The sequence below is a fragment of the Erigeron canadensis genome, chromosome 1, assembly GCF_010389155.1.
Source record: "Erigeron canadensis isolate Cc75 chromosome 1, C_canadensis_v1, whole genome shotgun sequence".
Taxonomy (NCBI): Eukaryota; Viridiplantae; Streptophyta; class Magnoliopsida; order Asterales; family Asteraceae; genus Erigeron; species Erigeron canadensis.
In genome coordinates, this window is record NC_057761.1 from 45,940,196 (window position 1) to 46,011,773 (window position 71,578).

Genomic DNA, 71,578 nt, shown 5'->3' on the forward strand with positions numbered 1-71,578 from the left:
AAAGGCAAAATGTGAAGAAGGGTCAAAGTTGTTTCGAATGGATATCTTTGTTCAAGTTCAATAATAACAAGACAAAGAGAACAAAGGGAACGCGAAAAACATTTCTCTCCAAAGTGATGGCAACGTTACAAAGATAAAAACTGATGCAGCTTTGGTAATTTCCACATGAAGACTATGAAACTCGCCTATTCCTTGATGTTAATAAACAAGAATGGACATTGTCCATCTTCATATCTGCTTGATATAAAAAGATATCAAAGAGCATTGTTTACTCTGTTCCATAAACGTAACTAGAGGTGGTACAATGGGCTAGTCAGGTTGGATAATAGGTAAACCAAAATTATCCCAAAACCAGTTGAAATACAATTGCAAGACTACTGTTAATAAAAAAGACGGTTTCTGTTGAAGAAAATAATCTACATCATTGTCAGCATCCCAGTGCATGTTTAGCGAAGATATGCATGTTTCTACCAACAGATTCTTTGACGGGCAATATTAATTTTTTAAAGGATACAAATCCAATTACATGTATTTATCTAAGTTCTCTACATCAAAAACTGTCTATTAGTCACGAATTTAAGTAAGAATAATATCATAATCGTTGTTGCCGAGTATACTCCCAGAGAGCTATGGCACCACTAACATGAACATTGAGTGATCTCACAACTCCCAACTGTGGGATTTCAATGCAAGCATCCAGTATATGTATCAAGTCCACCGGTATACCCTCTTTTTCTCTACCGAGAACCAAAACCTACATACACTGCACAATTTAGAACTACGAATTTACATGTTCTATATATGACCAATATTTTTATTTCATTTTTTTTAAACGGCAGAATATATAAAATGCAAAAACTATAAAATGTTTTGTTTACCGTTTTTTTAGGGAAGGCATATTGGTCTAGAGAAACACTATTAGCCGTTTGCTCCAAACCCAAGACAGAAAACCCCTCTTGTTTCTTCTTTTCCAAGAAACCCTTCACATTACTTACAGGCACCTCCATAATGGGAACCCACTTTTCTGCAGTCACACTGACACAAAAATAGTAGCATCTAAACATCAATTATTCCATGTAAACAAGTTTCAGATTGGTAACTAAACAAACCTGATGAGCTGGAACTGCTTGTCATGCAAAATGTTCAAATCGTGAACGACCAAACTTGCAGCTTTAAAAACCTACAAGTAACATAACACACAGAACAAACACTCAACAGCAGTTAATCTTTTATTGTGTTAAATAGTTATACCATGTTAACAAGTAGTCAAGTATATGTACAGTGGGACAATGGGTAATTGGTGTTCATTTAACCCTATTCTACTTGTAAGTTAGATAAAGGGATGTTTGGATGTGATTTTGTAAAATATATAAAACCATATATTCATAATCAGATACTCAGTTAACAGGCTGTAGTATAAGATTGTGTTTGGATGTGCGTTGGTGAATTCTTATTTATACATTCTGCTGTTGGCTGCACACAAATGCAGGTATGGCAACAAAAAAAAAAAAAGGGGGGGGGGGGGGGGGGGGGGGGGTCAACGAAAGTTAATTCTTCAACTTTTTCTAATAAACAAGAAAAACGTCTCCTACCGTAATAACTTGTTTCTAAAAAACAGGAGAATAGGTGCAGTTTGTTACACCTATCATTCATTGAACAACAAAATGAGCAGAAAGACGTTTTGTGAAAAAAGGGATATTTTTGTGTTTAATGAGAGTGAACATCTATCAATTGTGTTAAAAGAAGGGGTTAATAGGTAAACTGATTATTTGACCCCTGAACTTGATGAGATACATTGAAGACTTGAAGTAAAATCAAAGTATGAACTATTAAAGTATGATCATATTTTTGGGCAAAAGAAAGAACTAACCTATTACAAATTGATTATATCAAGTTGTAATATGAGCAGAATTTTTTACCTCACAGGTCCGTGCTAATCCAGCAAGATTGGGCACGCGGTCAAGCAATGAAGCAACAAGAATAATTTGTTGTCTCCCAGCCTTCAATTTTCCCATAGCAATGTTTCTGGCTCTTAGAGAATTATCAAGAAGTTGATCCTCCTTTTCCACATCTACAATCAATGAGTATTAAATTACTTTTCAGCCAACTTCATACTAAAAACTATGCGGATGTATAGCAGCTATAACTAAATATACCCAGAAGCGAATTATAGGTGTCACTGTTGTTTAACAAGCTGGATTGTGAATCTTGTGTCTCGTGATTAGAAATGATAACTTTTTTCTGAAAATCCAAAGACATCTCATTTTGCATTGTTGCGAATGTTTCCTCTTTGACTACACTATTAGAATCGGAATCAGGTGTATGTATCTGCTCATTTTTCAGTTGTGCTGCATCTTTAGCCATTGAAGATCTGAGGTCTTTCCTAACATCCTGCAACTTTAGCTATGAGAAATCGATCATACAAGAGACGGAAACAAAAGGATTCGTCAAACCAGAACTTACATTTAGAAAATCGATCACACGTTCTAAAAGGGATACGTGAGCACATTCAAATTCGATGTCCTGTAAATGAAGTATATCTTTATATATTAGAATAAATGAAACTGAGGACTATCAGTATCAGATTAGCATAGATTAGAAGGTGGTATGTAACCCATTTATTCCAGACTGGTCAACTTAGGTAGTGTTTGCCTCTAACGGACCAAATAGATGTCATATATTAGCTAAAATGAAAATGGGTAAAAGTAAAACCAGAGAATAGTCACCCACAGCCCAAGGGTATTCAAAATGTACAGAACCTCATAAATCATCATATTCAAAGGTTAGATCATCCTTGCAACAATATAAATTTTATTCATAATTCAAACACTATAGAGGTAAAGACAGACTAATAAGAAGTGTTATGAGGGTCAGCCGGACCATTTTTGACCCTTCCTGGCACATAACATGATCTCATTTTGCCACATCTAGCATAGAGCCATAGATCACCATTAATATCTTTTTATTTTGGCACAGAGCGACCCATGGAGGTCAAGTTGATGGGAATTGAACTTGGGCCTTCTCAAGAGATATTTAAGTGTTCATCACTTGGTCACCCTGATAGGCTGCCATTCATGTTTCTGAATGGACATTGGAACTTTCCAACAATTGGCATTTTATAAATGCAGGATACACGTATAATTGGTGTGACATCTTACATCAACTCGGTTACTGAAAATTCCAGCTGGCATTATGGATTTCTTTGGATGAAAAGCATCAAGATGAACTTCCATTGATACCCGTAACCTGTAACACAACTCAAACATGTTTTAAGTAGCCATCAAACTCCCATTTGAGTTTAAATCATAAAAAGTTTCTTAGTATAGAACCATGTGTCATACCTTGCACAGTCAGAGTTATCTTCCAGATAGGTTTTTAATTCCACAAAACACTTGCTCTCCAAGGATACAAGTCCATGGACAGCCGAATTAATGGAAGGAAACAACTTGGAAAGAACTTGGTACACTAATAACTGCATAGTGTAAGCACAGAATAGAACATCAAAATACATATTTCATTTAACAAAAAAATGTGTGTGGTTACAAATTAATCACCTGGGTAAAACCACGTAAACTGTGGTGATGTGATGTCAGCAATGGAACAATAGGAGGAAGCAACTGATCCAAATGTTTTAATTGACTATCTTTCGTGGCATGTAGAATGACATTTGATGCTATAAATACATACGATGAGAGAGCCTGTAACGACATAGATAATGTAAATTATAATTTAGAAAAGAAACTTTACAATGAACATTAGTAAGAATATCATAATACTTGCCTGAGTTCTCATATCGTATTTCCGAACCATAGGGACTAACTGCTCATTAACCTGCAACAAGTTTATTTCTTTATTTAATTTTTCTTAAAATTTAAATAAATTTTCTGCGCATTTCTTGTAACCTTTCCTACCAGTGATGGGAATTTTAGATATACATTGATTGCGAACGTTTCCAAGTACTGTCGAACACCAGGCATGTTGTTTCTCTACATTAGGATGCATGAAAGTGAAATAAATTAGTACGTATAATTGTTTTAAGAAGATATCGGTATTATCATTTACTTACATAAAGGGCTGTATGTAAGAGATCCATAACTTCAGATACTATTTCTTGATCAACAAAGCGAGATAAGATGCAAACCATTTGCCATGCACGAACTTTCCGCCTATGAATCTGACACAAAAAGTTATTATAATATCAAAAATAAACTTAGACCTTTGAGAATAGTAAACAAGATAGCCACTAACCGCACTGTACTTTTTATACAACTCTTTGGCAAGGTCAGATTCATCCACCTGCATAATCAATCACCATTATCAGCCTCTTAAGTGCATCAAATAGTTTGTGTTTCAAAAATGTTTGGATAAATAGATTATGTTTCTGATTATTTACATCTACTAATCAGTTTCCCATAAACTGTAAAAAATTTCATTATTGGATGGTAGAATAAAGTTACCTATTTACCCCATTTTCACAGCATGCTTTCATTTTTTTCTCAGAAAAGAAATTTTTTCCAAACAGTTAATTATCAAATTTTGAATATTTATTATCACATAATCTTGGTCAAATGGTAAATTCAAACAACCCTTGTTGTCAAAAGAAAATTCATGATAGTAACCCTGGTTCTAAACTCAAAGCCCCATTACCACAGAATGCAGGAGTTCAAGCAAGAAGAGTTTGCCAGATTCTAGGGACGCACGACCGCTTTCAACTTCATCATTTGAGCCAATCATATCCACCAAGTCTGCTAGTTTGTTGAACATAACAGCAACAGATACCCTTGCATAAAGCTCTGTGTTTATGAATACCTATCAATGAAAGTCAACAATGGTCAATACTGTGCATTTGAGTATGGCAATGACTTTTTAAAAACCCACCATGACCACTTCCAAATTGTTTTAATCAACATAGTATGATATAAGGTAGATGACTATAACCATAGAAAAGAGTGATTACTTTTACAGAAAAAGTAGACTGGGGGGATTACTAGTTTTCAGTTATTAGGTTTTTAAAAATTAAATATATTCAGATTAATTAGGTTCCAATTTAAACACCCACCTCAGTTAACTCCGGGTCAGGACTTGTTGACAAGATTGAAACTTCAGTCCTTGCATCATGATTTTCGGTCACTTCAGCTTCAAAATCCTCATCGAATGCAACTGGTGAAAAACTCAAATAAGATACTTTTAATATGACAATACAATATAACAACTAAGCATTTGACTTGAAGAAAAGAGTATGCTGGTAAATGAATACCAACCATCAAAAGATGGATTGGTAATTCGGGGGGAAGTTGAGACTTAGAGGTCTTCGGTTCAAATCCTAGTGTGATCAAAATGCTCACAGGACTAGAGACAGGGGTTTTCCCAGAATGGGTTTCCCCTGTAATTAGAGTTGGGTATATGAAGAGGCTTAGAGACATGCCGCTGAGCCCAAATTCGACGTTCAACAAAAACAAGAAAGTTGGTACATGAATGTACCTGAGCCATAGAGAGTCAAAAGCTTCAGTTCCTTCATGTAGTACTTTATTGCACTCGGATATGTGAGCCACAGCCCCGTTAAATGCAATGCTGTAAGACGGATAGTACGCGGACTTTTGGTTCCTTCTTCTAATATTTTCTCAACAAACTGCAGAAGACATTAAATTATAGCAATGTGTATATGTATAAGCAAACATACAAGCAAATACATAACTAACTTAATACATACCCACTTCAACGGTCCCGGTGCATTCTCAGATTCATGCATGTTCATATTACCGAACACTGAATCATGTAAAACAGAAGATAAAAGTGCAGCAATAGGTGCAACCCTACGCTTGTTACAGCTGACATGTAATAACCAAGAAGAACGAACCAGATGCCACATCATCTGCAATAAATAAGAAAGATGTGAGTACAAAAACATTTCATTCAGCAATGGATTTTATTAGAAATGTGGGAGAACCTGAATATCAATTCCATCACCCAAGAAAAAAGTGGAATCTTTGCCTCCTAGGGCAAAAAGATCCAGTAACAGTCTGACAGATCTGAGCATGGGCAAAACTGAACCTTCACCAGCATTTTCCAGACTGAAGTAATTGAACATGGTTACATGGAAGATATCAGGCATCTTACATAGCACATGGATGATTCAAGATTTTATGCTTGTACACATTAAAGATTTTATCAAAATTTGAACACTTGTCAAACAGACATATTTCATTCAGCACTAGAAAATAACGAGAGCCAAAACAGTAATCTTGTCATTCAGCCTATCTATTCAAGATCCGTATCAAAGAGTCATTTTGTTGGTTGTCTTACCTATCGACTAGATCATTGAATAGCTTTCTGGCCAGAGCATCTGAAAAGATGAAATTACATTTTTGTATGTAAGCTCCTCTCTGAAGAGCATTTTTTGGTATTGACAGCAGGGATTCCAAGCACATCCACTAAATCAATCACAAACAGATAAGTCCAAAGTACAAAATTATAACATGACCAGAAAAAAAAGGCATGATTAATACTACTCGATAGAAATACTAAAACGGAGAGAATAATTGATAAATTATGAATAGTGTAAATGTTCACCTTCCAGTCAATTAATATTGCCCTTCGTGCACGAGTCAAAAATCCAGCCTCAATGAGATTATTGATGTTATCCAAAAATATCTGAACAAAGTAATCTATATGCGGTTTAACTTCAGCTTCTAGAGTTGAAAAATTGTAAGGTCTCGTCAGTAGAGTTAATGTGGAAGAAGAAGGTATAAACACTAGTGATTTCAGAACATGATGTAATGTTTCATATCCTCCAAGGTTAATTTCTGCTTTAGTCTGCATTGAGGACCAATAAAACCAGCATTACTAGAATGAACTATAAAATAAAACACATCTAATTAAAGACTTGGGGTTGGCGGGCGAGTTGGGTAACAGATCAAACAGGTCGCTTTTTTCTCAATCCAGTCAGGTTGGCTGGCCCAATATACCTTTTTGTCTAAACTTCTTTATATAGTTTATAGAAAGTTAGCGAGGCAAATTGCAATGATAATGCAATCTAGCATTCACCTTCATAGATATATACAACATACCGTTTTGTAACAATTTAATGCAAATTACTCGGTATTTTCCACATCTTACAAAGATTTGCAATTTGTTAGCATTTAATGAAACATACTAGACCTTTTCTCAAATTCGTGCAACAAATTGCACACCTCGGTAACAATTGGTAAGTATGAGACATTAGATGGTTAGAGAAAAAGTCAGTTGCATAGATCGGTAAAAAAGATACTAGTACATTCCATTTCCTGCAACTTGCCCGAATTAGACAAGCATTATTACAAAAATTATACTGTCTAAATAAAAATCTACATACTTAAATCAAGTGATTTAGAAGGTTTGGCACATTGAAAAGAGCACTTTCAGGGACATTCAATCCGTTCGACCTATTTGATAAGTTTACTTAATAACATTTTCTGATTTCACCAGTTTGACCACTTAAACAACAATTACGTGTCATCAGAAATGGGTCAAAATTGATGCCCCTACTTGATACCATTACACCTACAGGCATAAAGTGTTATAGGCTTATAGCAGTACCTCTGAGTCGCATGTTACAAGAGAAATAATCTTCCAAGAGAGTTGCCAAAGAACATCAAGAGTAGAATTCAAAGCCTCTTCTTCTACTTGATTTTGTGCACAATATGAAGAGATGGATGCAAGAGTCTTCACTGACGTTATCTGTACACAAGTAATAAACAACAGATCCATCACCTTAAGGACCAGAGTACAAACATTGCAGTTCAACATTGTCAGTAGAATTTATTCTAATATCAGCAGCTCAACACATTTCTCCAGAGAATTGAGATGACTTCAGCGTTAAAAATGGACTGATTATCAAAAAATACTACTTTCTTGCATAGAACATGAGATAAATTTGAATACATAACATCTTAGATATCATCAGCTGGTTTCTCTTAGACTCTTAGGCCCATGGCACCTATGAATTATCATTAACTAGGTTAGATTATACTTTATATTTTCCTTGATTACGTAACTCTGTCTATAGGGATCAAAAATTAATATAAATTTGTGCGAGAATTATCATTTGGTTAAGGTTTATTCGAGCATCTTATGGAGAGTCGATCTACCTCTCGAAAGTAGGTCACTCAAAGAGACAGTTTTGCTCTTTAAAGCAAACCAACCACTGTTATCTTTATATTTTAATTATTTTTAATATAAATTCATTTGGGTCCCCAAAGTATGTGATACGAACCCATCCCGTAATAGACTCGCATCATGCCATAAACTAGGTGTAAATCACTCCCAAAAGCTAGCTCAAAGGAGGACGGGACACATTGACTTATAAACCACCGGTCCACCAACCAATCCCATACTTGGCCGATGTGGGATCATATCAATACCCTACCCTTTGAAGAGCCAACGTCCTTGTTGGTCACGGCTATGTTGGTCACGGTTGGCACCCTTCTCCTTGGGTCCAAGCCACCACTCCATAGGTCACCACCCCGAGTGTTGGAACCTCGAAAGGTAGGGTTGGCTCTAATACCAATCGATACGAACCCATCCCATAATAGGCTCGCATCATGCCATAAACTAGGTGTGGAACTCACTCCCAAAAGCTAGCTCAAAGAAGGAGGGGACACATTGACTCGGTGTCGGTCCTGCATCAGAGCATCGTGTTAACGTGGGGCAGATAATTTGTACACCTATCAATATGAGTAGCATGTGTATTGTAGTGTAGTCCATTTTTTAACTGATGCATAAATTTTGTGAAAGAGAAAACATTAACTAATGAAAAAGTATTACTTATTCCCACCTCCTACCCTTTTAAATATATAGAGTTTTAATTTAAACCCCTTCCACTTTTGAGTTGATCAATTAACAACGTTATTGTGATTTATGAATATTAAATCTAATGTGACCTAATGAGATATCGTGAAAACCACCTAATATTGATTAATTGATCAATTAGTGAACTATTTATATACAAGTGACTATAATAACTACAACTATTTTTTGTCTCAAGAATAAAAATATAGTTAAAAAATTAGGTTTCTTATGATTTAGATCTTTAAAAATAAGTGTATTGTTTGTTTACAAAATTTTATAGGAGCATTTTTAAATCATCTTGCCCTGAGCATTAAAAAATTCAGGACCGGCTCTGCATTGACTTATAAACCACCAACCAATCCCATACTTGGCCGATGTGGGATCATATCAGTATGCAGCTTAACTTTTTAAAACAACAGGGATCAACTATAACTATATCAATACAATTCGTCCAATAAAGTTATGAGTCTCTATAAAACTGAGATATGTTCAAAGTTGAACATCAACCGACTTGAGTAGAGGTGACAAAATGGAGGGGCAAGCAATTGGGGGCATGGGTCAACTTAGATTCAGATAATATGAGTCACCTTTTGGTACGAATTGATACAGGCAATATCGGGTTTAGTTAACCTGTAAACATGTTTTTGTCCATAATTTTTAAAAATGTTTATGGATATTTGATGTATAAATTATGATTATAAAACAGTATTTTTAAAGTAATAATCTAAATCTGTGAAGGGAATGATTTAGAAGATAAATTTCCAGATTTGCCTGGTTTAAGACAAAACAGTAAAACACAACCTAGATCAACCTTTTCATAACATAGGTATCCATTTTGAAGCAATAGATTACCAATAAATATATTGTATTAGAAATCATACAGCTTGTATTACAGCAGTAGTGTTAGAAGACGACAGCCGCCGTTGACTAAGCCCTCCTAGTCTCCCTTTTACGGATGAAGGCAGGGTCGTCTCCCCAAAATCCTCAGACCAGAAAACAGAACATGAGTTATTGGTATACGGCAGCAGCCCCTCCTGCATAGAACTAGTGTTAACAAATTATATAACTATTAAAGTCTAATTGAGGACAATATTATAACTTTTACCAATGTGGAAGTGAACAATTTAGTGAACTTCTTAATAATCAGGGAAGTATCCATATACTCGGTATGATCCACTATTTCAAGAAAAACGTTGGTTCTTTTTGCACAATTATCAACTGTTCTGTGTTTCAGTTCATGGAGTTCTTGAAGAATGCTTAAGATGATAATCATATATTTAACTGGTAACCACTCCTGGTAGCCACTGTTCTTGCAAAGCTCACATCCATGTATTTGAATAAACTACACAAACAAGTACAAGATAAGCGAAGTTTGTTAAACATCAAAAAGGATATAAGTAAAATTACTAGCATTTCACCCGCGCAATGTGGCGGCGTTGGTGGCGACGGTGGTCGGTAGTAGTGGTGACGTGACGGGTGGTGACGGTGTGGTTATTATTGTAAAAGGGGTAGTGTAGTTATTTTAGGAGTTGAGGGATCTATGTTGTAAATTATTTCATTAAGGGTAGTATAGGTATTTTAGGTGGAGATGTTTAAATTAGTAAATAAAAGAAAGGGAATTAATTAATTCATTAAGGGTATCAATATCATTTCGCGTGGGGACATTTTCAACATTTTGTCTTGTAGTGGGTGGAAAATTTTTATATAGTAGTACTAGCACGGTATCCGCGCAATGTGGCGGTGGTCATGGCGGTGAAGGTGTGGTGGTGGGGGCAATTGTTGGTGGTGGAGGCGGCGTCGAGTGGTGTAGATAATTGACGTAAAAGTAATTGATGTAAAGAGTTAATGGAGATATTTTAAAAAATAAAGGACTGATTGTGTAAACTAAACACTAAGGGTATTTTAGACAAACCCCACATGGAACTTTCAACATGGGGGCTATTTCTTTTATAATATAGTATACATATAGAAGTATAGATAGATAAGATCGTATAATAGTACATAATTCAGTACTATTTAAGAAAGCATATCAGCAAGTATTGTAATGGGAATTCCCACTTTAGTATGAGATTATTAGCAATACATCATGTAATACTCTTTTCGTTTGCAATAGTGATTTTATGAAGAAAAAAAATACATAAATATAAAGCTGCGAAAGGTCGCATATACCTGCAATATAGAATCAAATTGACATTCCTCTTCTACTGTAAGAAACAATGTCTTAGCCCATCTTTTGGCCTTAACCTCCCACGTTTCCAAATCTTCGTCATCATAATTAACTATATGACTTGTTGAGTGACTATGCTTTATAAAACTTATGGGGAATTCATTTAGCGTTTTCATTAGCTTGCTGCTGATATTGAAATTAGAAGGTTGCTTTTCATAACCTCGAAGCCATTGCTGCGCTGTTTCTCTTAATGAACCTAGGAAAGGATTTTAGGATAATAAGTAGAGAGATAAATTGATAACCGTAAAGAACAAACAACCAAGAGAAAGATATCCATATACTTACCGCCATAATTCAGAAAGTCCAGGGGAAAAGATGAAATGAAGAGAAGAAGGGACTCAAGAGGCACATCAGATGATGATATTACTGAAATGGTAGCATCCAGAATCTTTCCGCATACTGACAAGGATAATTCAGATAACAATTGTCAAATAAAAATTCATGATCTTACACACGTAATCAGCAAATAATAAAATAGATAGCAGGCATCATAAATATCTATCAGTAAAGCAATCTTCAACCTTTTAGGCGATAATTAGGATTAAAATGTTGTTTGCTGCTCTCAATAATAAATCTGAAAACATCAAGTAATGCTGCCTTATCGTTGTAAGTACTATCTTCATCACATTGTTCCACTTCAGTCTCGCCAGGTATCGTGAACCCGGCACCAACAGCCGCCACACATTCAGCAAGACTCATCAGCCCAGCTCGACCAAAAGAGTAATTTTTCACAAGTGATGCAAGATTGACTAAAAACTTCATCCGTTCCCTAATCAATATAAAATAAATATACGTATAAGGTCCCAGTCAATGTTTGCATTTGCAATGCTAGACTAATAAGATATTAGAAATAGGAATAACGACACATCATAGTATGACATATTAGTTTTCTGGTTTTGAATAGCTAATTTTACCTTTCGCTTAAGCACACACTATACTGGTGTAAAAATGTGCTAGCACCATTAATTGTCCTTGAAGAATAGACTCCTTTTAGTCCTAGAGAAATTGGATAACTAGATCAGCCACTATATATTTCAAAATGAAGAATACAAATAAATGTGAAAAATAAAGAAAGATATGAAGTGAACCAAAATCTTTGTGGTGCACAGAATCATTCAGCCCTTGTATGAAAGGACCAAGTATAAAATCTCTAGAAACAAATTTTGCATAATTTCCATGGTTCTTCCATTCTATCCCAAAAACTGACTGCATGATCAAACACCGTACTGCATATATAAAAACATGTTAAAACATATAAAACGATGCTAAACATACTAATATCTGTGCTAATTTACAGGATACGAATTTGAGATTATTTAAGAATATACATATCGCTTGCCTTGAGGATTATCATGGCAAAGGCCCCGTTGCCACAAGACAGCTAACCAATCAAACATATCTTCTAATGTTTCCATAGGATCAAGATTAGGCCTTTCACCAACAGGCTTTAGAAGATTATCAGAAGAATGTGATGTGTGAAGCAGCAAGTTCATCTGCACAAGAGTTTGAGTTTCCATTTTGGGTCAAGAAAAGTACACCCAAAAAAGCAATGTATTATGGAACTTCCAGAGTTCCAGTATCTATGCATTGGAAAAACGCAGATATATCATTTAGAACTTCATCTAAATTCAATTAAAGAAGATTATTGGATTATTGAATTATATCGGATACAGGATTCTGGTTTGGTTATATTAAAGCTTGGTACAAGTGCAAACTTGGCTGGACTTATTTAGTTGAGCAACTAAAAAATTTTCAAGACATATGCCGTAAAAAGAATCCAAAATAGAAAGAAAAATAACTTAGTAGGGAAATAAAGAACTCAGATAGCCAAATGTAGTTCCTCCTTTTACACTCCCCCATCCCACAATATGTACAAATCCAAATCTGAAAATGTTTACGTTCGAGGTGCAATACTGAAACTTTACTTATAGGTTGGGGATATCACTAGTATTTTCTCTCAAACTCATCAAAAATAAAAATAAAAAACCAAGAGTAGTATGGCTCAAACAGGTCCAAGGTCACCCAAAGTCTACTTTTAATGCTATCACCTCCAAAAGTGTTTAATTCAAAGAGTAAAATCATTTTTTGTAATCATAAGTGATGCATCGGTTATTTATAACAAAAACTGTACAAGAGTGTTTATGAATAACCCATACTTATGGCCCAATTCATCTACACTCATGTTGACCAGTACTGCAAACCCTTTTTGACCTATTCCCCTTCCCAAACAGCTCACCCATATTGCCACCTCTAATCTATACAAATATATAAAGCAAAAACAATTCAAACCTGGTAATTCCATGCCGCCTCAACAAGATGAGTACCATACTCCTCAAGCATTTCATACAGTAGGAAAAATGCACTCCATTTCAGTTGACTGGTCGAATCAGAGTCAACTGAATCGCATAAGTTCTCTATGCCAAGAGATTTAGCTTCCTTGCTAGCCCATCGCTCCCGTTTAGTCAAACCATTAGAGTTTGAAGTTTTCTCGTTGGATGTTGTCTCCATAACACTAGTGTGCTGCTTTCTCTCACTGCTAATAGTTGTACTCTTCAATATATGCAGTGACTGCTTCCTCACTATGCTTTCTTTGTCAACCTAACAAAATAAAGAATATCAGAGACACATACAAGTATGTAGTATTCTATACCGAGCAAATTGCATGGAAACAGATAACTTTGGTCAAACTTCTACTTCACTTCACCAGCTTTTCTTAGGATTGGAAAAAACCAGTCAAAAATTAGAAGCGTCATATTTTAGGTTGGTACCTTTGACCAAGTTTGAGTTTTTTTCAGAAGTGGTGTCTAGAAACATTAATCGAAACTTTTAAAAAAAAATAATTTGAAAGATTACATAATCAAAAATTAAGAAACTTTAGATGGCTTGTTTTAAGGGGGAAAGCTTGGTTACTTGAAATAGAAATATGAAGACATTGTTTGCATGTTATGTAATTTGTCCTACAAATGGTATATAATTAAATGAAACTAAACAGCCATATACCAAGCCTTTCTTCATCTCATCCCAAAACACTTTTTCATCTCTTAAGTCAAATGTCCCGTCTCCACTCACGGAATCACCTTCACATCTGTCACTCTTTGCAAGATATGATATATACAAAGAGAGTATAGCATATGCATCTCTTCTCTCCGAATGCCCCATTAAAAACAAACTTTTGCAGCATTTCCAAATTTTAGCAAAGAAGGTGTTCCTGAAGAAAGAAAAGATATTCATTGGTATACATAAAATGTCACAGTTATGATCGGGGAACAACATCATCTTAACATAGTAACTTTACCTAGATAATATAAAATCCTGACCATGAACTGAGATCTGGAACGCATTCTCAGATACAAATGCTTTCAAAAGCTGTGGAAGGAAAACAGTGATGGCACAAGACCGATGTTCCGGACTGTGTGAAAGCATTTGCAAAGTCACGTTACAAATATCCCAAAGCAGGCTTCTTGTAAATATATGCACAGTGCATCCATTTGCCAAAATTGATCCATACGTACTTTCTGAAATACATTTACCTTTTACAGAAGCATCTAAAATAGATGTCAAGATATGGCATGACATGAACAATGGGAAAGACTCGAAAGTGGTCAAAGTTGAGTCTTCGCGACTTTGATCTTTATTAGTCCATCTAAAAATGGCAGATTGTTCATTTTGAAGCATTCCCATAGTCAAACCAACCAATCTGATGAAATAGGGAACCATGGTTTCTTCTACGACCCCCCAAGCATTTGTTTCTATCACGACATCCAAGAAAGAAGCCATGGCCTAAACCAAAATCATGTCAAAGAACATATGAGCGAGCAAAGATATATTTGATACAAATTATTGGATTAATTGGGGTTATCAGTTATGATTTGTCTCTGATGTATCAAAGATATATTTGATAGAAAGTACTGGATTACTGAAACATTTCTAATCACTTTAACACTCAAAGTCGCTACACATTTAGTATGAAGAATCATATATTAGGGACAAGATGTTCCAAGTCAGCTGAACTTGACCAATTTCAACGTCGCCACTCAAAACAAGCAACTAAAATATTATCCGTTTTGAGATGTTGCAAAAACCAGCATGACCGACTCCTTTTTTACATTTCTAAGTGGGATCATATTTATAAGGTCCCTAACTCCACATTTACCTTGTCAACTATCTCACGGCCATAACTCTGGGTCATCCTTAGTATTGGAATCAGCACCCTCCAAACAAAATTCTGTAAAGCTTCAACATTAAGCCCTACAGAGAACACAGTTAGAAAACTTTCCAAAAACTACAACTTAAAATGAGTGTTTAAACTTAAGCTACAGACTAAACTATCCATGGCGCAATCGTGCAACTTGCCTTTGCTTTACCTCGCAGGAGAGCACGAAATACTTACTTGTCTAAGGAACACTTGAAATCCAAATCTCAAAGTTCAAACGACATTTTTTAATACCAAACAACAATTTCACATACATAGATACCCCTTAACTTTAACTCGCAGAGTCGCAGTAGAGCACATAATTCGTTCTTGTCTAAGGAATGCTCAAAATCCAAATCTCAATGTTCATACGACAATTTTTAACACCAAGAACAATTTCACATACATAGATACCTGTGGACGTGACATTATGAAATAAAATTAACTTAGATACATATAATGTAAAGTGTTTTTACCCGGTTTCTTCAAAATGTGACAAAGTGCGCCCACATATGATGCAACAAAATTACAACTCTCGTCATCCAAGCTTTCTCCACTTCCATGCATAATAAGTTCCTGTTTCATAACACCAATATATTAACTCAATATGCATCCTGCATTGCAAATTAAAATCATAAGGTTCTTTAAGTATATTAAGTAACAATGTAGTATTACATATATAACCCTCAACATTATGCCAAAATTCAAACAAATTAGAAAAAAAAATCCCCATCCTTATGTCTACTAAACGTTGAGTGCATTAGCAGATCCATTAAGAAATTGAACGAATCGTTTTACATGATAGTATGTGTTACATTGTGTTAAAATTTCATATGCATGAATAAAAGATGCTATCAGGGAAAAAAATAGAACATGCCATCCTTGAGGATGTGCAAGTAGGGGAGCAAAGGATCAAATGTGAAAAGAGTTAAGCCATGTCCATATCCGGTTAACCACAATTTGTTCATCAGATCCATATCCATGGATAAAGCAGGTATTGGATATACATTGGATATATTTTTGTTAAAACGCTTCTCAACAAAAGACCACAATTTAGATGAAATGAAAACATAGTTTGCTACAAATAATAAGAGCATAAATACTAGATAACATAACCAATGATAGTTATTAACTGGATATTCACATTATTTGCTTGAAAATATACATTCGCAATGTTCGCATTGTTAATGTGAAAGGATATTGCTCCGACCATTTAGCAGAAGTTAATCAAATAGTTGCTACTGCTACCCAGATTGTACCTAGTTGAAAATTCTTTTCATGAGAATGTGGGAAATAATTATAATGTCAAAAATAATAATAACGCTAAGAAATAACAATAATCATTCGAAAGATTATAACAAAGCGGAAATAAATAATAAATTAATAATGTGACGAATGTTCATGTTTTACTCTAGCTCTTTCAAAAGCAAAAAGCAGATTTCTTTTTCATGTAGCCACGATGCCAAAAGATGCTGTCATTTGATTGCTCATATTGAAAATATATCTGAGGTTCTGGATTTCCCGGAAAATCACAAAGTGAGCCTCTAAACTTATAAACTAGAGAAGGATGTTCAATGTCGGTAGAAGACTTTGAAGGCTCTTACATAGCATGAATTCTTAGAAGTGCTTTACCAACAATATTTTCCAGTTGATGACGTAAAAACGTCTAGTTGGGAATACCTTTTAAATAAGACAGAAACCTATGGAGTCGATTGATCACTATATGGAGCGTTTAAGTGTTTCATTCATGAAAAGCCGTTTTTCCTTAACAAAATTTAAACATCTAATTTCACCGTAATGCAACATATTTTCAAAAAAAATTCAAATGTATGTAGCTTGCTTTCACTTTACAACTTCCAGTCCCTTCAGCTAAATAGTAATAACTACACCAAAATGCAACATTCTTTCACCTGTTTTTAACCCCTTAATAGAAGTAGCTACATAAAATCACACTAACATATAAGTATGCTACATTAGAGACTAAAAAGAACATATTTTACATCCAATGGGATAAAAGAGTGTGAAACTGTTACTAACCCAAGTTTAAAACGCACAAGACTTTAATCAAGATACAAATTATTATTCCTGTAGTTTCTATAACATTCAAACTTGAATAAAAACAGATTAGACTTAAAAAAGATGCTACCTTTGAAAGGATTGGAAGAGACTCAAGAAGCAAAGAGAAAAGGGAAGATGGAGATGAAGTTGGTGAAGCTAGTAATATACAATCTAATGTCGCCGGAATGGCTGCCGGTGGTATTCGCCGGAAACTTGACATTAGTAGTGAATCCGCCATTATTATTTTTCTTCTACTGAAACGGCTTTTGTTCTTGTTCAAGGGTTTAGCGAGGTTTTCTGTTCTTTTTTTTTTTTTTTTTTTTTAAATAAAGTGATGAGTTTAGCTTGACAAACGAATTATTGCAAGGTGGATCCCTCGAGTTATTCAAGTTCGAGAATATCTTCACCTTTATCAAGGGTGATTAATTTGATCTCTCAAATTATTTATAACTTGCTCTAAAATCACCTTTAACTATTATTCGGGTTCAAAATATCCTAATATACGGTTTAAATAATCCAAAAATCCGATCCAAAAATATCCAAAATATCAAAATATTAGATATCCAATTTAAATACAATTTTTTGAATTCAAATATCGAATAATTTTTCAAAAATTTCGGATATTGAGCCTATGATCTTGCATTAACATTAAATATTATTATAATTATTATATGTAATTGTATATATAAAAAGGAAGTAAGTATAAAATTTGGCTCTCACATACTAATTTTTTTATCTTTTTTGTTTAATTAATAAATATTTAAGCTCAATATTTTTTTATAGATTAAAATATTAGTATGTGAGTATTTCAAACCAACGGATAACCTTATATTCCCCGTCCATATATAAAACATTATATTTCTTATTGGTAAATCTTACTACTATAATATACATATTTACCATCTTGTATTATGATTACACCAAAGCCTTATATTTCTATGTATATCATACCATGGTTATGAGTTTGCATCTCCAATCAACTGTTATGACGTCCAATGAAGGTCATTGCGACAATGGTGAGATGGTTCATGCGGAATATTGGTATGGAAGTGACATTTTTAGATATTTAGATAACCCGCAATCCATATCCAAAATTTCGGAATCGGATTTTGGACCGGCAAATCCACAATCCAGAATCTCGAATATAAGAAATTCAGGTACCGGAATTTTCAAATTTTATATTTTCATATATGTAACATCCCAAACTTTTTAATTAACAATTGACCTGAGTCGTTAAGTCAACATTACGTGTCCGTTAAGCCTATACATGATTTAATGACTATATGTGTTTAATGTGTTATATGTGTCAAGCTTTAGTACCTTAATGATTAATGTGCTAAAGTGCTTAAGATATGTTTTATATGTCTTTTGATGTGCTTAAAGTATTTAATGTGTTGTAAGTATTCCCAATAGGTGTTTTGAGTTAAATATGAGCCATAAGGAAGCCTAAGGACTAGTTTTGACATAGGTGGAAACTAAAAAACGGGATTAGGGTCTTGGAGCAGGTCATTAGCTTCTAATTACTCATATTATCCTTTTCTCTTTGAGCCTTAACCATTCCCCATTGCCATAATCAATTCCTTGTTCGATTTCATCTTCGTTTGGTTGATTCGAGAGTGTTTTGATCAAGTTTTTACATTCTCCTTATAATCTCCAGGTATCCCAGGTATAATAACATTGATTTCATGTCCTTTCAATCCCTTGATTCGATTCATAACTGATCTAGGTCTTTAGAGGGTTGATTGGAGTCAAAAACGTGAGTTTTAATCGATTCGGTAACCTAAAATGATTGTTGTTGTGTTGCAAATCAATTGGATGTTGAGGGTTGTTTTCATGACATCATTAGAGTCTTAAAATGATGAATTTTGAGGGTTAAAAGTCGTTCATAAGGTTTGGGGTCGTTTGGGGTGTGTTTGGTTAAGTTTTGGAGGTTAAACAATGAGGTTTGTGTAGAAACGGGGCTAGCTGCGGCGCAGCTACTAAGCTGCGGCGCAACTGGAAACCAGTGACACATAGCTGCGACGCAACTTAGTAGTTGCGACGCAATAGCGACGGAATTTTCAAATGGCCATAACTTTTGAACCGTAACTCCGTTTTTAACAAATAAGCTATCCACGGAATTGTAAGAGAGTCTACTTTCTAATGGTTATGTTTTCAAAAGATGATTGTGATGTCAAGTTTCCAGAAAGGTTAATATAGTGAGTGAATGTCGAGTTTCATCGAGTTTTGTAAGCTTTAAAGTACTAATCAAATATCCGATGCATCAAGCCTTGTCATGGGTCATGTTTATAGATACTTAGGCTTGATTCATGAACAAAAGTAAGTAGGTACTTGTTTAGCTTATTATATCGTTTAATGATTATAGGTAGTCGGGAATACTTGCAAAGCTCGGTAACTTACGTTATCATTTTGTACGCTTCTAAGAGGTAAGATACACTACTTTGACATGCTGAAGGTTCAACAAAAGATGGTTTCTTATAATAGCTTCCATTTGATATCTTGATCGTTTATGGGTAATCGGGATACATGGGAGGTGATATGGGCTATGTAAATGACATTTGAGGCCTGATATGCAGTCCCTATGATATGAAATGAAATGATATGATATGATATGTTTTGAGATGTATTGTATGGTGCATGTTTGTATGGCTTATTAATCTAGTTCACTAGACTCTTTAAGTTGCCATGTCACGTGCACGTTTAAGGGCCCAAACGTAAAAGATGATTATGTGTTATGTTTAGGTAATGTAGATTCCTGAACTATATGTAATGTAAATCGAGCTCGTATATGATATGAAAGTGTTAAGCTTAACCCGTACTTGCCCTTGCCCGGTGAGTACGTATATGGTTGCTTGGGTGGCTCCTTGCAACATAATTACGTGGTTAGAGTATCTCCGGGTGGCGTGATTAACCACCAATGTCTTGAACATACGGACTACTCCTGGATTGGCTTGCCATTCCTTAACGACACTGATGGACCGCCGTAAGGCTTATCCATCCAGTCGGGTGTGAGGTCCCCGTTAGGTCTTTTGACCGCCTACACACAAACTTACACCTTATATGATATGAGTGACTTATGTCACACCTGAAATGATGTTATATGTGATGATGAAAAGATGATTAGGCACATCTAAGACGAACAATCCTATATGAATGATGTTTATGGCTATATGAGATGTTATGTGCCTTAATGATAAAATATGACTTTTAATACGTTTTAATTGGACAAATGTTTTTATAAGCTCGTGTTATCTTACTTAGCTAATTCGTTAGCTAACACTTGTTTCTTGAAATGTGTTGTTCCTTCAGGTTTAGAAAGCTTTGAGTGTTGATGAATAAAGAGCGAGGCATGGGTAGATTGTTTGAAAAGGATTATAGTTTACCCATAGTGGCTGCTCCTTTAGACCTTTGAATTTTATGTTTAGATATTTATAAATTGTATTGACTTGTGATCGGTTGTTTTATGTTGGGCAACCGATGGATTTCCATTTAGACTTGTTTCAATGATATGGCTAGTAACACCGTTTGATGAATAAACCAAACTGAAATTATTGGTTTGGACTTTTAAATGTTTTTCCGCTTTCTTTGACACCGTTAGGTGAAAGCTCTTGGAAATCCTTGTTTTTAAATGACGGGTGTTACAATATATATAATGGAACATTTTCAAAGTTTATATTCTACACAAAAAAAACCCTCAATAATACGGTCTTTTCCATCGCGTGTGTATTTTTCTAGCTAATATTGAAGATGATAGATTTTACTTCAAAATGTTGATATTACTCGACCTATTTAATCAAAGATTTTTTTTTTCTATAAACTCACACTAACTTCTAGATTACATTCATCATAATTCTTTTTTTTTACTAGTTATTGTTTAAGGTCCAAAATGTAATCAGAAAAATGAATATAGGGTTCTCCAACACCTAAGTTTGGGTGCGAAATATTCACATACTTGTTTTATAATTCATAAATAACACAATCATCTATTCTTTATATATATAAAAAAAAACTATTAAAAAGTTAGTATTTGAAAATTTTCACACTTAAAAATAAATATATGAAGGCCTTATATTTGTGTTTGTTTTTCTGGACCATAAACAATAAGTTTAAAACTTTAAATAACCTAATCTAAGTGCATTTTCAATGGAATTTTTTACAAAGCTTTATGTAAGTTTTTTTAGGTTTTAAAAGCATTTTCATATACACTCACACTAACTTTTAGATTCCATTCATCACAATTTTTTTTTACTAGTTATTGTTTAAGGTCCAAAATGTAATCAGAAAAATGAATATAAGGTTCTACAACACATAAGTTTAGGTGCGATATATTCACATACTTGTTTTATAATTCATAAATAACACAATCATCTATTCTTTATAAAAAAAACGATTAAAAAGTTAGAATTTGAAATTTTTCACACTTAAAAATAAGTATATGAAGCCCTTATATTTGTGTTTGTTTTTATGGACCATAAACAATAAGTTTAAAACTTTAAATAACCTAATCTAAGTGCATTTTCAATGGAATTTTTTATAAAATTTTCTGTAAGGTTTTTTAAGTTTTAAAAACATTTTTATATAAGTTTTTTCTTATTGAAGTGAAAAGCTTTTTAATGAATAAATAGATTGATGTTATTAAGTCATTGGAAGAATTTAACACCATTTATTTTATTTGTTTTGTTTTTAAAAACTATTTAACGTACAAGATTTCACCATTATACGGTGATGTTCCAGATATCGACCGAATGTTCTAAAAAAAATTTTTTATTTTATATATTTAGTATTTTCATTTGAAGAAAGACTTTGACGGTTTGACCGGCGTGAGAGAGCGGCTATCACAATTCACAAGAGTTTAGAAAAGCAGAATTAGCGTGAGAGAGCAGCTATCACAAAAGATAAAAAATAAAAAAATAAAAAAAAGAAATGGGAAAAGAAGAAGAAAAAGAACAAGAATCAGCATCAGTTATTGAGAAGTTAAGATCAGTTGTGTTCAAAGAATCAGAAAGTCTCAAAGGAAGTTGTCCCAAAATCCAAGGATATGATTTCAACAATGGCGTTCATTATTCAAATCTTTTTAATTCCTTTCTTTCTACTGGTTTTCAAGCTTCTCATCTTGGTGATGCCATTCAAACTGTCAATCAAATGGTATCTCTCTCTCTCTCTCTATATATATATATATATATAGGCCTTACATGATTTTATGAATATATGTAGTATGATTTGCAATGCAGTTTACAAGGTATCAGAGGTTAAAGTTTTGAGCTTTATTGATTTAAAGTTAAAAAAGTTGTGATATTGATTTGTCTTTTTGTTGTTTAGGGTTTATAGCTTAGACTTAGGAATTTGGGCTTACCCTTTGATTTTATTGTTTGATAAAAGTTGTGCCTATGCAGATACATTAAAAAAAATAGACTTTTAACAAGTTAGGGCTGGCAATTTGAGTTGAAGCCAGGCCGACGCAAACCTAAAAAAGAACTTTTTATATGGGTCTTAAGCACAACCCGTATATGACTTGTGATTGACCAGTGTAACCCGAATATGGTGCGACAGTTTCCTTAGTTAATTAGGTGTCGACCTTAATATGTTTGACCCGAACTTAATATGCTTAATTCTAGATTCATAAATTGTAAATGGGTTAAAGGGGTCTATCACGTCTATTTGTTTGATACAAACCTCTGACTAACACACTTCTAGAAAATTCAAGATCTTTAAATCTAAAATGGGTTAATTGGGTCAGTTCAGGTCAACCTATTTGACATAAACCTGATATACATAATTTTCTGTTGACCCTTTTCGACGCATTTTAAGTTTGTTGACAGATTTGTGCATTTAGTTGATGCCATGTCAAAAATTTGCCTGCCGTAACTAAAATTGGATGTGCTTTGTAGTGAACTTCCTATAAAACAAAGTCATGAATTTCTTTGCATTCTGCCAGCTGATATATCCTGAAAATGTGAAATGATAAGGCTAGATTATTATTAATCTTTAGGAGTTAATTAGTTCTATGATTTTGAGGGGTACAATTTGATGATTGAAGCTAGATTGGAGGCTTTCTCACGAGCAAGTAGCAGAAGATTGCAGCGAGGAGGAGAAGGATCCTACATACAGAGAATCTGTTAGATGCAAAATCTTCCTTGGGTTCACTTCAAACCTCATTTCATCTGGTGTTCGTGACATTATTCGGTATCTAGTTCAACATCATATGGTTAGTAATTTGCTACTTCATGATTAAAAGTGTACATATCATTTGGACGATTGGAATTTTTTTTATTTATGCCATAGACATTAGACATTAGCAAAACAGTGATATGCTCCAAATTATTTTGGCTAGCATGCTGATGGATGGCTACATTACATTTTTTAAGTTAGTTGAAGGTCTGAAGCCCATCAATGCTAGACTTTCTTTGTATATGATAATTCATAACGTTAATGCAAGAAATGGGATTTACTTTCCTGGAATGCCTGTTTATAAGCACACTTTCAGTTTTACTTACAGCATCACCCAATTTCCATTTTATTAACTTTTACGCTATGTTCTCAAGATTTTTTCAGAGGAGAAAGAAAAGGCAGTTGATAGATTTCAAAATAAGATGGGTTAGTTTTTATAAGAAAAAAAATAAAAATGAAAGGATTGTGTAGTTGTTTTTTTACTAAATCTTTTCCTCTCAAAAATGAGATCATTAGAAAGGAAGTGAAATTATTGTCTAGTTGTTTATTTACTAAATCATTTCCTCCAAAAAATAGGATGATTGTCATTTACATCTCTTTTCTTATTTCTTATCATTTCATTTAAATTCAAACTCGTGAACATAGTGTTAGAATATTGGGTTGCTACTTCTTGCAGTTAACGCTTCAAATATCTACCATATTTGCACAGATGCCTTAAAACGTGTTTAATTTATTCTAGGTTGAAGTTATTGTCACAACAACCGGGGGTATTGAGGAGGATCTCATAAAATGCCTTGCAGACACATACAGAGGTGAATTTTCTTTACCTGGTGCTGCATTGCGTTCAAAAGGACTAAATCGTATTGGTAACTTGTTGGTACCTAATGATAACTACTGTAAGTTTGAGGATTGGATCATCCCAATATTTGACCAAATGTTGGAAGAACAAAAGACAAAGGTATTATACTTGCATTCATTTGTTGTTGATTTACATTTTATAAATTGACTATGCAGAAACTTAAATCCTTTTCAACATGATTGACTTCGCAATCATCTTTTCAGAGGAATCTGCACAATAGATATTTATGCCTTGTTAACTGTTTTCAACAGCATGTGTTATGGACGCCATCAAAAGTAATTGCACGTTTGGGGAAAGAAATTAACAATGAAAGCTCATATCTATATTGGGCATACAAGGTACTCACATATTTGCCTCTTTACAAATGCACATTGCAAATCATCATCTTCTCTAACTTTACGGTCAAACTTGTATTTAACAAGATATTTTTTTATCCTTCCATGATATTAACATGATTATATTTACTGTAGAACAATATACCTGTCTTCTGCCCTGGGTTGACAGATGGCTCTCTTGGGGACATGTTATATTTCCATTCCTTTCGCAATCCCGGACTTGTTGTTGACGTAGTACAAGGTCAGTGCATCTATCATCTGACTTTATTGGTCAAACATCCAACCTTTGCAACAATACCCTGAGTTACTATTGATGTTAGTCTTACTAAGTTACTGTCTTGATGTTATTGGTATTACAAGTTATAAAGTGTTTGAAAATAGATATCAGGGCAATCAACGGTGAGGCAGTGCATGCAAATCCTAGGAAGACAGGCGTGATCATTCTAGGTGGTGGGTTGCCAAAACATCACATTTGCAATGCAAATATGATGCGTAATGGTGCAGATTATGCAGTTTTTATCAACACTGCCCAGGAGTTTGATGGTAGTGATTCTGGCGCTAGACCTGATGAAGCTGTGTCGTGGGGGAAAATACGTTCTTCTGCAAAATCTGTCAAGGTTTCCTTATCCTCCTCTTCTTTTAGTATTCTAAATATAATTTTATTTTGTCTAAAACTATCTCTTTGCCTAACTACTTCATTAACCTATTTGCTCTGTCAAGTAGTAGTTGTATTTTGTTATCATGATTTATGCATAAGATGTTCTTAAAGAGGACGAATTGCATAAAACAGTATCATGATTTACTCATGTTTTTATTAAGAGGAATATATTATATTTTCACTCCCGAAAAGGATTCAACTTAATAAAGCCTTTCATATTGGGCTATCTTTTGAATTAATCGCTTTACATGTGCGGTGTGCCATGTCAGAAAAAGTCAACATGGTCAAACTTATTGATAGGTTAGGTGCGCCATCATCATTTTTATCCTGATAAGTGATAACCAAGTCAAATCACCTATTTTGAATAGTTGATCCCTTCTATTAGTTTCTTTTGAAGTTGAAATCCTGTCTTGGAGAGATAAAATACCATATCCCCGTGAATACATATATGATACAATTTGCCCTTTTCAAAAACAACTATAACTTCATTTAAACCGTACACTTGAATAAATGTCCTTACTCTCAAAGTTATGCAGTTCTTATATTCTGACTGTATGGAAGCACTTAATTTTTAATGCGTTGTCACAAAATTCTGAAATTGAAGAGTTTTCTGGATCAAAGATCAAATCAGTAATCAGTAGTAATATATATTTTGCTAATAGTAAATGGTTGTTATGTTAATGCGTCGCGCTGCTTGTATGGATTTAGGTGCACTGTGATGCAACTATAGCATTCCCAATACTCGTTGCAGAAACATTTGCTGCAAAGAGAGAGAAAGCAGCTGAGCCGAGTTTTTGATAAATGTAAGCTTTGATCATTATTAGCAACTTAATTTCCATTCATGATCTATCATCTTAATGTGTATCAAGAGCTCCATTCCAGCTTGTTTGAGTTCCAATGGCATGTGAAATTTATCTTTCGGCATAGCTAGCTAATTATGTTTTAAGTTTTTGTGAAACAAAATTACAGTATTTAGAGAAAAAAACCCATCTTGCTCTAACAATGTTAAAAAAGAGTAATTCATGATGATGATATTCTCATATTTTATACATCGTGCAGTATGACATCATATATTTTATATCTCCAAACAGGTAACCAACCACCTTCAGCTACCATACTAATATTTCTTCTGATCCACCTCTAATAGTAATATAGTATGCGAGTATGTCCATACATCAGAAGAGGCACTTCATCTTTCTTCCTCACTAGACACTTGACCTTGCAGGATGGGTGCCACACTAGTAGTTTGTAGGTGGTGTGATGATGTGCAGTGGTTGTATTACACTGCTGTTATCCTTACATGCAGTTGGCTGTATGTATTCCCGCTTCATTACTATTTGGTTGTTTAGTATGTCTTACATGTTATAGTTGAATGCACGTTGAGTTTTTGTGGCTGCCAAGGAACCAATAGTGCATTTGGTGTTAAGGCTGACTTCGTAGACCAAAGAAATGTTCAGTAATTGACAAGGCTTGTCACGGCCTCAATCATACAATGTGTATTGGATTACGTTGTAGTTCCATCTTCTTTGCATCAACGGGTATGAAATGGGTCGTCCCCTTTGCTCTTTTGTTGGATTGAAGTTGATATCCGGATTATTGCATAGTATTTATAAAATTTGTAACTAAATCATGCCCGGAACATGTGAATGTGTTCTTTCCAATTGCCATTTGATCTTAGTTGATATGAGAACGAACCTTTGATGGAATCAAGCTAAATATAACAAGTATTTGTATACTATTTGTTATTCTTTATGAACTTGCGTTTATATAAACAAATCAACTAGAAATATACTCGAGCATTTCAATGTAGAGACTAACAGTGTCGGGGTTTGACTTCACGAATCGCTAGTGACCGGTGATGTAAAAGAAGTGTTAAACTTATCTACTATTGAAAAAAAAGTATAACTTTTAATGTTGATAATTTAGTTAATTTTGATTTTATTGTATATTAATGACTTACACTTGTCTATACTATCTTATAAAGCATTTTGCCCTTTTTTAAAATCTCAAAAGATGATTTGAACTAACTAAATTACCCTCTTCTTTATTAACAAATCTAAACATCTCTACCTAATATATCTCTAATATCCTTAAATTTTAAGCATTCATTTTTCTCTCTCTTAAAATCTTAACCACTAATTTTTTTCGCTCTCCTCTATAAATCATGTTATTTCTCTAATTTATTCAAAATCTTTTATCTTAAAAACCGTATATCGATAAATTATAAAAATTGTATGAGTGTTCTTAAAATTTCATGCTCTTTCATTAGAGATGTCATTCGATATACTTTCGACGAATTTTTAAATTCGAGGGCGGAGTCCGTACGACTAAGGCATTTGGCTACCATACTCTATGACTTGACCTGTCACCCCTACCATTTCACCGCCGCAACGCGCAGGCACCATCTCTCGTGTAACTAAAAGCTGAAACTGAATGTTTATGTAGCAATAGTCATTATATTGCTCGTAGTTCTGAGAGGGATTCTGTTTAATTAAAATGTCTTATTTATCAATTCAATTTTTAGTTGGGTTACATTGTGGGTCATTGAGAAAAAGACGAACCAGGGTTGTGATGCGAGGAATCTTAGGGACCTAGTTAAGGCTCATGTCGCAATCATAGTCCATCTGTATGCTGCTTGCAACTCTGAGTTCTTCCTATCATATAACTGATAATGGTGAGAGCAACATCAAGGAAATTATACCTTGTGGTGGTATGGTGAAGATATGACGTTTTTAAATAACTAAAAAAGAAAATCAAACAATTAATGTGACCAGTTAGCCCGTAAGTAAGTACTGTGACGAAGCGGATGTTACTCACCCGACACGATTGTACGAGGTCACAATTCACCCAACACGATCATCCGGGGGTAAACAAGAGTTGGATTAAACCTGTATCCTGTTATAAGTTAGACGTTTTTGTATGTACAATTCTTAATATAAACTTTGTCATAGTAAAAAACAGCATAATCTACATTGTTTAGTTGTGGTTTTTTATTTTATTTTTTATATATATATATATATATGATTGATTAAGAGAAAACAATAATAATTTTTTTAAATAATTTTTTAACTCTTGATGTTAATCATTAAAATATGATATTGGTTTTAATAAGTCTCCAATCTAATTTCATTTTTTCTTAACACATGTCAAAGTTAGTAACAATTAGTAAGGAGAACATGGACTAAAAGTTGTCGCCGTAAAGGAAACTTGATATACATACACTTAACACTAGCATTTTACCCGCACAATGCGGCGATGTGGTGGCGACGGTGGTTGGTAGTGGCGGTGGCCTGACGGGTGATGGCGGTGTGGTTATTATTGTAAAAATAATTAATGCAAAAGGGAAAACGTAGTTATTTTAAGAGTTGATGTATCTATGTTGTACATGATTTTATTAAGCGTATTATAAGTATTTTAAGTACATTAGCTTAAATTATGAATAAAAGATAAATAATTAAATTAAGGGTATAATGATTATTTCGTACGGAGTCATTTTTTTGAAAGATTGTGTTGAATAGTGTTTAGGGTTTAGTGTTTGATAATTTTTATATAGAAGTTGAGAAATAGAGATATAAACCCTCGATTAGTAGAGGGACTGAAACAGAAGTGAGAGTAAAGTTGAGGGAAATAGTAACAACAGTCTGTATGTATATCATTCAGTCACTCCTTCGGTAGGGTTTCACTAGAGCATAGTTTTTATTTTTTAGGGTTTGTGTTACTGCCACCGCCGTTCGCCGCCGTACAACCTCAACCATCCAACCATGGCCGTCGGGTACCACATTCTCTCTCTAGCTCTCTCTCTCTCTATATATATGTATAGATATAGATAATTTATTGAAAAGAATGAAAAATGCAGCAAGAACAAGAGGATATCAAAGAGTAAGAAGGGAGGAAAGAAGAAAGCAACAGATCCATTTGCAAAGAAGGATTGGTACGACATAAAAGCACCGTCACTTTTTACTACTAGGAATGTTGGCAAAACCCTTGTTTCTCGTACTCAGGGTACCAAGGTACTATGTTTCCTTCTTCTTTTTTGTAAATGTTTTTTCACATTATTTTAATTGACCTGAACTGTCCTGTTTGCTTGAGAAATCAGTAGGGTTCAGCTTTTTTGTGTGGTGTGAAAAATGTTGATTCGTTATATGCAAGTCTTTGACACCTTAATTATCTTTGATGAGTTTATGACTGGGATTTTTATATAGTAATGTTAGATCATAATATAATGTGATTTAAGTGCTTGAAAGCTTGATATAATACTTTTGCGGGTGGGTTGAATCTGGTAGATTATCAGTACGAACAGCAGTTTTTCAAAGTTAGTTGGATAGTTTCGTGTATTGCTTGACTTGATTTGTCTAGATAGTTTTACCTTATATCTATAGATTTATATCTATAAATTTACATACACAAAGGGTAAAAGGTGTAATTTTGCATAATGGTAACGTCATAAGGCTTGCAAGCGTTCTTAGTTTGAGATATGGTTAGCTCGAGTTAGAACCGAAAGTAAATCGATGTTAAATATGATTTGTTGATATTGAGTAGCTTTGTAGTAGGCCCCACTTGTTTACACCCTTAAAACAGTCCATTTGGTCTATATATATATTTAATTTGTTCCATGTATTTGAGTAAATATAGCTTTGCCGATTTGGTCTGTTTGTGGATGTCTGTTTTGCACCTTCATATCCTGTATCTTTAATCATGTGCGCTGTATGGTTACACTCCCATTGCCTGGTTCTAGAAATTTATTTTAAATGTAACACACTTCATCAGATTGCTTCGGAAGGACTCAAACATCGCGTTTTTGAGATTTCTTTGGCTGACCTCCAAAATGACGAGGACCATGCCTACAGAAAGATCCGTTTGAGGGCAGAGGATGTTCAAGGGAAGAATGTTTTGACCAACTTCTGGGTATGCTACTATGGTTGATGATTTTGACTGTTTTTGTGATGGACCATGTTGATTGAATGAAGTTTTGTACATTTTATAGGGAATGGACTTCACAACAGACAAGCTGAGATCTCTTGTTAAGAAATGGCAGTCTTTGATCGAGGCTCATGTAGATGTCAAAACTACCGATAACTATACTTTAAGAATGTTCTGCATTGGCTTTACCAAGAAGCGTGCCAACCAAGTGAAGAGGACATGCTATGCACAATCAAGCCAGATCCGTCAGGTATAATTTTAGTGGGGTTTTATTGAATTAGGGCCCTGTTTTTTCTTGAGATGGCAAGATATGCAGGTCGGTTATAGATAGATTTGGGTTTGGTTCATCTGTTTTTCCTTTTAAATATGAGTATTATTGAAAAGTAAATTTTCTAGTGAGTTGATACATAAGGTTTTATGTGTATCGTTAGTTTGGTGTGTTTAAATAAAACACAAAACGAATCAGTTTCAAGTAAACGCATAAAATTTGCCATTATTACCAGTTGTTGGTATTGCTTTATTGAATGTTATCATTTTTAGTAGGATATTCTTCATCATACGTTTCATGTATTTAATCGGTTTATTTGCCTACTCAATCTGTAGATCCGTAGGAAGATGAGAGAGATAATGGTAACCCAGGCACAGTCTTGTGATCTCAAGGAGCTAGTTCAGAAGTTTATTCCCGAATCAATTGGCCGAGAAATTGAGAAGGCAACATCTAGCATTTACCCTTTGCAGAATGTTTTCATTCGCAAGGTTAAGATTCTGAAGGCACCAAAGTTTGACATTGGCAAATTGATGGATGTAAGTTTTGTATATTGTTTGCTCTTATCATTTTGACTTGTTTTTCATTTTTGGTGAAATTCCATGTTTACTTACCACTATTTATAATATAGGTGCATGGTGATTATTCGGAAGATGTTGGTGTTAAAGTGGATAGACCTGTAGATGAGGAAATTCCTGAAGCAACTGAAGTGATTGGTGCTTGAAAGATCAGAGTTCTATTGTTCTTTACTTTCTTACCTTTACTTTTTCTTCGGTTCAAGACCTGTTAAAATGTTGGTTTTATTTTGATGGAGATCAGTGGTGATATTTGTTAACCCTTGATTGTTGGTTTCGCAATTTTGTAGTCTCACTGTTTTGACGATTTCTATACAATCTGAAACTTTTTATCGACTTTGTCATAGATTTATATTTTCAGGCAGATGTTGATTTATGAACTTGCTTACTAATGTAGGCCTAAATGTTAAATGCAGACATTTAAATCTAATTGCTTGCAAAATCTTTTCAATAATATTTTGAATGGCATACACAAATCCACCTTGAATATGAAACGCCATTGTTAAGCGTTGCACTGGGTGGAGATGTGTAGAAAAGGAGTTTACCCTACACTAAGTTCTTTATAAGTTTGTGTGTATGGTAAGCTTTTGTTGGGCAAGTCGCAAGTATCACCTCGTTTTCTTTATGGCATGTGAGGTATGAAGTATGAACGTTACTTGAAGTATACGAATCATTTGATGTTTACTCTTGCATTCTGCAAAGAATTTCAACAAATCTATGCACCAAAAGCTGTCATACTACCTGGAGCTGGTCGGAAATGGGTTATAATAAAGTTGAGACTGAAACCTATAATTTTAGATGTATTTTGACCATCTCAAAAATTTAACAGTAAAACATCGAATTTGCATATGCAGTCAACACACTTATTTGGTGTAACTTATGGTGTAAAAACTGTAAACACCAATTTTTTAAGATTTTACACTATATTTTATTAGCACGGTACTCGTGCAATGTGGCGATGGTCGTGACGACGACGGTATGGTTATGGTGGCGATTGTTGTGGTGGAGGCGACGTCAAGTGGCGCAGATAATTTATATAAAAGTAATTGATTTAAATAGTTAATGAAGATATTTTAAATGATAAAAGATTGATAGTGTAATATTGTAATTTAATCATTAATGTTAACAGAATGATGTATGTGAAAATATTTTAAGGGGTGTTAGTAGAAAATATAACATAGTATAGATTAGGGAGGACATTTTAGATATTTCTCTATGTAACTTTCTACAAAGGATGATATTTGTTTTAATAAGTAGTATAGAATTATATATGTAACACAAAATACATTATACCTTTAAAGATTTAGAGAAAATTTCATTACATCACCCTGTGGTTTGTTGTATTATCATTTTTTTACCTTGTAGTTTTTTTTTATTATTACTTCACCATCTGGTGACTTTTTGTATCATTAGAAACCCTTCCCTTTAACAGACGTTAGTATGTCTCTGTTAACCCTCTCATGTGCATTGCATGTGAGGGTACAATGGTCATTTTACACCACTAAACACCCTTTCTTCATTAACCTTTTTCTCTCTTTCCTATATCTATTTTCTTCTTCATTTTTCTTTCACCTTCTTCTCTCTCAAGTTCATACATATGTACGAGTATAATATTTATCTCTCCTGTATTTCCATAAACTCCATCTTTATAATTCCATCAATTCTATATACGTATTCCTTTTATTTCCATCAAACCCAGATGCTTCTACATATAAAAATCCAAAGGAATCAATAATATATACATCCATCTATATCTATACCTATCTTTATCAATCTCTCCATATACCAAAACACCAAATCATAATCCTAGATCTAATCAAAAAAATATATTAATAATAATATATAATAACTGAAGTAACTTACAAAAATGGTAAAGAAACAAAACTGGACCGATCTATATCTAATATCTAATAATATATATATATATATATATATAATTAACTTGTAATCATAGTCTTTCTATATCTCCCATTATTAAAAAACAACGGAATCAGTGGGTAAATTGGCAATCGCCATTCTTGTGGCTCTAATAGTGAGATGGGTATGAAAATTAAGTACTCCAGTAAACATGGTGTGCTTAATATATAGCTATTAAACAACACCACCACTCTCCACCACTGCTACCGACTGTCACTGCCGTGAAAATTCCCCACCGCTGGCACAACACCACCACCACTGTCGCAGCAATCACCCCAAGCAACCACCACAGTCAACCGCTGCCACCCACCGGTGGATCTTAATTTTTATGGGTTTGTGGATCTTACTTTTTATGGGTTTTGGGGATCTTAATTTTTGTGGTTTTGTGGATCTTCTCTGCCACAAAGTCCGACTATCCACCACCGCCGTGTAAGAGAAACAATAACGTCTTTGGGCTCATCGATATGTTTGCAATGCGATTTTACTATATATATATATATTATATGTTATTAAGAAACTTGATATATATATATATATATATTATGATTATTCTAATAAATTGATACGTAAGTAAGAAACTTTCAGAAACTTGTTTTGGAAAAGTTTGATACTTTGAAGTTGATAGATTTATGTATGTATATGTTTTGTGAGACAGTGATTAGATTTTTAAGGTTGTGAGAAGATTTTGTTGGTGTTTGGGTGTTAATTTGGGTTTTGTTTACCACTTTTTTTAGATTTTGTTGATTTTGGTGTTATTGTTATTGTGTGTTTGGATTTAGGATAGAATATGAGTTTTGATCTGAAAATGTAACATCCCGAATTTTTTTATTAACGATTGACTTGAGTCGTTAAGTCAACACCATGAGTCCGTTAAGTCTCCAGACGATGTGATGCTCACGTATGATTAATGTGCTATGAGTGTAAGATTTTAAAGCCTTAATGATTCATGTGTTAATGTGTCTAAAGGTATATTTTAATGTCTTTGGAGGTGCTTAAAGTGTTTAATGTGTTGTAAGTATTCCCCATAGGTGTTTTAAGCTAAATATGAGCTATAAGGAAGTCTAAGGACTAGTTTTGATAAAGCTGGAAACTAAAAAACGGGTTAAGGGTCTAATAATTTGTCATTAGACTCATAAATCAGAGAATATACATTTCCTTTGAAGCCCTAGCCGTTCCCTTTGTTCCATGGCATCCTATTGTTCGATTTTATCGTTATTCGGTTGATTCGAGAGTGTTTTGATCAAGTTTTTGCACCCTCTTTGTAATCTCCAGGTATCCAAGGTATAATAACATTGATTTTATGTCCTTTCAATCATATAATCAGATCTATAACTGGTCTAGGTTATTGGAAGATCAATTGATGTCAAAAACGTGTGTTTTGATCGATTCGGTAACCTAAAATATTTAATTATGTGATGCAAATCAAGTAAGGATTAATCAATGATTTCATTACATCATTATGGTTTTAAAATGGTGAATTTTGAGGTGCAAAAGTCGTTCATAAGGTTTGGGGTCGTTTGGGGTGTGTTTGGTTAAGTTTTGGAGGTTAAACAATGAGGTTTGTACAGATTCGGGGCTAGCTGCTGCGCAACTAGAAAACAGTGACATATAGCTGCGACACAACTTGGTAGTTGCGACGCAATAGCGACAGAATTTTCAAATAGCCATAACTTTTGAACCGTAACTCCGTTTTTAACAAATAAGCTATCCACGGAATCGTGAAAGAGTCTACTTTCTAATGGTACTACTTTTTAAAGTTGAGGATGATGTCAAATTTACAGAAAGGTTAATTTAGTGAGTGATTTCCATGTTCCGTCGAGTTATGTAAGCTCTAAAGCATTAAACGAACCTCCGATGCATCAAGTCTTGTCATGGGTGATATTTATAGGTATCTAGGCTTGAGTCATGACCATAAATAGTGGGTAATTGATAGCTCATTATGCCGTTTAATGATTATAGGTAGTCGGGAATACTTGCAAAGCTCGATAACTTACGTTATCTTTTTGTGCTCTTCTACGAGGTAAGATACACTGCTTTGACACGCTGAGGGTTCAACAAAAACATAGTTTTCATATAATAACTTCCCAAAATGGTATCTTGTTTGCTTATGGGTATTCGGGATTATATGGGAGGTGATATGGGCTATGTAGATGCATATTGAAGCCTGAAATGCTGCCCCAATGATATGTATTGATATGAGATGCTATGTATGCTTAATAGATTATATGATATGAGATGATAGATGATACGAAATGATATATATATATATATTATGATACAAAAGATGTTATGAAATGATGTACGATATGTGATGATAAATGATATGCAATGTTGTAATGATATACGATATGGAATGATATATGATGATGTACGTGATGTAACAATGTATGCGATGTAATGATATGCTATGAAATGTTATGTAATGTCTTGAGATGAATAGAAATGTGTTATATGTTGATGATATGTATAATGTGCATTACTACATGGCTTGTTCATCTAGTTCACTAGACTCTTTAAATTGTCATGTCACGTGCATGTTTAAGGGCCCAAACGTAAAGATGTATATATGTGATGATTGTTTAGGTTGTGTAAACACCTAAACTATATGTGATGTGAAATCGAGCTCATAAATTTAACGTGAAAGTGTTAAGCTTAACCCGTACTTTCCCTAGCCCGGTTAAGTGCGTTGATGTGGTTGCTCGGGTGGCTCCTTGCAACGAGGTACAACGTGAAGAGTAATACGGGAGGTCTTACCAGCCCCATTGTCATTGAACATACGGATTACTCCTGGATTGGCTTGCCATTCCTTAACGACATTGATGTACTACTGAATGGTGGTTCATCTAGTCGGGTGTGATTTATGTCACACTTAACGAGATGCATATGTTATATGAGATGCGTGACTTTTGTCACAATTATAAAGATGTTCAAATGTGATATGTGATGATGCAAAAGATGACTAGGCACATTTAGGATGACCCATTCTAATATAAATGATGTTGATGATATGATATGTAAGTGTGATGATATGTTTGAGGATATGTGCCTTAACGACTTAATATGACTTTTATATAATGTTTTAAATGGACAAACGTTTTATAACTTATGTGTTATCTTACTTAGCTAATTCGTTAGTTAACACTTGCTCTTTTAAATGTGTTGTGCCCTCAGGTCCAACAATAGTGAGCAGGTAGATGTGAGAAGATGTGAGGCATGGGTAGATGATCTTGAAGCTAGCTATAGTTTACTCATAGTGGCTGCTCGCTTTAGACATTTGCTTTATGTTTAAATATTAATGACTTGTATTGATAATGTACTCGGTTGCTTAATGTTGGGCAACCGATGGATTTCCATTTAAACTTATTTTGATGATATGGCTAGTAACACCATTTAATAAACAAACCAAACAGATTTTACTGGTTTGGACTTTTAAAGTTAATTCCGCTTCTTTTAACGCCGTTAGACAAAAGTTTTTGGAAATCCTTGTTTTTAAATGTTGGGTGTTACAGAAAAAGTGAATGAGAAAGGAGGAAAAGGTGTTTTTAGAGGTGAAAAAGACTAAAATACCCTCATGTGCGCTGCACATGAAGTGGTTAACGGATGAAATAAACGGACGTTAAAAGGAGGGGTTTCTAATGATACAAAAAGTCACCACAGGGTGAAGTACTAATAAAAAAAAGACAGGGTAAAAAAATGATAAAACAACAAACCACGGGGTGATCTAATGAAATTTTCTCAAATATTATAGTCGGTTTTAATCATGTTTTAAATAAGTGGGTTAAAAAGTTAGAAAATAATAAATCTTTTTAACCAATCCTCCTAATATATCCACTTGTTAACACATGTAATCTACTAATTCTCTCTCCTAATCTCACCCCTGATTTTCCACATGTCACCTATTAGTTAAGAGGATTTTTAGGCTAAACAATTAGGATGATTGATCATTACCCTAAAAAGTTTTAAGAGATGCTTAATTATTGCATTGTTTAGTATACAGTTAGCTTAATTAACCTTTGAGAGACATATATGATATATGTTATCTCCAATTTTCAAATTTTAGATACTTAAGAAGAGGCCTGAAAATTTCCAAGTACCTAATATGATCATAGAGGACGATCGTGAAATGGAAGAGACTATTCGTAATTAGAAGGAAGCTCCGAATTTTTACTGTTTATTTGTGAATTCAAAGTTAAAACTAATTACTGGCCATTTGTTTTTTTATTTAATGATGCTTATTAATGATTGTTGGCTATTCCAGATTCATATACAACTACCGTTCACGAAAATATACAACTATGTAGTCATAACTCATAAATAGGTTGCTGCATACCAAGCAAAATTTATATTCATGATTTTAGCAATAGGCAAAGTTGAAAACTGTAACAATTTAAGCATATGTTAAAGCCTTAAAGGAAAGGGGGAAAGCTAACGTTGAGGATAAATGTCAAAGAGACAAAGATTATGAGTTTGCTGTCAAAACGAGGCATCTTTTGATCCAATGAAGGGACTTTTTCCTACATTACTAATCTCAAATTGTCAATGATCTTTAATTTCGGCTATGAGACCTAATTTTGTGTAATTTCTTGTTTAACTCATATTGTCACGAAATTTATAAATTTTAGAAGGAAAACATAAAAAGAGATTTGAAACTGAAACATCTAACAAAAGGGAGAAGAATACAATTTTGAAAAGATTTATATACAAACAACTAACACTAGATTCATGTTTATCGGGATTTAAGCTTTTTACCTAAAATTTTTTTAAGATAAACCAAACAAAAACACCATACGTCAATGATAACCGGTAAGGTTAAATAAGTGGTTAACACATTTGTTTTTGTAGACAGAGGTCAAATATTCTATCTTCATGCATTGCAAGATTGAAGGTCTTTTTCAAAGTTCAATCTTAGATAGAACCTCTCTGCACCGCGTGGTGGGGGTAAAACTGTTTACATCTTAATCTCCACATACACCGTCAAGATATTAGAATCCAAAACCTATAAAATACGATATTGAGTGCTTACTTATATCGAAAGCAATTGTAACAACATCGAGCTACCAAAAACTTGGTATCAAAATGTCGCCATCTTAAGAGCATGGGGTATGGGCAGGTAACGCCGAACCCCGAACATGACATGGCAATTGGCAAAGAACACCCATTCATTCCTCCCCCATTCGGCACCGACCACCCTTAGGGGTTCTTTAAATCTTCGCCAATGTCCAGGGTGTTTTTTTTTTTTTTTCTAGTGTTATTTAGCAATGCCCAATGCATGAGATATCCATCATCCACTTTAGAATTAAACTAATATATATAAAAACGCACGTACATATACAAGTTTGGCTGCTAAAATATGATTGATGGAGGAATTATAAAACTTGATATATAAAACATTTGATAACGCATGTATATAATCCGAGCAAGCTTGATGAGTCGTCGGAGCTGGATGTGTTGGTTCACCGTCGTGCTTCTTCTTTTTCTGTTCGTTTCTATGTGTATCTATAAGTCTATAATACTGTAAATATATAGTTATAGATATTGGCATATAGAGAGAATGAGAGATGAAGTTGCGTGAAATTCAAAATAGATGTTTGTTACATTAAGTAAAAGGATATATAGTGCCATATACAGTGCTTCTCTTGGTCTTAGTTACCCACTAACATTTTCTAAATTTTTTTTATTTTCATTAGATTCTTTTTGCCATCTATTAACAAGTTAAAAACAACAAAATTTTGATATAAGTAACACCAAAATCGATTGGGTCCGTTAGATCTAATAAAATAGATGTATAATATGTAAAAAGCAGTTTAAAAGAATAATTTAGAAAATTTCAAATGAAAAACATAGTGTTCTGCGTTCTGAATAGTTCTCTATAACTGCTTACAACTAATAAATGATGAAAACCGATGCTAACATGACGTTCTAGATAGTTCTGGATAGACGCACCATACATGATGCTCTAACAAAGTAAAAAGTTTTGCCGACACCATTTATGCTCCGAAACCAAAACATACCAACATCATTTGAGGAAGAGGCCCACCCTCTACAAGATGCTAACTCAAACGTGTAATTAGTTTCTACTTAATAGATATAAATTCTTTAATAATGTTTCATTTGGTCCATTCTATATGACCATAAATATTTTTTTGAACCGCGTTTAAAAGTTTATTAAACACATGCTTGTAAAAAATTAACAAGTACGAGTTATGATCCAATAAACAAATGAAGAAAAAAGATACATAATAAATTCTAACAATACAAAGCAAAAACATGCAATATACCAACCGATGTTTAAATATTAATAATAAATAAATGAGATAATGGAATGTGAGTGTAACCAACTATGACCAAAAGGTTATATAATGTAACAAACTACTCGACTAGCTATGTAGTGTAACCAACTTTGTTTTTTGGGTTATGCAATGTAAGCAACCGGATACAAAACAAGTTGTCGGTTACCACTTTTTTTTTATGGGATAATGGCACCAGAGTGTAACCAACTATGACCAAAAGGTTATATAATGTAACCAACTACTAGACTAGCTATGTAGTGTAACCACCTTTGTTTGTTGGGTTATGTAATGTAAGCAACCAGATGGGAAACAAGTTGTCGATTACCACTTTCATTTTTATTCTTTTTTTAATTAAAAAAATGGGTCACGTGTCACATATATTAAGAATATATTAGCTAATTATTTATATATAAACAATTATATATATATATATACACACCTCTTTTCTCTATAAAATACACCACATTGATCATTGTTGCGACGATTTTGATTTTGAAGATTCCGGCAACAAGCGACATCTCTTTTCTACAAATCGGCGTGGTGAAACCATTTGTCTACGACGGCGAAGGAGAAATTTATATAGATATAGATATAGATATATAGTGATAGATAAAAGAAGATATATTGATTGATGATGATATGATAAATCGGGTGGGTTAATATATTTGGCTTAGATTCTCATTGGGTTGTGTTCCATAGTCCGTGTGATGAAATGAAGAAGATAAACGAAGCCAAAGAAATGAATAATTCTATAACTTTATTTTTGTTAGTGGAATTACAAAGTTGGTTACATTATATAGCTAGTTGATTAGTTGGTTACATTACATAACCTTTTGGTCATAGTTGGTTACACTACATAACCATTTAGTCATAGTTGGTTACAATCCGGTGTCATTATCCCTAAGTTTATTTTTGGCTTAACCGGATGGAAACTTGAAGTAGCCGGTAGCTTACATGACATAACCCAAAAAACAAAGGTGGTTACACTACATAGCTTATCGAGTAGTTAGTTACATTAAATGACCTTTTGATCATAGTTGGTTACATCTTGATGCCATTATCCCTAAATAAATTACTCATATTATAACACATAACTTTTTTTTTTTATTTTATTTCATTTTTTCTTTTTCTTTCTAATGTTTTTAGCATCCCAACAACTTAGCCTTTATTTATGGAATGATGCATTTTGAACTACTACCACGAGAGTGTCATAAATGTGTTTTGGTTATCGCAGAATAAGATCTGTAAAAAAAACATCACAAGATGTGTTGCTTCAAGAAAATCGAACTAGCTAAGAACCTGAGTAAAACCACATAACTTAAGCAATTGAGTTGGTGAGATCGTTAACTAACTTAACTTACCTGCCTTTCTAAACCTTTTGTCATAAAACTGTTTATGTTGTCATTTAAGACTTTTGAGTACAATATGTATATTGTGACGTTCCAAAAAAAAACAACAATATGTACGTATATGTATATTGTATATAATAACTTCTCGTGCATTTAAAGTTGACTTTTAAACTATGCGTTTTTAGACACTTTTACATCTTAATCATTTAGCCCATACTATTGAGTTGTTGACTTTGACCTTTTCAGGGCAATTGGCACCAATAATAGCTCAAGAAATTGTATATATGTCTTTTAATAAAAAACAATGGTGTTATGACATTTATGTAACATCTTGTTTTCGTCTATCTTCTCTTCATCAAGTCAATATACATGTAAGATCAGTAATACGAATGTCTCGGATAATATTGTTTAATAAACTTTAAATAATTCAACAAGAAGAACATGATTACAAGTGTCTAAATGAAAGTTGTATAGAACCAAATCAACCAATTAAATAAGTAGTGTTATTGTGTTTGTTTAGAAAATCATCTTCCAAATTACTTAACCTTAATGCATAGCGCATATTTTCTTAAAAGTATTTATTTTAATATAGTTGCAACCAAACATTTTGGCTTCACGAATAAAAACGTGTAGGCAGATTCTTAATAGACCGAGAATATGGCTATCACGACCAAGATTGCAACGATATGTCACTGCAAAAGAGATGGTGTGACCGATTTGAGTGGGCATGAAAAACAATGATTTGACTGTTCGTATTATCTAATTTAAAGTGACATGTAAGGATGTTGACAAATCAAATCATTATCTTCACCTCCGACGGTCAAATCTATCGATCATACCACATTTTTAAAAGCAATATGTTGTTGCAAAAGCTCGATCTGTTTAACAAGAATGTAGTCGGAGTAGCCCCATTATTCAAAGCTAGGCACCAGCATGCAAGAATAGGTAAACAAACAAATCCGTTGACTCCGACTATTTAACAATAATAAATCTAGCTAGAAATGGAAATTCTTGCGTTAAAAGATTCGCAACATATATTTGATACTATTAAATATGTTACCATTATATTATATATTTATACTTTTATATTATCTATACTATATTAAAAAAAAAAGTTAATTGCAAGATTGGTCCCTGTGGTTTGTACAATTTAGCAAGGAGGGTCCCTTTTTGAGAATCGTTGCAATGGGGGTCCTTATTTTGAGAATTTTTGCAAAATTGGTCCCTTTTTGACGGATCCGTTAAAGGTGGCCGTCAAGTGTGCACGTGTGCCGCACGTGTGGGGGTATTTACGTACTTTCTATCCCACAGGGACCCCCATTGCTAAAATGAAAAAACCACAGGGACCAATCTTGCAACTTTTTTAAAAATCCATCACTAAATAATACCTTTTAACTTTTACCAAAAAAAAAAAATTTTTTTTATTAAATTATTAACTTAAATATAATTTTTAACACTTTTTATCTTTTCATGATTATTTGTTGTTAAAGAACTAAAAACATATAACCACTAAAAATTAAAAGGTATCATTTAGTGATAGATTTTTAAAATTTGTAAGTTTATAAAATTTTTTAAAAAGTTAAAAGGTATTAGTTAGTGATGGATTTTTAAAATTTGTAAGTTAATAAAATTTTTTAAAAAGTTAAAAGGTATTAGTTAGTGATGAATTTTTAAAATTTGTAAGTTTATAAAACTTTTTAAAAATTAAAAGGTATTATTTAGTGATGGATTTTTAAAAATTGTACGTTTATAAAACTTTTTAAAAAGTTAAAAGGTATTAGTTAGTGATGAATTTTAAAAACTCTAAGTTTATAAAACTTACAATTTTAAAAACGCACCACTAAATATTTAAAAATTTCTATAAACTTACAATTTTTAAAAATCCATCACTAAAATAATAACTTTTAGCCAATGATGATTAGTCCAACTGGTCAGAGGCATCCCAGATTTTACTCAAGGTCTTGAGTTCGATCCCTAGGGATGTCAAATCTTGGGGTTTTTTCCTTCGAATACTTGTAACGGCTCATGGTCAACATCTCGTTGTCTAGGGTACGTGCAAGGCTTCACCATTATACGGTGAGGTTTCCGTGATGTTGCATACCGACTGAATGTTAAAAAAAATAGCTTTTAACTTTTTAAAAAGTCTTATAAACTTATAATTTTTAAAAATTCATCACTAACTAATACCTTTTACCTTTTTAAAAAGTTTTATAAACTTACAATTTTTAAAAATTTATCACTAACTAATACCTTTTAACTTTTTAAAAAGTTTTATAAACTTACATTTTTTAAAAATTTATCACTAAATACGAGATGTTGACCATGAGCCGTGATGTCGCATACCAACTGAATGTTCGAAAAAAAATAATAACTTTTAACTTTTTAAAAAGTCTTATAAACTTACAATTTTTAAAAATCCATCACTAACTAATACCTTTTACCTTTTTAAAAAGTTTTATAAACTTACAATTTTTAAAAAAGTTAAAAGGTAGTATTATTTAGTGATGGATTTTTAAAAAAGTTGCAAGATTGGTCCCTGTGGTTTTTCCATTTTAGCAATGGGGGTCCCTGTGAGGTAGAAAGTACGTAAATACCCCCACATGTGCGGCACACGTGCACACTTGACAGCCACCTTTAACGGATCCGTAAAAAAGGGACCAAATTTGCAAAAAATTCTCCAAATAGGGACCCCCATTGCAACGATTCTCGAAAAGGGACCCTCTTTGCTAAATTGTACAAATCACAGGGACCAATCTTGCAATTAACTCAAAAAAGAAATAACTTTATACTTTTTAGAACTAATTGCATTTTTGGTCCCTGTGTTATCACACTTTTTGCAGGTTTGGTCCAAACTTTTCATTTGTTGCATTTTTGGTCCCAAAAGTATGCATTTTTCGCAAGAATGGTCCAATTTAACGATTCCGTTAGTTATCAACCGTTAATTTGATCATGTGCACCTCATGTGAAGGGCAATATCATCTTTCTTGTTTCTATTTAATGTATATATATATGAGAAAATAGAGTATGTGGCTGTTAGACATCCAAGCTTGAGTGTAGAACCTCTCACATACTAATTTTTTAATATATCTATAAATGTTTGGCCCCCCATGCTTACCACCGATAGTCCTCCCCTACACCACCAAGAGCACATAACCACCACCACTTGGAACCCTAGCCGCCACCATATCGGACTATTGGATTTTTGACAAGAGAAAGAAGAAGAAGAGTCGAATTGTTGGGTTTATAGCAAGAGGAAAAACCACCCACCACCACCACCTTTTCTGAATTTATTTGTACAACAACTTTGGAAACATTCATTTCCATCTGGTCCATCTTTTCTTTTATAAAATATGTATAATAGATGTAGATCTAAAAAATAAGAAAAAAAATGGAAATTTGTGTGTCTGTGTTTATAGATATGTGGGTGTGTGTGTTTATGGATCCGTGTATATATGGAAATTTGATGTGAGCCGAAGGTAGTGAATCCGTGGGTATGTGTGTTTACAGATCTCAGTATGTTACGACCTTACTTGAACAAGATCTTTTCCATAGGCTCGTACCTCTGTATCCTTGATTTCTATCAAGACAAAAACTCATGTCTAGTTGATGAAATAGATACATGTAGCTAGAGTGTGATTAACCGAGCCTTATGGTCTTGACCATGGCCCAGTAGAGGATATCTGTTTGTCTATAAATTATGTTGGTGGTGGCCGAATGTGATGATTGATTTAGGTTGGTGGTGGCCGGAGGTGATTGGAGGTAGGCGGGTGTGATGATTGATTTGGATTAGTGGTGGCTAATACTGTAATATATATGTGTGTATGTATGTGTGTATATATATGTATATATATAAACTGCAAGATTGGTCCTATTTGTGTAAAAAGACGATTTGCCCCTCACATGAGGTGCACATAATCAAACTAACGGTTGATACTTGATGGAATCGTTAGATTGGACCATTCTTGCGAAAAATGCATACTTTTGGGACCAAAAATGCAACAAATGAAAAGTTTGGACCAAACCTGCAAAAAGTGTGATAACACAGGGACCAAAAATGCAATTAGTTCTATTTTTTACTTATAACCTCTTACTTAAATTACACCATCAGTTTTTTATCTTTCAAAATATCTTTATAAACCATTTCCGTCAATTACTTTTACATCAATAATTTATATCACTCGACACCGCCTCTGCCACCAATAGTCGCCCCCACCACAACACCATCACCACAACAACACCGTCACATTGTGTTGGTACCATACTAATAATAATATAATAGTAATAGTAATAACAACCACCACCAACTAGATTTAGTGTGAACAATATGCACGAATTTAGAAATAAAATGATGTGTATCCAGTTATAATCATCCACTTCAAATGCTTAAAAATATTTTTTTATATTTCACCTAAGCTTAAATATTTAGATAACATATATATATCCAAATAATTAAAAAATTTCATATGCTTGCTAAAAATATTTTCTAAAGCTACCCTTGACAATAATCCATACTTCCATAGGCATGTAGGTGGGGAGCAAATCAGTGGTGTCTATTAATGTTTTGACATCTATTCACCTGTTTAACTTTTTGTGTTTTGCTGTGTTTTTCAAAAATGGTGAAAGAATGAGAAGGAATAGTCATGCATAACTTGCATGAGGTCTTGAGCTTAATGGTTATATGACTATTTTCCCTTACAAGTTCAAGTCTTAGGAGGACAAATGAATTAAGTTTTTTTATAAAGGTTTGGCTTGGGTATACCTATGTTCAAGTCTGAGGGGGTAAGGTTTACCCCTATTAATTGTCGTGCCTTCAGGCGGATTAGTAGGGGTTTTCCTCCATCGGGTATTTGAAATAGGCATTTCTACTTCGAATGAGCTCTCTATCGCGGACCCGGTTAAGACAATGTATGTTAGACCTCCGGCCCGCTGTCAAATCACGACACAAAGTTTCCAACGAAATTCATCTTTAAAAAAATATGCATAACTTGCAAGTGGGAAGAAATAAGCGTCGAAATGAGGAGTGTGAAGGAGAGAATATGATAATTTTCATGAACGAGACTATAATTTGCCTATATTCAATGACATAACTATTTAATTTAACTTTTTAAGTACTCGTAACTTACTTTATATATATGCTGGCCTACAATACATTCCGTTAATTGTTTTCTAATCTATCGACATATAACGGATCCAGTAACGCGTAACATTAGTTCAAAGATGTTAAAACGAAAATTAGAAATTTATGTCCTGTTAATGCACGACAAAAGTAACGCCAAGATTTTCAAAGACATTGACATAATGATGTTATATTATTTGTCCTGTAGGCCAGAACCAAACATTCTAGAATTAGAAGATAGTTCTACTTTAGTCCTTTGACATATCGATAACTTTAGCTTAATTTTTAAATACATGTTAGTTACAGCTAACCATAAATAACAAGTAAATTTATCGCTTGAAGTTTTCCGGTTATTTTTATTATCAGGTCAATTTAAAAAGTGGTCTAATAACAAGTAAATATTATCAAAAATTCAACATATAGTGATCTATGATGAATCAATATTATGTCGAACGAGTCAAAATGTACGTCTTTCAGCCGGAACAAAAAGATAATAATATGAACGAGAAAAAGGTACCCGCACGTTGTGACGGTGATAAAGACGGAGGCGGCGGAGATAGTTGGTGGTAACGCCGATGAGTAGTGTAAATTATTGATTTAATGTGATTATGATATATGATACATCATACATTAAAAATGTATGCAATATTGTTGAAACTTAAATGTACGTTGAAAACCAAAAGATATAAATATCGATAAAATATTTCTACTCATGATGTTTAATTATTATCTATTTATATATATCGCACAATAAACATGCTCCACACAATCTTACAAATGTAAACCTCAGTGTACATATATTCTGATATACATGTTATAAAAGGATGCAAGTTGAGTACTATTAGCTTTATGGATCATTTTCCCGATTACATTAGCTTCTTTTTATCCTTTCATAAATATCATTACGTACATAAAATATGAACATTAATTAGATCGAATTTTTTTTTTTTTAACGATCAACCAACTAAACGTACGTACATAGCTTGAATATGAGTACTATCTGGGGTATAACCCGATATATGGCTAAAGCCTAAAGGCTCTTATTTACTTTGGATTAGACAAGTTTTCTTGAATTACACTCTAAACGTTTAGTATGGAAGTTTGTTCTTAATAAATACTACTCGTATTAATTAATTAAAAGTATACCATTAATTGTTTAACCCCAACTGTTACAATTTCAACTATAAAAGGGACGTTATGTCTTATTTGTCTTCCCTACCCCCAATATCGAAACATCTGTCTAATCTCGCTTAATTTCTCTCTTGGAAAAGTGACAAATATTTTCTCAAGTTTTCCGCCCAATCAAAATTCACAAACAAACATTGTTTCTATATACTGATATACATATGTGCATATATATAATCGTCTATATACTCTATGTATGTGTATTAATTAATTTCTAGCTAAAAGTTAATTGTGATCATCTCTGCAATACATAGCGGCATATTAAACATCCATTCGTGTTTGAACTTCATATCTCCAACAAGATCGAGGATCTATCTTCTTCCCTGCAGGCACGTAATTAATTTGCAATATATATGCCTCCATATTATTTTATTTTATTATATATAATATGATATATGATATGAAGCTGATACTTTACATATGAAACAAGCTAGCTAGGAAGTGCATGTACTAGCTAAGGAATTTTGTTTTCTTATAAGAGCTAGGTTTTAGTTTCGAATCATGGCCAAGACATTAATTTAGGGGTGGCTAGGGAAATGGCATGCCCAATGGCCGATTAGACTACTGCTACAATTAGTCAAAATATAACTCGCCTTGGGTACCCTTTAACCAAGGGAAACATTCGGAAAAATACAAAATTTTAAAAAGTTTTTGGATGAAAAAATAATTATCTGTCATGCAAACACGGTTTTGGAGTACATATATGCTTTTTCAAAGCGTAAAGCAAAGTCTATTTTGAAAAAGCAACACCAAACACCCCCTAAGTTACACTGATAGTTTGGACAGTACTGTAAATATATAGTTTTAATGTGCACAGTTCATAATTATGTTATAAGTGAATTCAAAAATAGATCGAGTAAATCATGGCAGTTCAGTGTGGTCTATTTTCTAATTAAGGAGGTTATATATATGTATAGTTTAATTAGAGAAAAGGGTCATTTGATAGGAAGAGCCAGTTTGTCAACTATGGGACAAATTAATCAATGATAGATATGATCACATTATTATAGAGATAATTTCGCAACATGGAGACTGAGTGCAATTGTTTATTCGAATATACATAGCCGGGTTAGTTAATTACTGGTTGGAATAACAATATATTATAATTGTCTACTTATTGTAGTAACATACTATCTATAATACGAGTAATAATGGTCTTATATTATTTAGCAATCAACATCCTGTTAATAGATCGATGATAACCTTGATATATTCTGTTCAATGTTTTAAAACTTTTCAAGAAGATTATTTTCGGTTTCTGATTTTTGTAATGAATGTGAATATGTGATAGTTCAGATATATATCCGCATACTCGCTACCAATTCTACCAATTCAACGTGTTCGTGCGCTAGGGACCTACATAATCCTGTACTGCCATTTGTTGTCATGAAGGGGTGTTTCAGTTTTACACCGAAAAAACCATTGGAGAAAAGTTCAAAGAAAGTGTTGAGTAAAAATCTTTTAAGACACGAGGATCCAATAATTCTTGCCTCTCAAACAGCTTGTAAGTTGACTTTTTCTACTTACTTGTCCATTCAGCATTTTGCCCACCTTGGTAGCTTAGCTTGTACATTTTGAATGCGAAATCAATAATTTTTTGGGGTTGTCTAATGCTTGTTAAGTCATTCTTATTAACCTTTTATTGTTAGTCTCCTAAGTATGCCATGGTTGTTGAAAACGTAGTCGGGGCTTTGGTTCTAAGCAAATGTGGAAGTATTGTTTAATGTTTATACAGAGTAGTAACTGAGAAGCACTACTAATTTTATTTACTAATGTATTGAGAATAATTTCACTAGGAAGATTACCTATGATGAGCCATTACCAAGGTGGTCTAGTGGTGAGGAGAACGGATGTCCTCACAAGAGGTCTCAGGTTCAAACCTCACTAGATAGGGGGTGGTTAGGGAAAGGTTTGGAAGTGACCACGGGGATACTTTGGTTAGGCTGCGCACATCTGAGTCAAAGGACTCACTTTAACTGGAAATGATGAAAAACAAAAACCTCATCCGTTTACATGTAACTTTTGCACTTCTCATTTAGAGTTTTGGTTTAAAACTTAGTTTATTGATTTGTTGTTTTGGTTGTTGCTTTGTCTCTGAAGTTAGTGTAAGCGAAGTTGAAGCACTGTATGAGTTATACAAGAACATAAGCAGTCTAGTAATTGATGATGGGCTAATAAACAAGGTAATCCATGCCACAATTTTTAAATGAGACATGACCAATAATACCCCATTATGTGTTACTCTGTATGACATGTGAGTCTATTTCAACATGCATTATATATTGCAAGTTCGTTGGATATGCAGGAAAAATTCCATCTAGCTTTATTCGAGAATAAGAAGAAAGATAATATATTTGCAAACCGGGTATGTTTTTCCTACATTTAGTTTCTAACTCATTTAATTAATTACCATTATCGTATTTAACTTGCAAATTCCATTAAATCCTTGATTCTCGCCAGTGGCTGTTCTTAACTATAACGCTGCTAATGCCTCTACACTTTCATAAGCAGATTTTTGATCTTTTCGACGTGAAACAGAAGGGGACTATAGATTTTGGTGACTTTGTTAGGTCACTTAATGTGTTCCACGATAAAGCCCCAAGAGAAGACAAAATTAGTTGTAAGTTAACCACAATTACTAGAAATTTAACTTCTGTATAACCAGCAACGATCTTTTAATACACTTTATTTATGTTCTAGTTTCATTCAAGCTTTATGATATACACGGAACAGGATTCATTGAACGCCAAGAGGTACTATTATACAATTGTACTAGACTACTAAGTAGTTCATTGCTACATAGATGGCCATGATCTTGATCGTTAACGAATCTCCTCATATATGACGCTAACTTATGCATAATACACTTTTACAGGTTAAGCAAATGTTAATTGAATTGCTATGTGAGGCTGACTTGAACCTGGCTGATGAAGTTATCGAGAAAATGCTAGATGATGTCAGTTATATTTCAGTGATCTTGTGATATTTCACATTTTGTCTTTGTTGAAACTAAATGTTTTGACATGACTTTTGAGCAGACATTTTTAGAAGTTGATAAAGACGGGGATGGAAGAATAAACCAATCAGATTGGCACAGTTTTGTAAACCGAAATCCTGCATTGTTGAAGATTATGACTCTTCCATATCTAAAGTAGGATCATGTTACTAATTTCGTATAAGCATGTGCTTATATAATAACGATACTAACTTAAACTTATGTGAAATGCAGGGAGATCACTACAAGTTTTCCAAGTTTCATATTCCATTCTGAAGTTGAAAATGTCTAGTAGTAATTGGTTTTTTATAAGTCAAGAAAGTAGTTGGTCGTATAGCATTACACATAGAGACCACTTGTAATTGACCATTTGACCAACTGTTGTCTATATGTGGTTCCTTTTTTTCTTTCTTTTATCTATTTTTTCTTCTTTCTGTTTGTAGAGCTGGCTTAATGTCTCCAAATGAGATAATTGTCATAATGGGTTTCTGTCAAATCTAATAGAGGGTAGAACAATTAGTCTCAGAGCAGCCAAAGTGTTGTGTTGCAGGAATGAAGATATAGTAATATATGGCGTTTGTTACATTCCTTATGTAATGTCTTATGGTTTCACCATTTCGTAAACCTCAATACCATTAATTAGTAGTCGATGAAATGACTTTTTTTGGGGGGTAAAAGGTTTTTATTCTGGTGAATTGGATGTAGAGTACCAAATCAACTATACAGATGTACACATCATCATTTGATCAAACGAATTTTCCTTAAAAAATGTTTTGTTAACCTTTGTGTTGGATCTTAATAAACCTTAAATAATTGGATGTAATAGTAATTTACGTTGGCATACAAAGTAATTTAAACAACTTACTGATTCTCGAGAGTTAAATTGCATTTCATCAAAATGTTAACATATGAGCTAGTTGAAACATAAAAAAATAGTACGAGTAATAAATTTTCAAGAACCTTTTCTTAATGATCCTACAATCCTACCTTCGGCCCCCTTTTTGGTAGTCCAATTTATGGCCCATTTGGCTTTGTCAACTTTAAAGAACATTAGCTTTTTAAACAAAGGTTAAATGCAAAAAAAAAAAAATAATAAAAAAAAAATTTAGTCGAATTCTTGTAATTAACAATGTCATCTAATTATTTTATTTTTTATTTTACTATTTAGAAACTATCTTCTATTTATTCACGTACTTAAAAATATCTTATAAACGCTTTACTTTTTGGAAACCATCTTCTATCATAGTCATATATGGTCAGACATAAATTACTATTTATGTTACTATATTTATGTAAATAAATAAGAGATGGTTCCTAAAAATAAAATTTTTCCTCGATATTGCTAGTTACTTAAATAAATAGGAGATGATTTCTAAAAAGTAAAAGACTCATAGAACATTGCTAATTACTTGAATTCGACCAAAATTAGTTTCTATTTTTTTGCATTTAACCCATAAACATATCAATTTAAGGAAATTTACTTAGCGTAAAGGAGAAACCTATACACTAATTAATGAGTAAGTTAAATCAACAACCTGAAATTAGTTATTGGGTAGATTAAAAAAATCTGTGTTTAGTTTATCATGATCCATAAACCATCACTTTTAAATAAGATGACCAATATATCTCCAATCATTTTATATGAAAATGATACAAACATGAGAAAAATATTGAATAAAAAATGAAAGGGATATATTAGTGAAAATGGAATGATTTATTAAAACATGTAAAGGAATCAAACAAACAGGAACGAGGTATTGTTCATGTGTATTTGTTTAGCTTAATGAACGGTTCATAGATGGATAAACGAATACAAAGTTGTGTTCATGTCCGTTCGTTAAGAAAATGGTTAGTTCATGTTTGTTCGCTTATGTTCATGAACAAATGTTCAGATAAACGAATGAACTCAACAAAACGAAAACAAACGAACAAACATATAATCATAAATACTAGAACTCAAATTCAATATTACAAGATATTCATTATCTATAACTTTTTATCGAACATTTATAATTTTGATTTTAGTGGTCAAAATTGATCTAAAATGTTTTACCGACAGATGTTCATGAACATTTTATCGAACGTTCGTCAATATATATAAACGAACAAACTTCTTCTAAATAGATCATGAACTATACGTGATGATTTATAGTTTATTTGTTCATATAGATATGAAAAATATGAGAAAAGATACATACTGATAAATATGAGAAAAAGATACATACAGATAAAAGGAAGAAATCATGGGGACGGTTTTTGTAATTTATTGATTCTCGAATAAACATTCTCGTCTCGAAAGAAAAAGAACTCAAAAAACTCTGTAACTTTACAGAGAAACGAAATCAATCGGAGAGAGAGCTCCAACTCTTTGGAGCACCAAATCCATCATTCCGTCTTCCTCCAATTTCACTAACACTGAAATCAAATATAAAATTAATCAAAAATACATTTTCAATAAATTCTCATGGCGGTGAGTAGTGTTCCATTTCTAATTTTATAATTCCAAATTATCTAAAATTCTAGTCACTTATAATTGTTGTATGTAATGTAACAGGATTCTTCTGGAATGACGTTAATGGATCTAATAAGTTCAGATCCTACGTCAGCACCACCGCCACCGAAACCACAGTCTTCTTCCACGTCAGCACAGCTTACAACGACGTCGCATCAACGGCCATCTAGTCCGTTTAGTAAAGCAGTAGCTGCTCCGGCGACTACTGATCGGAAATCTAAAAGATCTACTTTGATGCAGATCCAAAACGACGCCGTTTCTGCTGCTCGAGCCGCTGTTCGTATTCCTCATAAGCACCACAAGAAAAAGGTATATATCATTCTGTATGTATATACTACTATTAAAGATATTAGTTGATTAGTTAGATGAATTATAACTGTGCTTATGCAACCGTAACTAATAAGTGACCTAATTCTAGTTAGACTAAGCTTGATTATCTATTTTAAATAAGTGATTTTAGGGTGCCAAGGTAACCGGAAGCCGTAAGTAGGAATATGAGATATCGAGAAGTATGATATAGGTTGTAGTGTTCATAGGATATATGTAAATAGCTCGAAATTGTATTTAAATTTAGTCTTTTTTATGTATCTGACACTACTTTTGGTGATGTGTCTTCTGTATATGGTGCCATTGGCATTCATACAAGTTGCCACGTCGGTTAAATAACTACCGGATGTCCGGGTGCATATGTATTTGAATGTTGAATCACAATATATGCGTTTTTAAGTTGTATACATACAATAAATTTTGGAGTACGGCTGATTGGCCGAATGCTTTCTCAAATTTTCCTTTTCAAGTATGATTCGTACGCACATGATATATCAAATTTTGTTTCAGTTGAGCGGTGATCTCATTTGTGCCTTGTTCATTATTATTTAAACAAGGAAGACACATGGCAGTTGTGATATATATATATATATACATATTTATATTTCATTATGCTTTGAGTTTGAGTGATGTTGATTAAATTTGTGGTTCTTGATATATCGTTTGATCTTTTTGTTTGTGAGAGCCCCAATAAATTTGTTTATATTCTTATCTGTAGCCAGTTTCTTATGCACAACTTGCAAGGAGTATCCATGAGTTAGCGGCTTCATCTGATCAAGTATGAGTTTCTTGTCTATGAATGTTATATTAGTTATTCGTTCACCAGACTGTAAATTTATAGCCCTTGTATTGCATTTCTGTAGAAAAAGTCCCAAAGACAATTGGTGCAGCATGTGTTCCCTAAACTTGCCGTGTACAACTCCGTCGATCCGTCTCTTGCACCTTCTCTTCTTATGGTATGAATTTACTTGTATATGCTTGTCTTTTCTAAAACACGTACTTTTGGAAGATCGTTGATATACTGAGTATATTGAAAGTTAAAGTTGCAAGTTCATAAGAATCTCCTCCTAACTATAAGACCATTTTGCCATATTATGAACACATTTTACCATCTATAAACCACTATATATCTGCAAGCATGGGTATACTATGTGGTTGAACATCATTTGTAATTAAAAGCAGAATTTTTTCAAACCCTAAAAGTATGTTAATTTAGTACATTAGTATTAGTAGTTTATTCATTTACGTAAAGTTCCAGTGTTTGCTTTTTGTCGTGTAGTACTAAGGGTTATTTAAGTTGAATTTTTTATGTTGTGTTTTATCCTTTATGTTGTATTATTGTGTTCTTTTTTTTTTTGATCCATTCTGCAGCTTGGTCAGCAATGTGAGGATAGGACTATACTACGTTATGTCTATTATTATTTGGCAAGAATTTTGCCTGATACTGGAGCACAAGGTCTAACTCCGGGTGGCGGGATTCCTACACCAAATTGGGATGCTTTAGCTGACATTGATGCTGTTGGTGGGGTCACTCGAGCAGATGTCGTACCTCGAATACTAGATCGACTTTCTACAGAGGCCTTAAATTCTGAATTTGAATGTACGTGATTCCCTATTTTATTTTGCCATGTGCTCTTACTCTTATAAATTAATACATTGTATCTATTTTTTGGTTTATTTTTTGTGGTTATGATGCGGCGATTAAGAATATTATCTTGGGATTTTTTGCTATCAACAATGATGCTCCGAATCTGGGGGTTTGTAATCATGTCTAGTAATCAACTCTATGCATATCAGATCATCGTGACCACTATGTTAGAAGCTTGGATATTTCTCACGAGGCAGTATCTGTTATTTCTTTACAAGAAGATATAGTGTATTTGGAATCACAGAATTAGAGAATAATAGAAAAGTTGGTGATAATATACATTGCCATGACAAAGGATCATGAACTTTAGAAGCTGCTTTTAGACATAATTGGCCGGAGGTCCTTTTCTATTATTTAGATAGAACATGAGAGTAGCCTCTCTACCTTGGTAGAGGTAAGGCTGCCTACATCTCAACCTCCCCATGCACCGTTGTGGTATTGGGACCCAAAATCCGTGGAAGACGGCATTGGGTGTTTACTTACTTTCTTTGTTACTTTTAGAAAAGAAGCAATAGTTTGCGAGACTGCTTGGTAAAATGGGTCGATTATTCAGGGTAGCAACTAGCCAGTGATCGTAATGGGCCTTTTCTTTTATTACATCAACACAAACTGTCTCATGAAAAGGGATAGAATAATTCTACATATATGTAATTCAATTTGATAGGAGAACATCTTGTCTTTAACACTGAGTTGCTAATGGCCAAATTCGGAAGAAGTAAACGTGATTGTATTGTTAAGTGATGACCAATATTAGCATAGAGCCTTAGATACGGACATGCAAATGAGATAGTTGCTTAAAGTGAAGCAACAATGTTTTGCTTGACATATGTTTTTCGATTAAGTTGTGCCAGAAAATGGAATCTAGCAAGTCCAAATACTATTTTGATCTTTTAGGTTAGTTAGTGTTACTAAAATTGGTGGTCAGCATCAGCCTTTATGTTGTTTTGTTGCAGTGGAATTATCATTCTATGATGGCGGTATGGTGCTCTTGGTCCATATTGAGATCTTAATGTTGGGGTGGCAAGCTTCTTAGTCTCTCTAAAATACATATGAATATGTGTTTAATATATAAGTGTTTTACAACATGAATTGATCCTCTTGAATTGATTCTGTGAATGTTTTTTTCGTAGTCAGTTTATGCATTCTGTGAATTGATTCTATTACTTTACTTAATTGATAACTACTATACTGATTAGTGCCCCTATAGGTCTCAATCTCAAGTGTTAGCAACGTAGGACGGCTTAAGTTACATGGGTGTTTATTAATCTGTTTAATACTTGTCATCATCATTGACATTCATTTCAATGCCAACTTTACATGTTTGAGTTTTTTCTGTACCGGATATCTCTTATCTGTTTTCAAATGATGGTCACAAAAACACTTTTCACATGCTACCCACTTTCTTCTCATTGTATTTTATTTTCTGTTTATTTTCTTCATCCTTTTGAAGTTCATGCACGAAGGCTTCAAGCACTGAAGGCTCTTACATATGCTTCTGATACTCCTGAGATTTTGCGAAAATTGTACGAAATAGTATTTGGTATTCTTGATAAGGTTTGTTATGCGTTGTTCTTACTTATTTATTGGTTTTGCTTATACTTCTGTTATATTGACTAGAATAGATTATGACATATGTTATATTTCTTATCAGGTTGCTGATACCCCTGATAAACGTAAGAAAGGGATATTTGGGGCAAAAGGTGGCGATAAAGAGGTAATTTTGTATGGTTTAGCTCTCATTGTTATCACATAGAAGTACAAGAAGCCATCATTGAATTATGTCTATCTTGTATGGATTCCAGAGTCCAACCCAATTTTTTTTTACTAAACCAACAAACTAATCTACACACTATTGTGGATGAGAACCTAATAGTTGATTTACGGGAAATACAGTTGTGAGTTTTGAACTTATATTTGTTTTAAGGATCCAGGGTGCACGTTTTGAATTTGTATCTTGGGGTGGACCAAGCACACAATAAAACAATAACTATTTGTATCTCTGAGGTGTTTCTTTGCATTATTTAATGACATGAGAGGTTTTAAGGTTTTTATAAGCTACCCACCTCTGAGGTGTAAAACTTGTGTTCTTGATATTTCCCGCTTTACAATCAAAGGGCAGATATGGGCATATGGCCCTATCTGAAAACATAATGTTTACACCTACTTGCTGGTTTCATCTAATTTTTTAATCCTTACTAGCTTTTATTGATTGATCAGTCCATAATTCGGAGTAATCTTCAATATGCTTCCATGAGTGCATTAAGAAGACTCCCCTTGGATCCAGGAAATCCAATATTTCTTCATCGTGCGGTGCAGGGGTTAGTTGTTTTTTTTTTTGTTTTTCATTCTACTTTTTTAGAGAATTACTTGGTTTGTTAACACTTCTTGATTTAGTTACTAATTATTTAAGGTAATAAGTGGTTTGTACTTTGTTATATTAAGTTATTATGGTGCTCCTTTTTTCTCTAAGATAACCAAACTAAATAGACGAATTAGAGAACCCAAGATTGGAATATCATTGCTACTGAATTATAAAATAGAGCGAGACAGTAACTGATAGCACAGTTTTCTGATCACAAGAGCCCGTTTTACTGATCACTAATTACTAACAGATGATATGTTTTTTTTTGCCAACTAAATAAGTAAATATATAAATGGATTCAAGTTACAAAAATGCTCTTCTTTCTAATTACTGGATTCAAGTCACCTTGTTAATTACTTTTCATCCGACTTAAGCAGCTGAATGATGTTAAATGTCTTCGTGTTTTGATGAAAAACTCACTTATGGTTTCTTATTATTAAGGATTATGAAGCTCTACTTTATTAGGTTTTACGAACTAATTTGATTTTTAAGCATGGGTGGAAGTTAGTAGAGGCTAGAGAGGGTGTGGCCCTCCCAAAGTCTGATTGAAGCATATGTAAATGTGTATATAAGAGATGTTTTATATAATATTTATTCCAATAACTGCTCGTATATATTTCAATCCTTCCAAAATAAAAAAATATATATGTTGGCCCTCCGAATAAAATTTTTCACGTTCTGCCACTATTTCTAAGTAAAACTCATATTGACTGCAGAGTGTCATTTGCTGATCCAGTGGCTGTTAGACATTCTTTGGAGATTATCTCTGAGCTAGCGACAAGAGATCCTTATGCCGTGGCAATGGCTTTAGGTAATTTTTGTATATTTATAGTTTTAAACCTTGAGGTCTCATGATTTCAGTTTCACACGTTCTCTTATTTTGGCACATAATTTTTATTTAATCAAGTTACACATGGCCTTCTGTTGAGAATTCTAAGTGATGATGCTATTCATCTACATTCTTAATGTTTTTGTATGTTGCTAAGAAACATATTCTTTACATTATCTGCTTATATCTACATGACTACATCAATATGAAGTTGGTGATGTTTAAAAATACCTGTCCACATTTTGAGTTCTACATTTTTGCTTGCTAAGAGAGATTTTATATTGCCTCTTAAAAGAATAGGATTTTATTTTAAATGAAAGTAAGGCGATAAGATTAATTGGCCATTGAAAAATGTCTAGAAGTTATGATTTTATTTAATTTATTAGTTGTCTATAAACTACGACAGTACTGGTCATGTATTTGACCCAAATGCAGTCAAGTTTCCATTTAAGCTTAAACTGAAAGTGTCTCATGAATACTGCTCTCATCCTCATCTCTTGTGGGTGCTTCGACTTTTCATGAAGTTTCTAATTTTATTTTTTTTTTGCTCTTTTTATTATAGGGAAGCTTGCTCAGCCTGGTGGTATGTTGGAATTTTTGCTCTTCTGATAAGTGACACTGTTAATAGTTACCAGGTTAACCTAGTCCACTAAAGTTTGTAGATCTTATTTGAATCAGGAGCTCTGCAGGATGTTTTGCATTTACATGATGTGCTTGCTAGGGTTGCTCTGGCCAGATTGTGCCATGCAATATCTAGAGCTAAGTCACTGGATGGTAATTATTGCTGATATTGTCAAATTGTTTGATTTTCTTTGAAAGTAATTGCTCTCAAGGTCTGATTATAATTTTTGTTTTTACAGAAAGACCAGATGTTAAAAATCAGTTTACCTCTTTGCTATACCAGCTCCTCCTTGATCCCAGTGACAGAGTTTGTTTTGAGGCCATCCTCTGTGTACTGGGGAAATCTGACTCTGGTGACAGGTACTATGTCCATGCATTGTCTTTTATTTTGTTATATGCTGTTTTCGTTATTTACTGCCATGGTTTATTTGGAATAACATTCCTATGTCAGGGGTGTTCTTTCTCTAATTTGGTTCAAAACAACTCCAACCATATACTCTAAAAATTCTCAAAGAATTTAGACTATAATATTCTATATTTACACAATTTGTTTAATTCAATTAATTTGTGTTAGTATTCAATTCTTATGAAATAATATTTGATATTTTCAAAGATATATGTGTATTAGTGATTAGTGTTTGTGTGTGTGTATATATATCCAAGATGGATGCATCCAACAAAAATCGTGATTTTTTCGATTTTGATGAATCAATGTGTTGTTAAACACTTAAATAATGATAAGTAGTTATGCAATATGTCAGTTTTATAGACTTTTAATGTATCAAAATGATGTTTTTAAGGTGTTCTCACCGTTCTTAGTTTAAAACTGTTCTTATTTGATAATCCCCCCCTATATATATATATATATATATAAATTTCACCAAAATAAATAGTTTTAACACTTGTAGTAACAGTTATCAGTGACTATTAAAAATGAATTAAACATCATATTTGATAGCCTCATTATAAGTTCTCAATGAAATGCTATCATGAGACTTGTTAATGCTATATTGCTATCAGCGACTATTTTAGAAAAATTATGTCAATGTATGGCAAGTCAACTCTCTATGCGTGGAGGATGTCAGTCAATCCTCTAAATTTTTCTTATGCAGAGGACGTGTGTACTTTGGATATCATTTATTGCCATAAATTCTAAATGTAGAGTTCTAGAGCAAAGGTTGAAGATTGTTTTAGGGTAGGGGGTTGGCTATGCCTTTGGCTGATGTGCAGAAACTAGTTATGTGACTTAAGAATTATTGCTAATATAGTCAACTGCAGGACCGAAGAACGAGCTTTTGGCTGGTATCGACTAACGAGAGAAGTTCTTAAGGCCCCTGAAGCACCATCTGTGAAGGACAAAGATAAATCTTCAAAGGCGAGACGTCCGCAGCTGCTTATAAAACTTGTGATGAGAAGGTCGTTGTGCTTATTTAATATGATTATACATGTTTCAGATTATTAGAACTTGGAGGTGCCAAAATGGGCGGATTGGGCGACCTGGGTTAGGGAATAAGGGTCAAAACAAGTAGCTTCTTGATTCCCGTTGAAACAGGCGATGTTGGGTTGGGCTGACTGAAACCACTTTTTGTCTAAAGTCTACACTATTCTAACTTATATGCATTGGTTGTTTGTTTTACTTGTAGAACTTCATCATTTTTCTGTCAATTTGTTACAGACTGGAGAGTTCTTTTCGTAGTTTCTCTCGGCCTGTACTTCATGCTGCAGCTAGGGTAGTGCAGGAAATGGGGAAAAGTCGTGCTGCTGCGTTTTCTTTGGGTGTACATGAAATTGAGGAAGGAGGTGATGTTAATACGTTTGCTGAAAGTAATGAGCTGGAGGACGGGAAATCTCAGTTTGAAGGTAATTGGATCGTTTTCCGCGTAGACGTCTTTATCAAATAGTTATATTTACCAACACAAAATATTATGCATCACTGTAACACCTTTTTTTAGACTAGTCAATATCCAGTATTTGTGTTATGCGTGCCATAGTTTTTGTAAGTCGAACTGGTAAATGATTTAAATTAGCTATATAGAAAACCAGTCGGATGTGACTTCATATGCTTACAACTTTATAGTTCTGATAAAAAGGATAAGATGTTTAATTTTTTATACCAATATTGGCTTTAAGATTTATAAAAAGTTGGTCGAAAAAGTTGTGACTTTCATTTTCGCATGTGTACTTAAATATTACCTGTTTTGGTCAGTTACCCTACCTACCCTATCAACACATTGCCACCTAGTTCGACAAACACAAGAACACTAGGTACCCTTCAAGACTGTAGTCTTTTACAATGTTGATATCTCAAATCCTTATAATATGTATCCAATCATTTCTACTATAAATTAAAAACTTTGAACGTCTCTGGAGGGAATTTTTTTGGAAGTGACATTTGGCGTCTTGGTCATTCTTTGTATACTTGGTGAGTTGGTGATGCAAATGTGAAATGTTACAATTGCCTTTAGGATCTGTTAATGTGTCGTTTGAAAGAATCTGGCTGAAAATAGTCTTTGTAGTGTAAAGGAAGTCTTTCCATACTGAATGTAATACTTTAGTAGTTTAGTTTGTTATCCAACTGATTTTATTCATGTTAGGTGGCATTGCTGTACACTTGCTTTTACATTTATTGTCTTCCTTTGCTCTCCCTTCTGGTATTTGACATCTCCCTTCCATGTTAAATGGAGCAGGCAACAAAGATACGGTTGCAAGTCTACTGGCTTCATTAATGGAGGTAGTACGTACAACTGTGGCATGTGAATGTGTTTATGTCCGTGCAATGGTGATTAAAGCACTTATATGGATGCAAAGCCCGCAAGAAACTTTTGCTGAACTAGAATCAATGATTGCATCAGAGCTTTCTGATCCTGCTTGGTCGGCTGCTTTATTGAATGATATTTTGCTCACTTTGCATGCACGGTTTAAGGTACTGTTATGCTAATTACAAATATAACTACTTTTTGATATCAGAATCTAGCTATATGTTTGGGTATTAAATGTTCTGATCTGATCTCTTGTTGGCTTTCCTTCTTCATTCAGTTTCTTTTATACCATAGAATCCTTATTGGTCTTAGTTGACTTTGATAGAGGCATTATATTTAGATTCTATGGTAGTAGTTACTGTAAAATGCACCTTGGGCTTGTTTTAGGCATTTTTTTGTGCCACCTTGTATTTGTGATTAGGGAATCCATTTTTGAAATATGACACAGTAAACTCTCTCTCTCTCTCTCTCTCTCTCTCTCTCTCTCTCTCCATATATTAGGGTGTTTTAGTCATTTGTCATCCATGTGTGCATATGATTGGTTCTGAACCTAAACGTTGCACTTGAAACCATGTAGGGACTGAAAGGGTAGAGTTCAAAGTATACGGATTGTTTCTAGGAATATTTAAAAGCAATGGGATGGAAATATAATTTACTCTTGTTATAATCTAGTAGTATTTATGTATATCATCACCCCCGTGAATATTCAGTAGATCTCTTCTAGTAAAGCATATTCTAAGCCCACAACATGAATTTGTTCTACAAGCTGTTACCTTATGGCTATTTCTATCATGAATTGAATTTATCGTATTTTTCTTATTTTTTTTTTATTTTTTATTTTTTTAATAAATATTTTAATACTTTCTTACAGGCAACTCCAGATATGGCAGTGACACTACTAGAAATAGCAAGAGTATTTGCTACTAAAGTACCTGGAAAAATTGATGCTGATGTGCTGCAATTGCTGTGGAAGGTTGGTTTTTCTATAATTTTCCATTGATAATGCATTAATGCTTAACCTTTTTCCGCATGTAATATGACTCCATATAAAGCCTAATCTCCAAGTTTTAGCATTTGCAATGCATGAGGTAACATTCAACATGTTAATGCATTATTTCGACATTGAAGTCGACAAATGCATACTTGAGACTCCTCATGCCACTTGTTTGAAGTTTTTTTAAATTACCTTTGTATAACAATTTTTGCTGTCTCATGTTTACACTCTACATCAGAGGTTCGTTTAAATGTATAAGATATACATTATTTCTGGATAATGTACATAATAGAATATAAAATCAATTTGGTATTGTGTTACTCGAATATAATTACTTTCAGACTTTTTATCTTGATGTCTGGTGACTGTTTTCCCTTTCAGACATGCTTGGTTGGGGCTGGTCCAGAAGGAAAACATACAGCTCTTGAAGCAGTCACGATAGTTCTTGATCTGCCACCTCCGCAACCTGGTTCCATGTCTGGGCTTACATCAATTGATAGAGTATTTGCAACTGATCCAAAGTCGGCTCTGGCTTTACAGAGACTCGTTCAAGCAGCGGTAATGATCATTATATTCTGTCAAATGCATATTCTTTGAGTTAATTACACATGATTAACTGATGATTATCTTGTAATGTGCTATTAAATACTTACAGGTGTGGTTCCTTGGTGAAAATGCAAATTATGCTGCATCTGAGTATGCTTGGGAATCAGCAACTCCTCCTGGTACTGCACTCATGATGTTAGATGCAGATAAAATGGTTGCAGCTGCTAGTTCTCGTAATCCAACTTTGGCGAATGCTCTCACTCGGCTGCAGCGATGTGCTTTCATTGGCAGCTGGGAGGTACAACCTTTAAAGAATTCCTGATACTCAATGATTGTCATGCCTCACTTGTTTATTCCTTAGGCACATCTATTCTTTTGACTATCCTTTTTAGTAGGTCAAATCAATATGTGTAAATGACTCTTCTTCTCACTCTCTCAGGTCTTGGATGTATATAATACACACATATTATAGAGACTATATACTACATTAAATTTAATTTTCTTTAAGAAATGACTTTGCTATGCACGAACATACACATACACCCACACTGACTTTGGTTTATATGTTATTGATGGTTGACCTGACATTTTAATAGAGTTGAGATGGATCTTAGATGCAAAAACATGAGATCTTTTACATCTATGGTCAAACTTTAGGAGTCTTCAATATGTATATTCGTTTAGTAAGATTCTTTTACTTAAGTATATATGTGTGTATATATATATATATATTGAAGACTTATAGATTTTTGGATCCATCTGTCGCCTCATTATATCATACTGTGATTCATTCGTTAATAACCCTATCTAGGTTTTGACCAAAGGTTTTCTTTAGAAATCTGATCTTTTACAAGATGTGTCGATCTAGCGGCAGTGTTTGTTAAGGTGGTTTGTCTTCTATCGAAACATGAATTAACACAATATGTTACATCACATTTGAGTAATTTACCGAGTTACCCGTGGGGTATCCTTTCTGATGCAATCCTGTGATGGAAATTTTCATTTCAGGTTCGTATAATTGCTGCCCAGGCTCTTACTACTATGGCAATCAGATCTGGCGAGCCTTACAGGATACAAATCTATGAGTTTTTACATGCTCTAGCTCAAGGGGGTGTGCAGTCTCAATTTTCAGATATGCATATTAGTAATGGAGAAGATCAAGGAGCTAGTGGTACTGGTCTTGGATCTTTGCTTAGTCCAATGCTAAAGGTCCTGGATGATATGTACAGTGCACAAGATGATCTTATAAAGTGCGTACAGCCGTACACATCATTAGTAGTTCGGTTTCTGCTAGTTGTTTTAAAAGTATACATAAATAATATGAATATATGTGTACTTTGGATTGCAGGGAAATGCGTAACCATGATAATGCCCAAAAGGAGTGGACTGATGACGAACTAAAGAAGCTCTATGAGACGCATGAAAGGCTCCTAGATCTTGTTTCACTATTCTGCTATGTTCCAAGATCAAAGTATCTACCTCTAGGGCCAACAAGGTAATCATTGGAAATTACACAAAAACCGTCTTGTTATAAGCTTGGATCAAATTAGTGACCTCACTTATTTTACAACCAAATCTTATAAGCTTTACTTGGTAGCTGGTTTTATCTTATCAACCTACATTGGGTCTTTCATTTGATCAAAATAATAGTTTCACAAACAGTTCTGTTAGTAAGTGAATGAATAATTACTCGAGGAAGAATTTTATGTATAAACTCCTTAGAAAATATCATATGTATCTTTGTAAATTTTAAAATATCATATATATCCTAACAGACAATTAGTTTAATATCAAATAGTTAATAACCTAAAACTTGTATATAATTATCAAATAAATAGTTAGTCTTGTAGAATACAACGTGGCAAAACCTATTGGTTTTTGGTAAACTGGTATTGACTTTTCGTGTTGGTGTGATGAAATATGATACGTATCAAGAAATGATGTAGAGAAAATATCACAGAAAAAATTATGATTGGATTATAGAACCATTGATAATTACTCATGAGACTCTACAATCACAATTTCATGTATGTAGCTTTTTCCTAAGGACTTATGATTAGATTATAGAACAATTGATAATTACACATGAGTTTCTATAATCATAATTTCAGCAAGTAGCAGAAACAAATGGTTATTTGCATGTTGCCGACTTTAGATACAAGATGCATGTGAATTAATATGAACATTTGGTTTGGAAAATTCTTTTCATGGATATGTGTTGGGTACTCAACACAATGAGGGAGGGAACATAATTTTCTTTTCATTACTTTAAAGTTTTAATATTTTAAATCAATTAAAACGGATTTAATTATTTCTTTTTATATATATATATATATATATATAGGGAAAAGTGAATATAAGGTTGTCCGTTATCAAAGCTAAGGTGTGGAACCCCTCACATAATTTTTTAATATTTGTTGAATTTTAAATAAATCACATGGCCTCCATGAATTTTATGGATTAAAAAAGAAATATTTAAGTGTTCCACACCTAAGCTTAGGTACTTAACAGCCTTATATTCCCATCCCCCATATATATATATATATGATATTTTAATGTTTACTGTGGACATATGTGATATTTTAAATTTTATAAGGATATATATGTTATTTCATGGTTTAAGGAGAATACACATGAAATTTTTGCGTTACCTAATATATATCGCAGGCTATTATGAAAAGTTAATATCATTATTTATTTTTTATGTTTTGATAACAAACAAATTTCTCAGTTTTCCTTATTGGTAATTTACATCTTTTTGTTTCCAATGTACAACAGTGCAAAGCTTATTGATATCTATCGAAATCGGCACAATATTACTGCATCGAGTGGCATGAGAGATGTTGCTGTTGCTACAGGAATATCTGAACTCATATATGAGGCCACTAAACCAGCACCTGTGGAGTCTGACAATCTTGACGATGATCTCGTAAATGCCTGGGCTACAGGTCTAGCCGATGACGGTTTGTGGAATAATGCTCCTGCAATGAATAGGGTGAGAATTTATCTAGTCTAGGGCTAACGTCTCAACTTTCTTGTCTTCAACTTTTCTGCTTATCATTTAACTTGCTATATCTGATTACATAACTTTACTTTTTTAGGTTAATGAGTTTCTTGCTGGGGCTGGTACTGATGCACCTGATGTTGACGATGAGAACATTATTTCTAGACCTTCAATGAGTTATGATGACATGTGGGCTAAAACTCTTTTAGAGACCGCAGAAGTTGATGTAAGGGTGGCTCCTTAGTTTATGGTTTAGTGCATTCATAATTTTAAAAATTTATTTATCTATTTTTTCTTTTAGAACGGCAAAAGATATATTTGTTCATTATGATTATAGGCGGCAATAATAGCCCATACACATATTATTGGGTGGTTTTGGCCTTTTGGGTGACTTCTCACGAAGTTTGGGTAGGTTTGGATGGCTGCAAATATATGAACGGGTCAAAATGGGTGGATGTGAAAAGTAATTGAGTTGCAATTGGGTTTATCTGGGCCGAGATCTAGATACACATGGGTACAATTGGGTGGGAGATGTTATACATGATCATCGTTTACAGTGAAAGAGGAGTTTTGACTTTTCCCATTTTATATAACTATTTAGTTGCAATTTAAACTTTAACTAGCTGATAGCGATCTGAATCAATTAGGAAATTTACATTTTATATTTTCAAATTCCCAAATATATTAACTTATTTTACATCTATCAATAATAAAATTAAAGAATTGTAGCATAATCTTCGAGCCGTTGTGATTTTTAAAAGGTACGTAGTTTTTTAGATTAAATTTTTGTCTTACTGTGTAATTATGTAATTCTATTATGTGAGTAAAATTTTTTTTATGTCTAAATTAACAAATACACAATTTAAATGATTAAATTCACATCCATTTAAAAACTTCATTTAATTTTAAGATACATTGTTATTTCATGAAAATATTAACATTGCTTTTAATAAATAATAACGATGATTAAATAAACATATAATTAAGCTCATTTTGAAATGACCCGTTTCGACCCGGACCCGTTTTAACCCGAACCACTTCAGCCCGTTTTTAAACTACCCGTTTTGACCCGTCATCCGACCCGATCCAACGCGTACATTTTGCCACCTCTAATTATGATTTAAGATATATTTGTTATTTGCAGGATGATGATGGGAGGTCTTCTGGATCTTCTTCTCCAGATTCGGTGGGGTCAGTGGAGACATCAATTTCATCCCACTTTGGAGGAATGAATTATCCTTCATTGTTCAGCTCAAAACCTTCGACTTATGGGTCTTCACAACCTACGGTGCGTATATGATGCAAGTTAAAATTCTTCCTGTATTTTTTGAACTTGGTTTAGATTGTATGAGTGCTGTTAATGCTCTTATAATTCAACTCAAATGCAACTCATATTATTGATTTTATTGATGGCCTAGATGGCCTGTTACATGTAACTGGTCGAACCTTTTTTTTGGGTTGACAAGACATTTTTTGTCAGACTTTTCTTGAAAATTTTTGATGCAAGTAGTTCATTAAAAAACGATCACAAGAAATTTGTTTTTTTTCCTGTAATAATCTTAAGTTACCAATAAAAGGATTTATGAGGTTGTATGCATTATAAACACTTGGGTGGTGGGTGGGTGGTAACTGTTCAAACATTGATTTTACGCGCCAGGTTGGGCTTACCTGAGACAACTTTTTCCAAAAGTTTTTATAATTTTTTAATGAATAATTAATTCGTCAAATACAATCACAATTATTTGTTATTTCCTTTAATTATCTAAATGTTTCAATAGAAGGATCTATAAGGTTGTATGCATTAAAAACACTTTGGATGGCTTAAGATTTAAACCGCTCTACCTACGCTCATCTTTTAATCTGACCCAAACTTGACAACTTATATGTTAATGGGTTGAAAATGCTACCTCTAATTGTTAGATATAAAGCATAATCAATGAGTTAGAACCCATAGCCAGTTTGTTGATGAAATCTTCTGATTTTGCATGCAATTTCAGGAGAAGTCAAGTACAAGCAGACACAAGAAGCCCTCAGGTGGTTCCTCTTCCTATGAGGGTTATGGTTCTCCGGTTAGTCTTTTGAACCTGTATTACTTAACTTTAAATTTCGCCTTGTCAAAGTTATTAACTATATCAGCATTTTATAGATTACTGAAGAACCGCCTCCATACTCATCACCAGTTCACCAAAGGTTCGAGTCGTTTGAGAACCCGTTGACTGGGCAGGGGTCAAGCAGCTTTGACTCACACGAAGAGGAACGATCCTCTTCAGGGAATGGACAATCTGGATCAGCCCTTTATGACTTCACTGCCGGTGGTGATGATGAGGTACATCGACTTTTAATCCACTCTATTTTTATATATAGTTTGAAACTTGTATTTTAACTTTAGTTGTATAATTACAGTTGAATTTAACTGCTGGAGAAGAGGTTGAAATTGAGTACGAAGTTGATGGATGGTTCTATGTAAGTACACAATGTAGTTCAATACATACATACATAGTATTAAATATGTTAGCGAACACCTCTAATGGTGTGTTGAATCCTGGAGGGAATAAAATATTGTCTACACATGAGGGGTTATTTTATGGTTGTCTAGTTAATGGTTACTTAATGCTAGAGATGGCAAGTTCAACCCTTGTATTATTAACGGGTCGATTAGGGTTATTATATTATTTGTTTAATAGGTCAAATGGTTCAAGTACAATAAATAATCCACTCAACCCGTTGTGGCACATACGAAAAGTACCCTCTTTTGGGCTATCACTAACCTGTCCATTTTGCACATTTTGCAACCTCTATTATATTTGTGGCATACTTTTATGATGATGTATTATGTGTTAGTTATTTGACATTGGGACATTTTAACCCTACTGCAGGTGAAGAAGAAACGCCCTGGACGGGATGGTAAGATGGCTGGTTTGGTCCCTGTTCTGTATGTTAGCCAGTCTTGAAAAGGTACAAAAGTGGCTGCACATAGTTGTCAACTTATTGGTGTTTTCCGGGAGTACAACTTTGTGAGTTATAGTTGGGCTGCTTAACATCTATAAAACATGGAGTACGGTTTTAGGATGCATTTATGTGATAGGCATGATGTTGTGCATTATGTGTAGAATTCAACAGTATATTTGTTGTGCGATTCTTTTCTTACATGTACATTTGAAGGTTGAAGGACAAAGGCAGTTCTGCCAGCTGAGATAGAGAATGATATTTCAGGAGAAGATATAATTTTGACCCATTTTTTTTTATATATATACATCCAAGTGTTTTAAAGATTCAGTTTCATATAGATATTATGCTCAATAAGCCGCCTTGGATTGATTAAGTTAAATGAAATATAGTTTATATCAGGCAAGAACATTACCGAAGGTAGTTCCTAAAGGCTTAATTAGCTATGCTGGTTACGTTGTTACACCATGGAAACAATGATATTTATCCATCACGATGATGTTTATTATTTTGTTTTATACTTAATTTGTAGAGTCATAAATGTAAATCAATAAAAAAATATTTACTTCTGTTCTAAAAAAAAAAAAAACAGAAAAATATTTACGCGTTTCTTACAAGTGCATAAAGGAAAAAAGTTTCATAAAGAGAAGCGTATAGAAATGCTACTTTGTTAAAGTGAAAAACTAAGTAAGTTGAAGGGTGGTGTCGGGTCAAATTTTTAGAAATGGACATAATTTGGTGTGTTTGTCAAAATGGTTTTTGCTAAATTTGTTTTATCCGGATTCGTTGTTTTTGGTCCAACTCGGTAATAGGAAAACCGGACTCCAAATTTCAAATTTGAGTCCGGTAATTCGAAACCCGAACTCGAAGAACGTGTGGGAAGAAGACATAAGTTGCAGACATGCAGTTTGACTGGTACAGTTGATAGGAACATGAGGTTGAATCCGGGTTTTGAAAAACCGGACTCACGAAACCCTAACACGTGTTAGTATGACCTGAAACCCTAACTAATGTAACCCTATTATATATTAGATGTGTGTATACCCTTTCAGAAACATACTTTCATGCATTCAAGCATTAAAAAATATCAGTACTCATTATACTCAACCAGGACTTGGATAAATCAATATAGTGGTGTACTTGCTCCCCTCCGAGACGTTCATCACTGGGCAGAGGTCGATTGGAAGATCCAAGGAGACCGGGCAAAACTGGTCACACATAGGGTAGGAGAAGCACCAGGCGGTACCATAACAAGATGGATGAGAGTACAAGCAAGTCTTCAACCTCAAGACAACAAGCAAGATGTGACATTTGCAACTGATTGGGTCATAATAGGAAAACATGCACTCAACAATAGGGGTGTTCACGGTTTGGTTTTTACCCGGTTAAACTGTAAACCGAATCGTTTAAAAAACCGAAAAAAACCAAACCGTTTTTGAATTTGGTTTGTAACCGAAGCCGAATTATATATTCGAATTTTGGTCTGGTTATGGGTAAAGGATAATGAATTTGGTTAAACCGAAAAAAACGAATAACTTATATTACTATTATGTATTATTAAAAATAATTAATTCGTATCTTTTTTTTATGGACAATTATTAATGTATTTTTTATTTTATATGTCTATTTGTTTATCATATTAACTTTTTTATGAAATTAGATAAATTCAATTTTGATGAATAATTTTTAATAATGATGACAAACAAGAGTTTAGTTGTTTCACTTATGTTATTTGTTTATCCATATGGTTTAAATTTACTACTTTGGTGCAAATTGAAATTATGAACCTATTTTGGTTAATCACAACTTAGACAAAAAGAAATGGTAAATTTGTGTTTTTCATATTTGGTTTAACCAAAACTGAACTGAATTCTAATTTGGTTTTCGGTTTGGTTTTTCTATTTCGAATTAGGTTTTTGTTTGGTTTTGGTTTTGGTTTTGAAAAATAAAAATAAAAAAACCCAAAAACCCGAACCAAATAGACCAAATAACCGAAAACCGAACCGATGAACACCCCTACTCAACAATATCAATAATCTTGTTGTTTTTATATGTTTCCCTTTATTTATTTTTTTTTTCTGTTTTAAATTGCATTTAAATGTGTTTTCTTGTAATGTGACACCTTTTAATTTCAATTTGCTGTTTTTTTTATTAGATGTCCTTTTCACATTATAATAAAAAATAAATAAAACCAACATTAAAAACTAAAAAAATCAGATACTTTATTTAAAACTTAATCAATTTACATAAATCCTAATAATTAAAATTACAATAGTTATTTTAGCCTCTATAAAGCGAACCAAATCGAGAATCAGAAGACGACACGTCTCTGTCATCATGATTACGATGAATGTATTCATAATGTTCATAATCAGGTTTTGCAGTTTGGGGGTCTTCACCGTACTCCTCTTCCGGACCAGTCACCTAACCTTCAGGCGGACTACCAATGTTATGACGTGGACGCGGCACCAGATCATCATTTAGCCAAAAATCCCCGCTGTCAATGGTATGCGTTATTGACGTATCGGCATGAGTAAAATGGAGAATGGTTAGTTCCAACCGCCCAACCCTCTGCTGCAGGTATGCCAGGTAGCCGGTGTCCTGGACGTTAGGGTGGACCACTGTTAAACGTTCTGCAATCTCGGCTTCGACAACCGTCTTTCTCGTACTTAACCGTTGAATTAAAGCTACCACATCCGTTTTATCCCTGTTATCCAAACGCATGTGTTCCCGAAGGATGTTTTTCATTCCAAAGTTAGTCAGGTTTGAGAATGCACCACCACCATTCGATGATTGGCCGACCTTTTTTTTTTTTTTTTTATAGATATATGTATTTATTTTGAGGGAGATATATGAGAAGGTAATGCTATGTAACTGATATATGCGGTTTGTATTCTGCATATACATAAAACTGAGTCCGGTATTAAAAAACTCAGTCTCGAATTCCCCGCCACATCGTACTGTTCTTCCTGCAAGTGTGTCACGTGATGCTGCAACTTCTTTGTCTTCTTCCTGCAAAGAAGCTCGGGTCCGGTTTTCGGATTACCAGAGTCCGTTTTTAATTACCAGATTGGACCAATAATAATGAGTCTGGT

At 33.6% G+C, this 71,578-nt stretch overlaps 5 protein-coding genes and 1 non-coding gene across 11 annotated transcripts; 5 read left to right on the forward strand and 1 right to left on the reverse strand.

Moving 5' to 3' along the window:
* Nucleotides 1-380: 380 nt before the first annotated feature.
* LOC122584195 lies at nucleotides 381-17,617 on the reverse strand. 3 transcript variants are annotated; one of them, XM_043756419.1, is made up of 35 exons: nucleotides 17,392-17,617; nucleotides 15,722-15,821; nucleotides 15,207-15,301; nucleotides 14,349-14,833; nucleotides 14,054-14,261; nucleotides 13,343-13,651; nucleotides 12,393-12,546; nucleotides 12,142-12,279; nucleotides 11,968-12,049; nucleotides 11,575-11,822; nucleotides 11,339-11,452; nucleotides 10,996-11,249; nucleotides 9,932-10,168; nucleotides 9,708-9,860; nucleotides 7,576-7,716; nucleotides 6,571-6,813; nucleotides 6,304-6,431; nucleotides 5,948-6,071; nucleotides 5,711-5,872; nucleotides 5,482-5,629; nucleotides 5,060-5,160; nucleotides 4,648-4,809; nucleotides 4,249-4,296; nucleotides 4,067-4,174; nucleotides 3,912-3,986; nucleotides 3,781-3,831; nucleotides 3,555-3,698; nucleotides 3,342-3,472; nucleotides 3,159-3,246; nucleotides 2,464-2,523; nucleotides 2,157-2,391; nucleotides 1,920-2,071; nucleotides 1,110-1,180; nucleotides 879-1,035; nucleotides 381-754 (listed from the first exon to the last, which is right to left on the reverse strand). In XM_043756419.1, the coding sequence occupies exons 1-35, from the start codon at nucleotides 17,539-17,541 to the stop codon at nucleotides 593-595; spliced, it is 5,418 nt and encodes a 1,805-aa protein (XP_043612354.1). In that variant the 5' UTR covers nucleotides 17,542-17,617; the 3' UTR covers nucleotides 381-592. The 3 variants fall into 3 exon arrangements, with proteins under 3 accessions (XP_043612354.1, XP_043612367.1, XP_043612363.1); XM_043756428.1 differs by having other exon boundaries at nucleotides 676-763; XM_043756432.1 differs by lacking the exons at nucleotides 15,207-15,301; nucleotides 15,722-15,821; nucleotides 17,392-17,617 and having other exon boundaries at nucleotides 14,349-14,462; nucleotides 14,584-14,682.
* Nucleotides 17,618-22,124: 4,507 nt separating this feature from the next.
* LOC122586082 (deoxyhypusine synthase) lies at nucleotides 22,125-26,891 on the forward strand. 3 transcript variants are annotated; one of them, XM_043758189.1, is made up of 8 exons: nucleotides 22,125-22,448; nucleotides 23,341-23,508; nucleotides 24,211-24,429; nucleotides 24,582-24,668; nucleotides 24,801-24,906; nucleotides 25,047-25,282; nucleotides 26,032-26,126; nucleotides 26,549-26,891. In XM_043758189.1, the coding sequence occupies exons 1-7, from the start codon at nucleotides 22,227-22,229 to the stop codon at nucleotides 26,119-26,121; spliced, it is 1,128 nt and encodes a 375-aa protein (XP_043614124.1). In that variant the 5' UTR covers nucleotides 22,125-22,226; the 3' UTR covers nucleotides 26,122-26,126; nucleotides 26,549-26,891. The 3 variants fall into 3 exon arrangements, with proteins under 3 accessions (XP_043614124.1, XP_043614123.1, XP_043614122.1); XM_043758188.1 differs by lacking the exon at nucleotides 26,549-26,891 and adding an exon at nucleotides 26,415-26,542; XM_043758187.1 differs by lacking the exon at nucleotides 26,549-26,891 and having other exon boundaries at nucleotides 26,032-26,365.
* A 2,094-nt stretch (nucleotides 26,892-28,985) lies between these two features.
* Nucleotides 28,986-31,419, forward strand: LOC122586083 (40S ribosomal protein S3a-like). The gene is made up of 6 exons (XM_043758190.1): nucleotides 28,986-29,095; nucleotides 29,180-29,333; nucleotides 30,091-30,228; nucleotides 30,308-30,493; nucleotides 30,847-31,047; nucleotides 31,140-31,419. The coding sequence occupies exons 1-6, from the start codon at nucleotides 29,085-29,087 to the stop codon at nucleotides 31,230-31,232; spliced, it is 783 nt and encodes a 260-aa protein (XP_043614125.1). The 5' UTR covers nucleotides 28,986-29,084; the 3' UTR covers nucleotides 31,233-31,419.
* Nucleotides 31,420-44,159: 12,740 nt separating this feature from the next.
* On the forward strand, nucleotides 44,160-44,368 carry LOC122586187. The gene has a single exon (XR_006321895.1). It is a non-coding gene; the product is annotated as a small nucleolar RNA U3 (small nucleolar RNA).
* Nucleotides 44,369-48,270: 3,902 nt separating this feature from the next.
* On the forward strand, nucleotides 48,271-50,304 carry LOC122585218 (calcineurin B-like protein 1). Of its 2 annotated transcripts, XM_043757332.1 has the most exons (9): nucleotides 48,271-48,444; nucleotides 49,041-49,123; nucleotides 49,246-49,305; nucleotides 49,452-49,560; nucleotides 49,641-49,693; nucleotides 49,816-49,896; nucleotides 49,979-50,091; nucleotides 50,170-50,226; nucleotides 50,257-50,304. In XM_043757332.1, coding segments are annotated over exons 1-9 (675 nt in total). In that variant the 5' UTR covers nucleotides 48,271-48,326; the 3' UTR covers nucleotides 50,258-50,304. The 2 variants fall into 2 exon arrangements, with proteins under 2 accessions (XP_043613267.1, XP_043613268.1); XM_043757333.1 differs by lacking the exon at nucleotides 49,816-49,896.
* A 1,915-nt stretch (nucleotides 50,305-52,219) lies between these two features.
* Nucleotides 52,220-68,807, forward strand: LOC122600319. The gene is made up of 27 exons (XM_043773029.1): nucleotides 52,220-52,405; nucleotides 52,490-52,756; nucleotides 53,493-53,552; nucleotides 53,638-53,730; nucleotides 54,146-54,374; nucleotides 55,873-55,976; nucleotides 56,074-56,136; nucleotides 56,640-56,740; nucleotides 57,501-57,595; nucleotides 58,176-58,196; nucleotides 58,292-58,387; nucleotides 58,474-58,594; nucleotides 59,513-59,650; nucleotides 59,910-60,094; nucleotides 60,922-61,157; nucleotides 61,865-61,966; nucleotides 62,369-62,545; nucleotides 62,643-62,831; nucleotides 63,542-63,783; nucleotides 63,882-64,028; nucleotides 65,312-65,528; nucleotides 65,635-65,763; nucleotides 66,682-66,825; nucleotides 67,535-67,606; nucleotides 67,684-67,863; nucleotides 67,941-68,000; nucleotides 68,414-68,807. Exons 1-27 carry the CDS (start codon nucleotides 52,400-52,402, stop codon nucleotides 68,486-68,488), a joined length of 3,549 nt encoding a protein of 1,182 aa, XP_043628964.1. The 5' UTR covers nucleotides 52,220-52,399; the 3' UTR covers nucleotides 68,489-68,807.
* Nucleotides 68,808-71,578: the final 2,771 nt, after the last annotated feature.

Excerpts from the sequence above, each read along its gene's own strand:
- LOC122584195 (XM_043756419.1), bottom strand. The coding sequence starts at position 17,541 with ATGGCGGATTCACTACTAATGTCAAGTTTCCGGCGAATACCACCGGCA. Across the intron at positions 1,181-1,919 it reads GATTAGCACGGACCTGTGAG|GTTTTTAAAGCTGCAAGTTT; the intron begins GTAAAAAATTCT and ends TGTTACTTGTAG. Across the intron at positions 755-878 it reads ATGCCTTCCCTAAAAAAACG|GTTTTGGTTCTCGGTAGAGA; the intron begins GTAAACAAAACA and ends CAGTGTATGTAG.
- LOC122586082 (XM_043758189.1), top strand. The coding sequence starts at position 22,227 with ATGGGAAAAGAAGAAGAAAAAGAACAAGAATCAGCATCAGTTATTGAG. Across the intron at positions 24,430-24,581 it reads TGGAAGAACAAAAGACAAAG|CATGTGTTATGGACGCCATC; the intron begins GTATTATACTTG and ends TGTTTTCAACAG. Across the intron at positions 25,283-26,031 it reads CTTCTGCAAAATCTGTCAAG|GTGCACTGTGATGCAACTAT; the intron begins GTTTCCTTATCC and ends GTATGGATTTAG.
- LOC122586083 (XM_043758190.1), top strand. Across the intron at positions 30,494-30,846 it reads AATCAAGCCAGATCCGTCAG|ATCCGTAGGAAGATGAGAGA; the intron begins GTATAATTTTAG and ends CTCAATCTGTAG. Across the intron at positions 31,048-31,139 it reads ACATTGGCAAATTGATGGAT|GTGCATGGTGATTATTCGGA; the intron begins GTAAGTTTTGTA and ends TTTATAATATAG.
- LOC122585218 (XM_043757332.1), top strand. The coding sequence starts at position 48,327 with ATGAAGGGGTGTTTCAGTTTTACACCGAAAAAACCATTGGAGAAAAGT. Across the intron at positions 49,694-49,815 it reads GATTCATTGAACGCCAAGAG|GTTAAGCAAATGTTAATTGA; the intron begins GTACTATTATAC and ends ACACTTTTACAG. Across the intron at positions 50,092-50,169 it reads ATGACTCTTCCATATCTAAA|GGAGATCACTACAAGTTTTC; the intron begins GTAGGATCATGT and ends TGTGAAATGCAG.
- LOC122600319 (XM_043773029.1), top strand. Across the intron at positions 53,731-54,145 it reads TTGCACCTTCTCTTCTTATG|CTTGGTCAGCAATGTGAGGA; the intron begins GTATGAATTTAC and ends TCCATTCTGCAG. Across the intron at positions 64,029-65,311 it reads CTACCTCTAGGGCCAACAAG|TGCAAAGCTTATTGATATCT; the intron begins GTAATCATTGGA and ends AATGTACAACAG.